The sequence below is a fragment of the Tachysurus fulvidraco genome, chromosome 2 (assembly GCF_022655615.1).
Source record: "Tachysurus fulvidraco isolate hzauxx_2018 chromosome 2, HZAU_PFXX_2.0, whole genome shotgun sequence".
Taxonomy (NCBI): Eukaryota; Metazoa; Chordata; class Actinopteri; order Siluriformes; family Bagridae; genus Tachysurus; species Tachysurus fulvidraco.
The window spans coordinates 1,110,575-1,182,663 of NC_062519.1; the positions used below are offsets into that span (position 1 = coordinate 1,110,575).

The 72,089-nt window shown below is 34.9% G+C and overlaps 6 protein-coding genes and 2 long non-coding RNA genes across 8 annotated transcripts in view; 6 read left to right on the forward strand and 2 right to left on the reverse strand.

Annotated features, from left to right (window-relative positions):
* Positions 1-2,243, forward strand: part of hoxc12b (homeobox C12b) — a 2,808-nt gene extending 565 nt beyond the window's left edge. The window contains exon 2 of the mRNA XM_027176555.2: positions 1,277-2,243. Within this exon, the coding sequence (XP_027032356.1) occupies positions 1,277-1,515 (239 nt within the window). The 3' untranslated portion in view covers positions 1,516-2,243. The remainder of the gene's footprint in view (positions 1-1,276) is intronic.
* Positions 2,244-11,269: 9,026 nt separating this feature from the next.
* Positions 11,270-16,041, forward strand: hoxc11b (homeobox C11b). The gene is made up of 2 exons (XM_027176554.2): positions 11,270-13,753; positions 15,049-16,041. Exons 1-2 carry the CDS (start codon positions 13,057-13,059, stop codon positions 15,279-15,281), a joined length of 930 nt encoding a protein of 309 aa, XP_027032355.1. The 5' UTR covers positions 11,270-13,056; the 3' UTR covers positions 15,282-16,041.
* Positions 16,042-25,240: 9,199 nt separating this feature from the next.
* On the forward strand, positions 25,241-48,512 carry LOC113661996. The gene is made up of 3 exons (XR_007139593.1): positions 25,241-25,625; positions 36,535-37,245; positions 48,375-48,512. It is a non-coding gene; the product is annotated as an uncharacterized LOC113661996 (long non-coding RNA).
* On the forward strand, positions 29,706-33,229 carry LOC113661993 (homeobox protein Hox-A9-like). Its single transcript, XM_027176570.2, has 2 exons — positions 29,706-30,216; positions 32,222-33,229. The coding sequence occupies exons 1-2, from the start codon at positions 29,784-29,786 to the stop codon at positions 32,464-32,466; spliced, it is 678 nt and encodes a 225-aa protein (XP_027032371.2). The 5' UTR covers positions 29,706-29,783; the 3' UTR covers positions 32,467-33,229.
* Positions 39,155-47,536, reverse strand: LOC125140297. Its single transcript, XR_007139595.1, has 2 exons — positions 47,226-47,536; positions 39,155-39,232 (listed from the first exon to the last, which is right to left on the reverse strand). It is a non-coding gene; the product is annotated as an uncharacterized LOC125140297 (long non-coding RNA).
* hoxc6b (homeobox C6b) lies at positions 42,642-44,817 on the forward strand. The gene is made up of 2 exons (XM_027176573.2): positions 42,642-43,474; positions 44,052-44,817. The coding sequence occupies exons 1-2, from the start codon at positions 43,087-43,089 to the stop codon at positions 44,327-44,329; spliced, it is 666 nt and encodes a 221-aa protein (XP_027032374.1). The 5' UTR covers positions 42,642-43,086; the 3' UTR covers positions 44,330-44,817.
* A 4,456-nt stretch (positions 48,513-52,968) lies between the features above and the next one.
* On the forward strand, positions 52,969-56,638 carry LOC113661994 (homeobox protein Hox-C4-like). Its single transcript, XM_027176572.2, has 2 exons — positions 52,969-54,080; positions 55,855-56,638. Exons 1-2 carry the CDS (start codon positions 53,738-53,740, stop codon positions 56,181-56,183), a joined length of 672 nt encoding a protein of 223 aa, XP_027032373.1. The 5' UTR covers positions 52,969-53,737; the 3' UTR covers positions 56,184-56,638.
* A 15,042-nt stretch (positions 56,639-71,680) lies between these two features.
* The window catches only part of smug1 (single-strand-selective monofunctional uracil-DNA glycosylase 1), a 4,652-nt gene continuing 4,243 nt past the window's right edge, over positions 71,681-72,089 (reverse strand). The window contains exon 3 of the mRNA XM_027176556.2: positions 71,681-72,089. This exon is cut by the window's right edge and continues 762 nt beyond it. The gene's annotated coding sequence lies outside the window, so the exon portion shown is untranslated.

Below are 72,089 nucleotides of genomic sequence, written 5' to 3' on the forward strand. Positions count from 1 at the left end.
TAGTTAATATTATTATAATTTGATAAAAGTATGCGTTTACGTATAGCTGATCTCATCATTACAAAGACAGATGAGCAGAACTCATGATATCCATGATGTTTAAACGTGTATTAATAGATACGTTTATCTTAATGAGAGACAGCAAAAATAACGTATCTGTTTCTCTGCACTGATGTTTCTGTATTAAATCTCCGTCAAGCTGGGGTGACATAAATGTGCTATGAAAAATGGGACGAAAACACAAAAACAATGGCACTGGGATAAACATCACTACCACTAGGGGAGGCATTAGAAAAACATTTCACCAGAACACAGCAATGCACAGCTTTTTATACAACCTCGAACGATTATTGGACAATAAAATGATACAAGATATAGTAACGTGAAAAATGGAGACAGGTAAACAACATAGCTTTATTCATAGAAATCATTTGCAATATTTTCTTTTTTCGCAGTGGTGCCAAGACTAAAAGTTTCAGAAAAGTTCTTGATTTCTCTCGTAAAGTTAGTAAATAATATTGGCAATGGCTATGTACATAGTAGAAGACATTTTTTCCCAGCTAAGTAAGTATCGAACACCCCGAACACCATCGTGTCAACACCCCCACCCCCGAACACACAAAAACATACACCAGAGCCATTGATAGACTTGGACACATAACTCTATTCTGATTCAAACTAACTAAGGGATTTCTAGGAAGATTTCTAAGAAGACTGTATGTCACACATACACACACACACACACACACACACACACACACACACACACACACACACACACACACACACACACACACACACACATATATATATATATATATATATATATATATAGAGGGAGAGAGAGAGAGAGAGAGAGAGAGAGAGATAGATAGATAGATAGATAGATAGATAGATAGATAGATAGATAGATAGATAGATAGATAGATAGATAGATAGATAGATAGATAGATAGATAACAGTATAACAGTATGATTACACTAAAGTATCATTTTGAAATGACAGTTAATATTCTAATAGTGTCAAACTTAAATTCAATAAATGTTTTATAGTTGTTCAAATACATAATGAATTTAGGAAATACAACAGTCTTTTGTAATGGAAGATTATTAAACCCAGAGGCGTGTTCAGGTTTTTATGAACTTACTTTATTCCCACATAATTAAACATCTGAATCCCACATAGGATCAACCTGAGTCTTACTAATTAAAACAAAGCTATTATTGAAACCGTAATTTGATTTCTCATTAATTTTGTTCCCCTTACCTGTGCTCAGGTGCTCCGTGGTACCCGGCTCACGCGCGGAACCGGAAAAAGCGCAAACCCTATTCCAAACTGCAGCTTGCCGAGCTTGAGAGCGAGTTCATGCTCAACGAATTCATCACGCGTCAGCGGAGGAAGGAGCTTTCGGACCGACTTAATTTATCCGACCAACAAGTGAAGATATGGTTTCAAAACCGACGCATGAAGAAGAAAAGACTTATGCTGAGAGAGCAGGCCCTGTCTTTCTTTTAGGGAAAGAATGACAGTGAATGATATAACAGCAAAAAAAAAAAAAAAAAAAAAACAAAAAAAAAAAAAAACAAAGAATTCAGCGTTTATATACATCTTACAGTGTAGAAGTGACATCAGTGGTGTTCATTTCTGCTCACATGGGTTTATAGAAACACTGTAGATGTCAATAAAGCACTGTGAAAAGTGTTAAGTAAGTAATATAGGTGTTATATAACACTATATAACTATTATAAATGTATACTTCAGGACGCGGATACGAAGCGAAATTTCGAGTGCTGAGTTAAAAACTGGTGCGCTCGCAACTCGCAAAGTCTTTCAATGTTGAATTAACTCTTTAACAATTTAAGAGTTAGCATCTAATTTATAACACCTAAAATCTTAGACTAAGAAGACTGAAATAGATATAGATTTAATCAACACGTACTAAACGCTTCACTCGAAATTAAATCTAAACCCCTCAAGGTGACTTTTTTCTGGAACCCCTACAGGTAGAACATTATAACTGAGCGTTTCGCTACCAGGTTCCTGATAGAACCATTTAAAGTTTTTTTTTTGGTGTATCAATTCAAGCCACCTAATACTTGCCATTAATAGGGTTCTTAGAGTTACCGTATTATTCATAACATACGATCATACAAGGTTTATTTCAAAATTTCTATTTGTTAAATTAATGAAAGTACACCGAAAAAATAATTTTAAAAACATTTTTTAATTTTTAAAAACATTTTAAAATAATTTAAATTGGGTAACAGATGTATATCATTTAATGCACGAACTGCATAATGTGTAGCGTGACTTTGCAAAGAATTCAACACTTTTGAGTGTTTTAACTCTTTTTTACTTCTTTTTTTCCAGCATTTTCATATTACCTCATCTCCTCAATGTATTGCTTTAACTCTGCAGGGTCACGGGCGAAATATGCGCATACTTTATTTTACCATACGAAACAATGACAACGATGACTTTTTTGACAACAAGCTTATTAGCACACTTGAAACTTGATTCTATGCCATTTAGTTTACAAGTAAATAGTATTTAGCATTTAGCATGTTCAAGGTAGAATACTGAACACCTTGTGGAATGTATAAGCGCAAAATATGTGCTATCTTTTGTTTAAAAAATAAAACAAAAAGTGCATTGCAGTCTATAGCATGACACAGCAAAAGACCCAATGCTAAAATCAATCTAAAATAATCCAATTAAATCTTATTAAATCTAGTTCGTCGGAGTTGCCCTACACGTCTAACAAATGAGTGCAAGGAGTCCCAAGTAATTTAAGAAAGCTTACCTATACAAACCTCTCTTAAGCTATTCATTAGGGTTTTGTGTATTCATCAATAATTAAAACCTTTATATATTTGAAACACTATATTTAAAGAATTTCCGCGTAAGTGTAGGGGAATCTCTATAATTGTCTTCAAAGTGTTTAATCAAGAACACCGTAAGGTATTTTGTGTTAATTTTCTATGCCATTCATCGAAAATGAAGGTATCGATATGATATAATATATATACAACAAACTCTAGACAATACATTTGTGAATTACTATCAAAATCTGGATTTTTTTTTGTATCAATAGCACACCTGAAATTAACATGGGTGTGGTGTGTTTATATTCGAAAATCCTAAAACTTACTGTTACCCAAAGTATAGATAAAGTATAATAAAATATACATTTTCATATTTATATTTTTTCCCCCTTTGCCATTTTTGTAAGAGGCGTTGGGAACCGAATCTGTGCTTAGTCATTATTCCTATTGCATTTCTTATTTCGTCTTCTTCTTCTTCTTCTTCTTCTTCTTCTTCTTCTTCTTCTTCTTCTTCTTCTTCTTCTTCTTCTTCTTCATTATTATTATTATTATTATTATTATTACATTAGCTTTTTATCAAATTATTGTTTTATTTGTATATTTATCAACTGGAATTGTTTACTACTATAATACACATTATTACACGGCATATATTATTCACACTAGTATTTAAACAAGACGTGTATCAGGCTATAGGCAACGATAAGAAAATTAATTAATATATGTTTCCTTGAGAAAACATTCCTTGCTGTGTTCATTTACAAAATGGCGCCTTTTATATTCCAGACAGAAAGTTATTAAACTTTATTTGGATTGTTTTTAAATCTATCATTTCTGCATTTATCAAATTCTACTCGGCGCAGTTAAATTATGAGCCACTGCAAATTATGAGTGAATGCAAAAGTCATAGCTGAGCAATAATGCACGCTCATGAATTTGTTAAATATTTCTATGCATTTGCAGTGAGTCGTTACTCATCATGGACAGACTGAAATCTGTGGTGTCTATGCATTTCATTGTTTATTTCCAACAAATCACGATCAGTAATTCGTATGAATTCAAGCCAGCTGAAAAAAATTCTGGCAAGGTAGGAAAGATAACACTGTTAGGGGAAAAAGTCAAATATAAAACTCTTCAAAGTTCTTGGGTTAACCATCGGGGGAAATTAGAGTTTCAAACAGGAGAACAGCCTTCCTACAGAATCCTTATCTAGTCAAAGAACCAACTGAAGAACTTTTTTCCTGAGAGAGTAATGTGTCTCTTCCAAATCTAGCTGGTTGGAATACCTATGAATGTGTCGTAGGATCGTGCTGTATATTTGATTTTAATATTAAAAGGTTCCACCTGTACAAATTAAATATTATAAATTACAGAATGTGAGCTTGTAATGCTAAATACACAGTATGGTGTAGAGGGAACGAGAAAAGATTGTACTATAGCGCAGTATTTGCATGCATTAGTAGCTTATTTAAATGGTTCTGCTGCTCTATGTCACTATTTTGTCCCAAAAAGTTTGTAAAGAAAACTGTGATGAAATATAATGTGTTTTCCTGTTGCTTAATGTGACGATCCTGCTGTTCGTATATTTGTTCAGCGACACCTTCTTTGTTAAAATAATATAAATGACCGCCTGTAAGTATAATCGTGCGCTTCCTGTCTATTAAAATATCTTTCCAGTATCTTTGTTGTCATTTCAGTTATTTCAGTTTTCTTGGATGACCTATAAAACTCCAACACTTTTTTTTTACTAACGTCACTGTTATTTTCCATTACCACTATAATCAAAACTTAACCACATGAAGGTTTAAATAAGAGGTGTTGTGTCATTTTCAAACAAATCGTTTTATGAGACACTTGCAGGAGGAAAAAAAAGATAAAAAGATAACATCAAGTCCTCTTATTGCTAATTTTATGTAAACTGGGCACAGTGCTCAGGTTTTACAAGACTGCAAAGAGGATGCAATAAAATAATATATGAGCACGGAAGATCTATAATAGCCTAAATAAGTATTTTTGAATTTGGAGATATTGTGCGAATATTTTTTAGAAATTAACAGTTAAGATAGCCCAAAAAGGGATTTTCGAAAAGCATCAATACATCAATCTTATTCTTCTTTTATAATAATAATAATAATAATAATAATAATAATAATAATAATAATAATAATAATAATAATAATAATAATAATAATAATAATAATAATAATAATAATAATAATAATAATAATAATAATAATAATAATAATAATTGTTATTATTGTTGTTGTTGTTGTTGTTGTTGTTGTTGATGATGATGATGATGATGATGATGATGATGTTGTTAAGTCACAATGGACGACAATGCAACACATGTAAGTCACAAGTGTGTGTGGATACAGTCGTGTGTGTGTTTGATATATATGTTCTGTGTATGATAAATTGTTTTAAACATTTTTATTATTTTAACATTATTATTCGTCTTTATATTTGTGTGAGATTAGATTATTTATCCGTTTGACATTTTGAAGAGTGTTTTGTAGTTTGTGATATAGCTTCAATAGGGCAACTTTTCTTTGGGTACCATAAAGTATTTTACATCATCCTTTATCTTAGTCTCTTTGGGACTAAAGAGCAAAAAACACAAGCCAATCGGCGTTGTGTCGGTGTGTCTTAATGTAAGTGTGTGTGTGTGTGTGTGTGTGTGTGTGTGTGTGTGTGTGTGTGTGTGTGTGTGTGTGTGTGTGTGTGTGTGTGTGTGTGTGTGTGTGTGTGTGTGTGTGAGAGAGAGAGAGAGAGAGAGAGAGAGAGAGAGAGAGAGAGAGAGAGAGAGAGAGAGAGAGAGAGAGAGAGAGAGAGAGAGAGAATTTCTAATCGGATCTTTACTAATCAATTAATACAGTGTGACGCGTTGGGAAAACTTTGAATTTGCTATTTCTTTAAATAGAGACTTAAAAATCGAACTGTACACTCACGTCACTGTTAAAAGTCTATTCATGTAACAAAGTAAAACCTAAAAACAAATGCGAATTACCATTAAAAGAACTAAAACAGTTTTTTTTTCAACCTCGCAGATAAATCTCATAGCCCTCATGCACTCTCATTACATTCACTGATTCTATTGTTCTATCTGTTCTATCACAGCAATTACAAAAGTAATTTCCTAGAAGGCCCTTGACTACATTGTGGTGAGGAGAGCATGAGAATATGAACAGTATTTTTCAAAAAATAAATAAATAATAATCTCTTTGTCTATCTATAGTGCTATGAACAAGTCTCCGAGTTTATTCGCCAATTTTTTTTCTACATTATATGAATCATATATATTATTATACTAACGAATGAATAACGTAATAATAGTCATGAATAAGAAATTTAACTATAATTTAAGCTTTTTTTGAAAAAAGAATTACACTGCAACTCTCAGAGATGAGCGATATTACACAGAAATATGCGTACTGACGAATTTGTTACACATTTCTATAAAAAGCGTTAATCAAAAAATTTGTTAGCTTGAGGTCTTTCTTTTTTTCAAGATACGTGTCTAAAAAGCTTCGAGTGTATAAGGGTAAAAATGAAGGCCATGCCGTTTGGCTTCTTGTCCTACTTGGCTTCATTCGCAGAAAGCGTAACTCCTTGACTCAAATTTGACTGGAATGCTGTTGGATTTCTTCTGAGAACACGTTGTTCCCGTGTGTAAGTTGAAAATTGTGTACGATAGTGCCGCATTCTCGTGCATTATTAGCTTTTCTCGGTTTTTTTGTGATATCGTTAAGTCCTCGGCAAGATTCTCATTTTCTACCTCCACCTCAGCATTCCTTATTTTGTTAATCTATGGCATTTTGGTCGTTTGGTGGTTTGCATGCATTTTAAGTATTTTATGGCTGCGGTTTTGACTTTGAGACGGACTTAGGCCACTTTATGGCGGTTTGTCTGTGGTCATTGATCTGTGCCTTTGACGAAGACCTTGAATGTGGAAATGGGAGGGAGGAGGGGTGAAAGAGGAGGAAGAAAAGGGAGAAAAGATAGAAAAGAGAAAACAAAGAGATTTCTTAGATAACTATTGCTTTTTAATCTTCTTAATATTCATGTTTTAGTTTTTCTCTATTTCACCAAATAGCTCAGCAATTCACGGTCATTGAGATAATAGTATGTGTTAGATCAGTGTGCTTGCAGAGATCATCGTGCTTCCGAATCTATCTTATCAACACTATAATTTTATATCCTTTACAAACATTATTTAACTAAAGACTTAATTAGAAAATCATTCATTAAAAACAAATTGGTGCATGCAAGTCTACGTGAGAGTGTTAGAAAGTGTTAGTGTAATGAAAGTGTAACAATCCGTCAGATAAACGCAGTTTACAAGGCCGCAATGCTTATATAAAGATTAGAACAACGTATTATAAGACCAATCGAACTTTAACGTAAATTAGCACATTTTCATGCGAGATTTTCTTTAACAGAACTCCCAAAAAGACGTAAACTGGACGTGAAGACGAAGAAGAGAAATAGCTAAAAGAATGCGTACACACGCACACAAAGCCATCATTTATCCATTTAACACAGAAAAACACATTTAACTTGTCAATAAATAATTACTGGATTATTTCTTAAACTACACAGATTCATAGTGTTTCTGTGATTTTATTATTTTTACTAAATTGTAGGAATTTAATCACTATCTTAATGACTATAAAATGTGAATTTGTAAATTATGCAAGAATAAAACGTGCACATATAGCGTTTTTCATAATACGTTTTTTTTCTTTTGATAGGACTATACATATGAGCAATGATATGTAAAGAGCCACACTGAGTGTTACATGAGGATAAAGTAAAGATAAAAGTACGAAATACAAAGTGTCAAAGTGTTCCTTGTTGGGTAACCGTTATGTGATCGTTAACAAATTAAATTGAAACTTAGGGACAAACAAATAAAGAAAATAAAGAAGAAGTTCATTATTTACAAAAAAATAAATAAAGAACTCTGTCATATGCTGTATGAAATGGTTGATATATACGCACAAACTCGAAAAAAAAGACAGGTAAAGAAAAGCTTTGCACTTATATCGCTTACCGACTTATATCACAATACAAATGTACTTTTCAAACATGTTGAATTTCTTTAAATAAAGTAAATTATTCCATACGTTTGCAGATTCAGTACAGTGTGTGTGTGTGTGTGTGTGTGTGTGTGTGTGTGTGTGTGTGTGTGTGTGTGTGTGTGTGTGTGTGTGTGTGTGTGTGTGTGTGTGTGTGTGTGTGTTAGATTGGTTGGTTGGATGTGTGTTTATGTTGTTTGAAATGGTAAATGTACACTACTGTCCAGAGTTTGAATAAACGTAAACAAAGCACAACAAAAACACTACACAAACAGTTTTCAGTTGCGATGGGATGTTAAGTTTAGCATGATTACCAATGTTTATTTACAAACTGAATAATAATTTAAAAATAAATAAATAAATAAATAAAAAAACAAATAATAATAATAATAATAATAATAATAATAAGCAATGTTTAAACAGATGAAAATAAAAATTAAACATATAAAGAAGATAGAGTTATGCATAATACCTATTATGATATTAGAATGCATTTGTATCCTTCGAAAACTCTGTTAGGTATTAAATTATACAGGTGTAGCAACACACAACATAAAACGATTTAAAATCTTAAAATCGTCATCAATTTAAGCTTTTGAGCTAAATTTCCTCCATAGCTGTGAGTTAAAATAATAATAATAATAATAATAATAATAATAATAATAATAATAATAATAATAATACTTTTTATTATTATTGTATTATTGTTGTTTTTGATGTTGCAAACCACATTTAAAGCAACAACATCCTTATTTTAGTTTTACATTTAAAGAGGTTCAAAGTTTCAATTTCAGTTTTTAAACTACATTCCACAGCGTTTAATAGTAAAATTATCTTATTTATTCAAACACAAATATTTTGCGTTCTCATTTCAAGCGTCCCGTTGCGCGCGACAATGGTCATAACCTTGCACTTGAATTCTTTGTGTCATTTGCCGTCAGGTAGAAAAATGTAAATAGGCTAAAAAAAAATTAAGTGTTATTATATATATTATATTATATAATACAGCGCTGATATATTTTGCGTAGGTAAATGTGGCGCTAGCATTTCGTAAGTTGAGAAATGTATGTTTCGTATGTGAAAATATATATGTATCTGTATATAATAGTACAATTTTAGTCACGTATATCACGTATAAGTAGTCATGTGCATAATCGACGTGTGCATTATTAAAAATATTTTATATCCATTATTAGACATTATTTAAACTATTAAATTAAATACATAAATATACATTATTATTTAAAACTAGTATAAATCGACTGCTTTATAATACCATAATTAATAAATGGTATTATAAAGCATTAATAAATGGTATGTGAAATGGCTTTTTATTATATTAAACAACCCACAAACGAAAAGCGTGTAATTTAAAACTCTATAATTATGATATATTTAATACAAAATATGATTACAGTGATTGCGTATTTTTTTCAGTCGATAGTTTAGAATTTTTCTCCTACTGTATATAGACAATTTTTACTGTTTACTGTTTTCTTGTTTAAATTCAAGTCAAGAAGCTATTTTTGTCATTGTGGTTTAGATAAATCACAAGATGATTGTTAGTAGAATTAGCATTCATATGTTACTAGATTAATATTTTTAGTTAATATTTTAGATAAACAAGCTAATGGTTGGCAATGACATGTTTTGTTCAGTACCCGGTGTTGTGGTCCAGCTCTGTGGGCGGGTACGTGTATAAATTGAAGGTCAAGTTAGTAAGACGCCATATATGGAATAATGGAGAAAAGCTTGTAGCCTAAAGAGTTCAAGCGCAACTTTTCCGATAAATCTATGTTCAGGTTTAAAGAAAGACTTACAGCACAGTTACAGGGCGAGAGACACTGCGGTTTTGCATTTCGGAAGGAAGAAATTGTTTTGCGATGAGAAATGAAGATGTGAATTTAAAGAGATTTAAAGTGATCGAGAAGAACAACTTCAAACGCAGAGATCTGAGAGAAACAGTAGCGCGGAGGAAATTAAACCCCATAAACAGAGGGACTCAATTAGGCCCTAATGCTGTAGGAACCAAAAAGCAAAACGGATATTCGGTAAGAAAATACAGATACTATTTCCTTTCTCGTAAATCTATTTTATATATCAGATACCACGAGGGAAAAACACGCGCGTGCTCATAAACACACATACTTTGCGGCCCTTAAATTTGTTACAGGTAACTTATAGCCTAGTCAGCGGCAAAGTTCATTTATGAGTCATAGAGATGGGAACCAAAGAAAGTTATTTTATATTCCTGTCATTATTATGAAAAATTAAATCTCTTTTGCATTTTAACATCTATAGATAACATTTCTCTCTAAATTTACTTTTAAAAAGCTATAGATACTCGTTATCTATATTATCATGACGAAATATATTACTATGCACAAATTAGGGTTTTCACTTTAGAATGTTTTAAATTTATATTATTAACCTACTTAATTAATAAAAAATGACAAGCAAGATGTAAGTAGAAAACGGATTTTAAACAAAATTGTAGTGATATTTCTGATCATGAACGTTTTTTTCACCGTCAAAAATAGCTTTACTTAAAGTATAGATTTTATTAAGTTTGTATTTCGAATATATTTATTAATGTAAAATAAAACACAGTTTGCTGTGATTTATTTTGGTAATACAATTTTGTAAGAAAGTCCATGAAGCGCATATTGAATATCGAGATTGGACGCGTGTCCAATTATTAAAGAAAACATATCTTATTTGGAGAATCTGATTATATTTAACACAACAGGGCAAGAGCGTATGTATGTGTGTGCGTATGTGTATCTTCATATTATATATATATATATATATATATATATATATATATATATATATATATATATATATATATAAATGTGTATGCAAACACATTAGCCGTGTCTAACACATTTGGTATGAAAAAATCCTTTCGGTAAGATCTGACTTTATTTTGCCTTCCAGTGTCTACATTTCTCCTTGTTATGTATTTTATATGCATTATTTCTTTGTAAGATTTGTCTATAAGACCCTCAATTGGCTGTTTTGTTGGTGTTTTAGCCTTTTCACAGCTCATACGAGCGGGTTTAATAGCTTGGCTTACATCCAATTAAAATGATCTGAGCCATGAGGGGACAATAACACTGCTTAACACGCTCGCCACGTTTAAGGCTTGTTTCAGAGCCGATTTATGTGCGAATGAGAATTTTAAGAATGAGAACAAACTATCTTCACCGCTCGACAGGTTTGATCTATTAACTTCGAATTTATTTATTTTTTTTAGTATTCTGAGAGACTTACAAATGTTTTGACAAAACATTAACTGCCAATTGCACAAATTTCTTAGAATGCATAAGCCGTAAAAAAATAATATTTCTGTAAAATTGAATGATTCGTTTAAGGAAACTTATTAGTCATTATGCATTTTGCACGTCTTTTTAGCGAGCAAATCGTATGCAAATCGTATGTATGTATATATGATTTCATTGAAAACGTTTGCAAGATTTCCATTTACAAACGCTTTGCATCCAGATCCTTATCTTAAACGCTTACTGAAAACTCACAGTGACAGTACATTTTCAAACTGTATTCAGACAAAGAAAAAGACGAACATGGCGCTTTTGTTTTCGTTAAGCTTGTTTATTCAGTGCCTCTACTGCATTAGCACACTATCGGTGCAGACATAAACTCAACTTGTAAAGCCATTTTACATACCAGCAGTCTGAAGCTGTTACTGTGTCTTTTCTTTCTAGCAAAATTCAAGCCAGTCTTAGTCGTTTAGCATAGTTAACACATAATAAAATAATAGTGTTTCAAATAAAGCTTTACTAATCTTTATCACAATTTTTACATTTAAATAGCAAGATAGTAAACGTTTAGATCTGATTGCACGTTTCTTCGCCATGCGAAGATACCTTTGCAACTATTTTGGCACTTTATGACAGTCTTGTCGCTCACTAGACTTCAGTGGTCAAATTCAAGTGCTGTCTGGACAGCTGTCTGCTTCCTTTGTACTTGATTGAAGACGCCTGAGCATTTATCCATAGAAAATCTCCATTTGTACAAACAGTTCTTCATGATATCCACTCCATTTTTATTGAATTATATTTAAAAAAGAAATTTCCGAAATGCAGCGAACCCACAACACGAATCCTAATGTCGACGTGAACATCGTGTATAAATAATTCTCCACAGATCTAAGATTCTAGGGAAAATAGCCCTTTGTTTTACTGAGGAGTAAGTTTTGTTTTTGCTTTACTCGCAACTCGCTCGGTTTGTCAATGGTCAGGTCAAATTGGATTTTGCAGTTTTCTCCTAATTAAGGCCTAGTAAGTACTAATTATTTATAATACCAAAACCAAAGTTGCACGATGTTCTGCTTCCAAAAATGATCGTTATGACAGAAAAATATGCTATGCATTTTCTAATTTAAGCCGCACACAGCATAGTTTTTATACTAGACTAAAGTAATTGTCATATAATTTTAATATGGTTGTTTGTATGTATGTACTTGTGTGTCTTTGTACGTGAAATAAATTAGCAACAATTCCGATAATACCAGATGAGAATGTTCTTTATGTTTAATATAGAAAAGTGTGTTGCAGTAAGCTTTAGACTCAATATACTAAATAAAACTGCATAATATGCATTCGACCATCAACAATTATTGTGATTACGTATAATTTAATAAACCTAAAATGTATATCGAATAGAATATGGTGTATTACACGTTTTTAAATCATAATCACAAATGCAACGTCTCTCTGTTACAAAGGATATGCAATTTGCATTCATTTGAGACCTATAATACTGCGCATGTGCGTAATATAGCATACACATTGCTATACGTTTATATGATAATCACTTCTAACGTCTCTGTGGTCTTCTGAAAGCCGACCGTGTGCAGCTCTACCACTATAACTTAAAGCGAACCACTCCTCCACACGTTAAGCTTTTCCAAATTGATATACGACAATATATCTACTTTCGATCACGTGTCTTTAGGAGCGACTTTAGACGGAAAGCAAGCGAGCGTCATCTCGCATTCCCAAATTTTTTTCCCCCCTTTCTCTCTTCTGCGGTTCGAGTTCCCCCCCACCCACCACCAACACCACCAACCCCCCCGCAAAAAAAAACATCCATCCGACTGTACTCCGAGTGCATGAGTCAGGACGATGTTTAACTCGGTCAATCTGGGCAACTTCTGCTCCCAGACGCGAAAAGACAGAGGTGCCGAATTTGGGGAACGGACGGGCTGCGGCTCGAGTCTCTACCTCCCCAACTGCGCCTACTACGTGCCCGAGTTTTCTACTTCCTCCTCTGCGGTGTCGTCGTTCCTGCCGCAGGCTTCCTCGCGTCAGATTGCTTACCCATACCCCACAAGCCTGTCTCACGTGCAGCCTGTTCGGGACGTGTCGTACGGACTGGATCCGTCAGCCAAGTGGCACCACAGAGGGAGCTACGCGCCGTGCTACGCGGCAGAGGAATGTCTTCCGCCATCGTCCTCTATGACGGAAATGCTGATGAAGAACGAGAGTGTCTATAACAACCATCACCACCACCATCATCATCCTCATCATCATCATCTTCATCAACAAGCCGGTACAAGCTTTTACCCCGCCACGGGAAAGAACAACAACGTCCTCCCCCAAGGTTTTGATCGTTTTTTCGAGGGTGCCTACGGAGGGTCCGTAGAGGACTGCGTGCAAAAAGAAGAGGACGTCAGCAAACCGGATCCGGTGGCGCGTACCGACCCAGAAAAAGACCACCAGCGGGAGGAGGACGACGAGGAGGATGAGCATGCCACCACGGCGTCTGGTGCCTCGTCCTCGGCGGCGAAAGACGACGGTGCCTGCAAAAACGAGCACTCCAGTAGGTATCAGGCAGCTGTAAAGGGAGAAAGGAGAGAGAAAATAAAAAGGGTGAAGGGCTCGAGCCCTGCGTTTCGCCGGCCAGATTTTACGTGCAGTTTTATAAGCATTCAAAGGATTTTATTATAACCTACAAAACCTATTTCTTGCAACAAGAAGAATTTTTACGACGGGAAAAGGGCTTTGAAAAGAAATAAACGATATGTTACACACAAGCGTAGCGCTATGTGAGTCTGTGAAATTTTAAGAGCGAGCTGTTGTGACAAATGTTAACTTTGATCATGAACTTGCGCGATAGACATTTAAAGGGGATTTTTAAAGGAGACATGGAGGGTAAAAGCAATTGGGCAGAACAGTGCTATTTAAACCTACACGCAGTATAAGCTTGGTAATTGTATTTAAGGCGTTGTAGGGGGTTTCGCATTGCATGTGTTGCTTCCACTTAGTAGTGTAGTGGGTTTAACACTCGCTTCCTCATTAACGTTAGCACGGAGTATTCCATATCAGTCTAATTCAGTGCTTTAAAATAATAAATAGGAATTGTAAACGTTTCCAGCAGAAGAACCTCATTTTTCATTAAGAACACAGTCATAAGTTTAAGTCTCCATTAAGAACAAATTATAACAAATTCATGCACCCTCGCTAAGCTCCCAAGTTTCGTTCAGTGTTGTGAATATATTTAGGTTGATAATACCCAATTATTCGAGAATGCACGTTTATCAGTCGATTTGTGATTCTTGAGGGGATCCAATTTCACTAAAATGTTAAATAATAAATAATGGCTGAAGTAGTTTTTAGATTTATAATCCTGCATTCACGGTTAACGTTAAATAGAATACATGTATATTTGTGCAAAATAATGTCGGTGGGTAAAGGTATTTCCTGAGAGAAAGGAAGGTATTTAAATCTCAAAGTCATCTCATAAACTCAATATATATATTTTTCATTCTAAACCCAAAATCAGTAATAAGCATATAACTACAGCTATACCTACGTTTGTAGCGTAAGCTTATTAATACACAGCCAATGAGTGCATCTACAAATCACGTTTATTGAACTTCCACAATCACTTTTTAGAAAACCAGAAAAATGCCAATATGTCGTCGGTTCTAATATTGCTGTTCCTGCTCATGGTAATTAGCAGGGTGAGAAAACATTGACCAAACCACAGTTTAGATTATTTGTTAATGGCATTTTTGGGCCGTTTTTTTTTTCATTATTTTGTTTGTTTTGTTATTTATTTTTTGTATTTAATATATTAGTAAAATATATGTTTCTTCTATCTTAAATTTAAAGGTGCAACTCGGACGCGGAAGAAGCGATGCCCTTACACTAAGTTTCAGATCCGGGAGCTCGAACGAGAGTTTTTCTTTAATGTTTACATCAACAAAGAGAAGAGGCTGCAGCTCTCGCGCATGCTGAACCTCACCGATCGACAGGTGAAAATCTGGTTCCAAAACCGACGAATGAAAGAGAAGAAATTAAGTCGAGATCGTCTGCAGTATTTTTCCGGTAACCCTCTTTTGTGAACTGTGTTGGGTTTTTTCTCATATACTGGATATTATAGTAATTCCCAAAAAATGCAATGCAAAGTTGAATCATAATGAAGACAGAGCTTGATTTTAATACTTGGTTGTTGATACGCAAAAGTTGGGACATTTATGGACACATGTTTTCGCCCAGCATATCTTGCTTTATAATGTCATCGATCTTAAGCATAAATGATTTTAAGAGAGTAATACATGAAGAAGGTCATTTCCATCATGTAAACACCTTATTCTAATAAAGAATTAGGTTTTAGTTGAGCTTCCCATCGACTATAACTATTTTACTCTGAGTTGACATATTGTAATGGACGTTTCGATGAAATTGTTGATTGTCTCTAAGATTATTATTATTATTATTATTATTATTATTATTATTATTATTATTATTATTATTCTTTAGAATCTTGTAGACTCTTTATTTACAGGAAAATTCCCACCTTTGAGACTATGCAATATGATTAATCACCATTGTCTATTATTACTCACTGTAAATATGTATTTTTTATTTCATTTTGAATTTCTTTTTCACTTGCATTATCCATTCTGGTGAACAGAAAACGTCTCAGTGAAGAGAAGGCTGCAGAGTTTTCTATTTCTATGCCATTGTAAGCTGTTGTTTATGCTAGCTGTTTACATGTTACGCAATGGAAGGGGAGAGGGGGAGGCGCTGAATATATGCATATGCAAATTTAAGAATGTACTTAAAAAAATAAAGGAAACTCATTTTCTTTATTTAATTCAACACATAGCTTTTCTGAAAGTTGGAATTTGGAACTTAATTTTGAACTGAAATTTAACGCCATAGAATATTTAACTCCATAGGGATAACGATCAAAACGTCTCATATAACTGAAACAAGGAGAAAGATATAATAAGTTTAAAATGTGAAAGAAAAAGGTGATTTTTAAAAAGAGTGACGTAATTGTGGAAATGAAATGTCAACAGCAATGTGTAGCAGCTCCTACGCAAACGAAAGGCCACATATTTAGAAAGATTTAATGTTAAACGTAAAGGAACATTAAAACCACTACAGCCTGTAATTGGGGAATCAGAGAACGTTTCCTTTCGCAAATCAGTGTGAGTTCGGAAAGTTTGCTTTTCGGCAAAATAAAACCAGCTACAGACAATTAAGGCTTGATTCCTAATTTGTCACTTTTGTGCAGTTAAGCGGTTCATCTTACTCATTTTTTTTACTTTGACGAAATGTCTGTAAAGTATTAAGTAGAGCGGATTTGATTGCAGTCCAGGTATGACCCTTACATAGCCAGAAGAAAACACGTGTGTGTGTGTGCGTGCGTGTGTGTGTGTGTGTGTGTGTGTGTGTGTGTGTGTGTGTGTGTGTGTGTGTGTGTGTGTGTGTGTGTGTGTGTGTGTGTGTGTAAAAGCCTAGAAGCAGCTAAGCTAAGGGTGGGCACTAAAAGAAATTTCCAGCGGTCATTTGAAAACACGTCCAGTCTAGACAACGTCGTAAATGCACCGACACTAAATTGTATTTTTTTCTCTTAATTGCACCTTCTGCTCGGAGGAGTGAGATTCCTTCCGCCGTAAAAAAAAAAAAAAAAAAAAAAAAAAAAAGGAGATACAAAGTACAAAGACTAAGAAACAACTAACATTTTCCCGCTTTAAATAATGTTAAATGGGCTTATTGAGATAAGAAAAAATTTTACTGTCATTTTAAACAGAAAGCTATTTAATGGTTTTGGCTTTAGGCAGGAAACCATGTGGTGGTGTTGTGTACAATTCACCACGTTCACCACTACCTGAAATATATTTAGTTGAAGCAGGTCCTCTTATTGTATCTTGTGTTTCAGTTTTATCTATTATGTGCTTTTGTTACGATTGCTTAGGTTTATCAGGAAATACGGAGTGTGGGGATGTTTTGCTCAAGGTCCACGCTATTTCAGCACAAATTGCCTTTGAACTTCCGTGAAGTCAAGGCCAACACCTTTAACCCTGCGCTATAAAGCGCCAGAAAAAAACAAACCTCTGTTGGTGCTGAATAAGCAAAACACCAACGAGACAAATGACCAAGACTAGGACTGAGAAAGAGATGAATTGCTAAAAAAAAGCGAAAACTGACCGCTGATGCCAGGTTAAACCAGGTTAATCGTGTACGTCTAATTTCAAAGCAACGAATTCCAATTCCAATATTGTATTGTAAAGTAAAATGCATAGTCCATTTTAATAGTGGTAACTCGTAACACCTATTGATGATCACAAACCTGTTAATTAGCTAGAAATTTAAATCTGCAGAACCCATTAGCAACACTTTATAACGGAACATTTGTGTTCCGTTATAAAGCAAAAAATAGCATAGCATGTATTTTTTATTTTTAAATATGCTTTATATATTATCAAAAAAAGCGTCATCAATCCTCTTGCAACAAAATCTTGTATCTGTCTTATAAATGTCAAGATCATCTTGTCTGGATTTTCACTGGTCAACAAACACTCATGACTCCGCTACAAACCCATGACAAAATAAAATAAAATAAAATAAAATAAAATGAAAAACATTTTAAAGGTGTGGAATATAATTTTAAATTAAATATGATAAGTACTTTGTCATGCCGGTTTTATATCTCCTTGCTACATATTACACATAAAGCCAAGAGAAACTTATTCTTGGATGGAAGCCTCTAGATCTATGCTGCAGTGTTGACATTTGAAGTCTGCCAGTGGTTAGACACAAAATAAGGGCACCACTACTAAAACAAAAGTTTTCCAAATCCAAGGGCCTCATGGACCAAATGGTAAGAGTCTGGATTCAAATTCCCACAGAGGCTGTGAAATAGCTCATTGCACATCTGGCTAACATTCATTTGAGGTAGGTGGATCATGTATCAGCTTTGAATAAAGCCATCACCATGGTACTAAAAGAAGAGGAAGCGTGGATTACAGCATGATTTTGTACATGTATCTATTATAATGTCAGCATTGCATTTCATTGTTTGTAATGACATAGTAGTGATGTTAGGATCACTCGGGTCATTTGAAGAAGTAGAAGGGAAACTAACACAATGTGATAATGCAAAGGGAATTGATAGGGGAAAGGCAGTGTATGAAAAATGTTTATGCATGTGTGTAAATGAGTGACTATGGGGGGTAGTGTATTTCAGACTCCTGTACTCACTTGGTCCCCCGCTGAGACACTTTAGCTCTTTCTGGACTGTATACTCTTTCTCCAGCATCAGGTTGCCAGAGCTGCTTTTTTTATTCCCACCTCCTACTTCATGCTTCTGCTTATAAAGCAGCCATGTCTGGATAGAGTTGCAGCAGCTGTTCTTAAGTTCTTAAGTTAAAACCTTAAATTTCACACTCAGTGCTTAGTAATGACTAGTTTGCTTGTTACTAACTGCCTACTAAATCTGTTTGTGCTGTACGTTCTTAACACAAGACTTATTTATTAAGGTAGAGAGACCTTTTTATGTGTGCAGTTTTGTTTAATTGTTGACTCAACAACAAAGACATATCCAGGTTTTTAGACTTGGGAAAGCCAATGGGAGCAAGAACATACTATGTTAAGCCACCATACATACACACAGAAATATTAGAAGCTTGACCGGTTCTTCAGTTGCTCCATAAGAAAGCTCTTAATCGTTCTGCGGAGGATCCTACAGTAAAGGGCTTCCTTGTCTTAAAGGGTCCCAAGTAAGACAGATTTTTATTTTTATATGCTAAGAACCCTTGAAGAACCATTTTTTATTCTATGTGTATTTAGGACAAAGTTAAACTTGCAGATTGTTGTATATATCTTGACTTGAGGTTAGAGATTTGGTAGCATTGATTTTAGATAATGTAGCGTGATACCTGTGCCTCTACATGACCGTGGCTTACCACAGTGCCTTTTAAACCTACAAACATGTAGCAATGTTGTTAATTTAGGAGTTATTTTGTGCACGTGACAACAGATGTCACAAGTGAAGTCTGATTCACAAGAGTAAGCCTTGGACATAAGCAGGAGTTACCTCTTTTCCTAAAACAACTAAAATGTTTCTCGGCACTCATCATGGAGTACACCTGTCAAGGTTATTTGTTCGTCCTGCCCCAGCATCCCAATACAACTGATCTTCTGAAGAAACAGTTCTCAAAAGAGTATGGGCGTCTTTAATAAACCGAAACACTAAAATTCAAAGAAAAGGTTTTAGGAATCTTTGTGCTAATGTACCCTAACTCAGAATTAATAAATTCGGTTAGTGTTATTGCCATGCAGCTGATTTTATAACTCATTAATCTTTAGATTACATTATTATTATTATTATTATTATTATTATTATTATTATTATTATTATTATTATTATTATTATTATATTTTTTTTAAAATTAGTCTGAATCAACTTTATTATGTATTATGTCAAGAACAAAATATATTAATAGCTTGGATATCGAAACAAAAATTCCTCGTGGATAACACTATTATTGTTAGGGACGAAGATGAGTACATGAATGAGTCAGTGACATTACATTTAATTTAAACTAACAATAGTTTATTTGGAGTAAATATCTGAGGCATTCCGGGCTTCTTTTTTCTTTCTGTGGCGGTTTCGTGGCACTAGAAAGAACTGACGTTCCGGAAAAGGAGGAGCCAGAACACAGAACACAGAACACAGAACAACTCGTTCCTGAGCCCTCCAAAAATACCAGGGTACTTTCACGATGCCTGATTTACGACATTTGTTGTGTTGCTGCAATGCTAAGGGAAATCTGTTGATATGGGGGGTGGCGACAACGCAAAGAGGACAACACCCAGGTTTAGTTATCGTCGAGACGTACGAACAAAATCGAGGAATATCGCCAGATACACCTATATATATTATTTGTTTTATTTTAGTTAGACCGTCTTTGTAAGTAAACCTAAAGATCTCTGAACACGCACGATTTAATCTAACTGTTTCGATGCAGAAATGTCAGCGAAATTATTTAATAGGAATTCAAGCTTTCCGACTTGTGGATGTTTAATCATTTTATTCTCGCTATCAGAATTAAACAGCTTAACTGAATGCAGTCTGTCTGTCGTCATTTGAGTCCACAATAGTTTGACAAACAATTTGGTATGAAGCGCGAGGGAAAATCCACCACGGCGTTAATTTGACCTAAAATGGCGGGTGTTGTGGCAGTAATATTTCTTAGTGCTGCTTACTTTTTAGTATTTTTTTTTAGTATTTTCAGTGTAACTGCGTTTAATATTTGATGAAATTTTTTATTCGTTATTAAAAATTACACTTAAATTAAACTGGGAATTGAACATGGACGACCTTATATTAATATGTAATATTTCTTTATTCAAATGACAATTTTGATTTTATAATAAATTTCACTGTTCGTAGCATGTGATGAAAAGAGTGAAATAGCTTTATTCATTCATTGTTTATTTTATTTCTTATGGATTCTTTGTCCATAAACCCATAATGTAGTATTCCCGAAACTGAAATGTTGTGGCTCATAGAATAGGTGCATGCATTTGGAGTTTTGGTATTTGGCGCAAATAATATTGGCTGTAAGACCTGTAATAACCTAGATATTCAGAGCATTAGTACTGCTTAAACACGATGTTAAAACGAGTGTCCAAGACTCAGATGTAATTTCACCTCCTCGGTAAAATTTGCTGGGTGTGAAGAGAGAGAGCTATTTTAACTACATGTTCGAATTTAGATTAAACAGCATGAACAGAACGACCTTCTGTGCTAAGTGTGGAGGAAGGGAAAACAAGGCCATCAAACCATGAAGCTGGAATGAAAACAAGGGTCCGTGTTTGTGACCTTCACTGAAAACTCAGTACTGACACACACAGTGCTCATATTATATACTTATACACAGTTTACATGTTCAATTTAATATTAAGAAAAAAGTACACTATGTTTAAGTCAGTAAATAAGCACTTATCACATATAACACAGTAAACCTGAGCTTTTTTTGTTAAAGATAATTACAGCTTGTGGGTGACAACAACATGCTTTAATTCATTTTGGTAATTTAAACGTATAACTTTACGGTTTGGAAGAGTAAGTTCAACTCTCCTATTACCTAAATACATATGGGTCATTAAATATGAGTAATTACAAAAATAGATATATTCCATAGTCACTGTAACAAGCAAAGACTTTGTATAATGTATGAAACATGTTAATTAATAATAATGTTTAATATGGTTTCTGAAATTTAAATCAAAACAAAAAAATATCTCATCAATTCTATTTCCAGATCATGACGTGTGTTTATGAATTGTAATTACAACTCACAGCCACCACGATGGCGCTCTTACTCCGCACAGAAAGCAGAAAAATCACAACCGTTACTCACAAAAGAAGTGGTGGACCAATGAGGACACTATAGTCAGTGATAGTGTGTAGGTCCTGATCTACAATCCAGGAGGGAGCAGTGCTGAGCGGTGGATGAGCTGGATAGTCTGATATTTATAGAGGCCTGTACAGCATTTTGGATTAATATTGACTTTCTCTAAGCTGGTAGAGAATTAGGTGATCAGATAGAATAGTTCAAAAGAATGTTTAAATAAACACGGTTAAAAGAGTGTTCTTCTCTCTACTTGAGAAGCTCACTTAGTTGGTGCTATATTGCAAGGATATTACTTGGCAGCTACGACATGGTTCTTGATCTGGCCACTTCAGACACTTCATACATAATTGCTTCTTCAGACACTTTAGACTCCTTGTTCCAAAACAGTAAATAACTAAATCAAACATTATTAGCAAATATGAAATTACGAAAGTAAACAGCAACAAAATTACTAGCACACACTCATTTCTGACTATTCTTACTATTCAAACTTACATGTTGTCAACATCAACATTGTATTTAAATCTGCACCTGTGATCCATTACTTAATTTATATCATGGCTATTTTATTCTGTATACATTCTAAATACTTTTTTTTTTTCAATTTTATTTATTTGTTTTGATTAGCTTTTTATTTTTATTACAGTGCGATTTGGAAAGGAACAATAATGACACTTGGAAGTGTAAGTTTGGTTACATAATATAGTTATATATATATATATATATATATGTAAAATTATACATATATATGTAAAATTACGTGCGGTCTTTTTGTTTTCTTTTATCCATCTCTAAAATACTACAGCATGTTACCAGGGAAACGGATCATTCCACTATTAAAATAGGGGTGGCTTGTACTGTACTTATAGTGTCTTACAAAATAATCGAAACTGGGAATTTGGTGTCGGGGAAAATTCTCCATAACTTTATCTCGCTTCGCGTTACTACAAAATAGTACTAGATATACTGAAGGTAAGTGTTTGTAAAAGTTTTGTTGGGGGAACGCCTAACAACCACGACGTGTATCTTTTTCTAATGCGATTCCGTTCCTGTATACTGCTGAAATGTCTTCAAGTTGAGTCTTGGGTTAGGGTTAACCAGGCCTATATCTTAGTCTAAATCTGACAGTCACATACGAGGTCAGCTAAATTTGTTACAAATAAATAAGTGGATCAAAGGTCATATATTGAGATGTTGAACGATAAAACAACAGCGAACCTAACAACAGTTTTTTATAGACAGCATTTAATGAGTTAGAGAGGGAATAGGTTGCACATATAAGCCTATAAGCGTCGATAATTAGAGTGTATAGTAACCATACTGTCGTTCAGAGTTTAGGTAATGTGTGCATTGTGCATTTGGACGAGTTACACATATCAACGAAGCTTCTTTTACTACGACAAAGAATTAATTCATGTTTAAAGAACCTGATATTAACTTTGATATCCAGTATCTGTTGCTCACTATAACATAATGAAATTTGTTCATATTAGCATTACTCGATTTGATTTTATTATTTTCTAAAATACACAACGACTGGATCTTTTAGTTTATTAGCACCAATAATATAACTATGTTAAATAAATTCATTCTACTTCCGGGAAGCTAAAAAGCAAAATAGCATTGCTGTGCCAACATTTTGAGCTGAACTAAAATTCTAGGAAACGGGAGCGCTACAGATTTTAATACTGATTGCCGTTTCTATTCTTTTTGGGTTTACTTTAATAAAGTCTGCATGATTCAAAATTATTATAATTATTATTCTCGTTGAAAAAGATCAGTACGTCCGTCATCTTTGGGTTACACTCTGAGTGTTGGCCTTCAACCCGCGCATAATGGGCTTAACACTGATCCCATTCTTGCATCGTACAGCCGGCTCTGTTCTCTAGTAAAGAAAAATATATGCCCCGAATGGTTCTTTTTTAATATTCTTTATCCGATATATAATGGAGTACAAAGATCTGAGAACACAATTGAAAACATTTCTGCTTTGCATTCGTTATTTTTACAGTAATTGTGTGTTTACCATTACAGGCGCGAATTTTAGAATTTCTTAGTATTTGGTTCCTTCCCCATATGATTTAATGACAGTACACTCGAGCTGTCTGGAGTCCACAAGTTTGTATAAGAAAAAAACTGACATTATCAAATCCATAGGAGTGTCCTCTGAATGCTTTAGAAGAAGAGGAGCATCTGACGTTACCTACAAAGAAGGTTAACAGTGAATATCAAGATTTGCTGTCGTTTAAATAGTGACCTAGTGAAGAACTGTGAATATTAAATGCTTAAGTTATTCCGGTTTTTTGTTGATTTATTTGTAAATGTTTACAGTTATTTCCTGTTATAAACGTAAAGAAAAATCCCAGGTTTTCATTGCATTCACAGTATGTTAGTCACCGATGTATTACCTCGATATTCATTGTCTAAAATAAACACAGAAAATATTCGTTTCTGGTTGTCTGGGAGGTGTGTTTGATTGTGTGTATCTGTGCAAATGTGTGTATTAATTCAATTAAATAAAGGTGTTCATCAATTCCTAACACATCTAAAGAGGTTTCTGTCAGAAAGTAAATAAGAAAGATCTATCTCAGTCTTCCTCAAGAGGTGCTAATAAATATCTTGGAAAGTAAACCTGACAGCTAGAGTAAACCTGCTGTTTCTTCTCAACTACGGTATTTAGGGCATAAATTGATCAAACAAACTAGCTCATTTTGTTACTGTGCTGTAATATAACGACATACTATTACAATTGGGCTCCATAATGTAATTATCATGCTATACATGTTATGTGTACGTTAGGCTTAACTACCACATGGCTAAAAGCTTCTGAACTGACACACATCTTAGTTCATGTCTTCTCTTAAGATGGTTGTATTTAAAGATCGATTAGATAGATATCTAAAGGCGAATGTATTCTCCCGTGCATTGTCTACCAAAATGTAACATACTTTGATTCACATCTAGAACTACAAACACTTACTGGAAAACCAAATGCGTTAGTTGTGGGTTAACATTAAATTGTTTAGTTCTGCTAAAGTAATCGTACAAACGTCATTTAAGCATTTAAAATACAACACATTTAGATTACTTAATAACGCAACATATTTACGGAATAAAGTTCATGACGTGAGTGTGCTTTTTGTTATAAGATGTGATCCATATATCCAGCAGTATTTGCATATTTGGAGAGCGAGTTTGGCTTCAATGAGAGAAGAGCACCGCCATGGGGTCAAAAGTAGTATCGCACTTTAGGTATTATGATCAGTCTTGACACGTGAAGCTGTAAGAAATTGCTGCAGACTACCAGAGCTCAGAGCTATAGTCTACAGGTTTCTCATCTAAACATATCCCTCGTAATATAATATCTTAATAATAATTAAATGCATTAAGAGAACAAAGTTTTAAATGATTCGTCGTTTATTTCAAACACACATTTTTTTTTTTAGCAAAAAATAAATATTTTTATCAGTGCACAATGTCTTCATTAAAATCCAGCTGTAATGGCACACCTCATCTAGTACCTGTTGTTATTTAAATAATAAAAGACCTTCTCTGGGGACTGTGCTGTAATGCACCTTTTTATGCTCTTATCTTTTAAGTCCCAGAAAACGCCCAAAACATAAAGCACAATTGAGAGTGAGAGAGAAAGAGATGTGGAATGCTAGCAATGAAAGTGAAGCCATAACGCTGATTTAAATATCAGCCAGGTGACAATAATAAGTCAGACTCATAAAATATCAGTGTCACTGTATTAGATCCGGATTGCCCGAGCTGGCTTTTATGATCTGCAAATTACAGTGTGCTGCTGCCGCAGTAAAAAGTGTTTTTAACGTTGAAGAGGAGGATGGGCTTGCTGTGCTCGGCTACAGAGAGGAGCTTCTCCTTTTCATATGCTTTAGAACGAGTCAGGATCTTACTTTGTGATGGTTGGATTTAAAAAAAATAACTCTGCCAGGCGACGGATGAAGAAAGCCACGCGGTGTATTGGGACGAGGGAAGTCGTATAAAAAGAACGCCTGGACGCGGTGAAAGGTAAGATCTTGGGCAAAGACTTGGGCATTTTTCTTTGCTTTTGCTGACACATTGGACTTCATGGTCGTTCATCACTGATAAGCAGTTAGTATTGATTATATCGTCTCATTGCTACGGTCTATCGATGATTTTGATGTCTCCAGTGGCGGGAAAATGAAAGCACTTGCTATTTTATTTGTTCTGTCAAGGTGCACTGGATTTTTATTTTTGCTGCAGCAAATGAATATAATATTGTTTAATAGCAGGCGGTGTTGCTCACGGATTGTACAATGAAAATGTTTGCTGTTTTGTTTTGGCACGTGACAGTGATGGGTTTTATGTGATAATGATATGCTTCTTTTAAAAGGCATGATGTTCTATTTTATTACTACATAATACATAACTATAGTTATGACAACAGCCAGATGCCTGTGTATTCATTTATTTTTTACAGAATCTGCATACACGCAACTCAGTGACGGCATTTGAATGTTTGTTTCTTTTACGTTTCAAGCAGATACACTAGATGTGTTTTATTTTGGCAAGTCTGTGCTAGCTCTATGCAAGTACGTGGTGCTGTATTTCTATAAAAATATAAATATGAAAATCATATAAAAAATCCGAGCATTTATTTTTTTATTTAGGCCTTGGTATTGTTTAATGGCATGCACGGAGTTTTCCCAGCTGTACAATTGTTATTTTTTGGGCGGGATTGGGGGTGGATTGTCATTGTCTGAAAGTCGTTGACTGGGGAGCCCGTCCCTTCCAGCTGATGCGTGGTTTAGGTAGTTTCATGTTGTTGGGATTCTACTTCCTGCCTCGGCAACAAGAAACTGCCTTGATTACGTCAGTTTGCCTTCATCAAGGGCGTCCACTTACTACAAATTTCCCTTCTGTCTGTCTGTCTGTCTGTCTGTCTGTCTGTCTCTCTCTCTCTCTCTCTCTCTCTCTCTCTCTCTCTCTCTCTCTCTCTCTCTCTTGCCTTCTTTTTGTTCCGGAAACGGTATTTTGGCATTTGAAATGAACCGCAGTCTCGCCTATGTTATCTACAGAAAACCCCTGCCTGTTCTCTTTGGTTTTATGTGTCAATAAAAGTCTTCAGTGAGTTAAATTGCGGCTGTAAAAAGAAAAAAGGGCGACCACGATGCCTCAAGGCATACATACCTCGTTAGAGGAATTGATAGGACTTTTTTATTTTTTCAGTTATTTTTATTTCTGTGGAATTTGTAAGATTTCAAACATTATGCGCAAAGTTATGCATGAAACCTGAAATCATGTTTTAAATCTTAAGTATTTTTCATTTTAAAAGGCAAATCGGCAAACCTCGGGCATTTCTTATGTCAAAACATGGCTTTTGTGGCACGATGAGTTTAAAAAAAAGTTTATGCAACACATATTTCAAAACGTGTGTATTATGGATTTAACGGCAGATTGGTGTGCAAAAGAGCGGCCTTAATAGGTCTAACATTGATACACAAAAAACACAACCACACCTTAATTAATATCAAAATGATGTCAGCTTACTTAGGGCAATTGGAAGACCAGTATCTTCCTTTCTGTTACAAGCCCATTTTAAAAAGGAGTAAACTAATCAGTGTTTGTCTATACGTATTATTTTCATACGGCAATCACTATGTTCACATTTAACCTGTTCTTTGGTTTTAGCAGCATGATGGGTTCTCAAAGGTTTCTTTTATTTTATCAGATCTTAGGTTTAGTTCTCACCATTGTCACTGATCTGTCGCGACTGGCAACAAGCAACTCCTGAGTCAAAGTTAGGAATGGTTAAGGTTAGGGTGAAAGGCGGGGTTAGCGGTCGAAGCTCAAGCTTCAATTTGTAGAAGCCGGCATTCCAAACGATTGTCTTGTTAAATCTTGCCTGCTTTTAATATAATTTTGTGTACAAAATACTACATATGCAATTTATAAGGGTGTTATTTCTCTAACCGAACTCAGTTAACTCAACTAATAAATAGCTGGCGAGCGTTACCAGTTCTACAATCTTATAGCTAATATAGCATTAAATGCTAAAAAAAAATATACATGGCAAAAAACACACGATTTTTAATGTGTGTAAATTAAAATAACACAACAGGATATGTGTGGAATAACCCCGGATTGTTTTGCGTTTAAAACAGCCAAGTTCATTTTCTTTGCAGTTATGCAGCGCTTCATGCAAGGCCCAAAATAGGAGATTTTATTACAAAAAGAATACATACTCAACACCAAGAGGGACTTTACGCCTACACTATCATACAATCCATCATGCTGCTTGTACAGCTGTTTCCTGTAAGAGTGAATGTAAACAGTGGACGTGATAAGTAAAATAAATTAAATATATTTAGATTTCTTGGAAAGCTAAAGCTATGACAGATAGAAGATAGTTTTAGTAACTTGAGGATTGATAAAAATTCTAACTGTATATTGTCTTTATTTAATGAGTCAAGTTTTTTTTTAGATGCAGTTAAATGTAATAGTTCACGTCAGCAAAGACATAAAACTCTTCTTTGAGATTTTAATCTGTTTTAATAGTCTAATACATAAATAAATGTAGAGGTAATAAAGTTGCATGATAAGCACACATATTAGTCAAATTTTCAGCTTGAGCTTTAACGTAAAAAAATGAACAGCTTAAATTATTTTAGTGTTTTTTAAACTAAAGATAAAGCTAGACCGTATTAGCTAAAATTAGGCTAGCTATAGCTGAGGTAGTTAAGTATCTTGATATTTTCATTACTTCATTAGATCATTTAGACAAAAAGTTAAAAGATCAGTGTAGCTTTAACATTTTTACTGAAGTACAGCTAGAGATTTCAGCATGCAGTCCATTTTGCAGTGTGGAGCATTATTGCAAACACCAATTACAGTACAAATAACCTAAACCTTAAACTATTTTATTAATACGACTAGAAAGACATACGAATATTAACTGAAAGGTTTAGTTTGAAACTTATAATCGTTGTTCTGCTATTTTTTTTTTGCTATACACATTGATGTAAATCTAACATACAACAAGTTATACACGGAGTTGTTTTTAAAAGATTGCTGAACCGTGTGCTTGAACGCAGAATGTTATGGCCTCTTTGTTAAGTTGGAAGCTTTAACACATACCGTTAAATTGTTCCCGTCTATAAAATGTTTGTAGTGTTCAAGCAGTCAGTCAAGTTTTATTATATGGATCTCATGTGAAATGTCTGAGCAAAACTATAACTAATATTTACAATATCTGATTTTTGACGCACAGGTAAATTAAATATCATTTTATTTACGAATTGAGGTATGTGCCATGCCTCCGTGAATTTCATACAAGATTAATTGTATTAATTAATGGAAAGCTAAAATAATATCATGATCTCCAAACATATTGAAATGTATAAATAAAAGACATAAAATCCTAGATGTCTTTTTTTAATGTTGCAGTTTTGGAGATGCCAGACAAAACAAGGAAGTGAAATATAAGGCTTTTAAATAGGTTTAAAGTAAAGGTATTTTTAAAAGATTTGGAGCACGAATTCTCTGATTCCGGAATGAACTCCGTTAGTTAAAATTAATTTAGCAGTTTGCTGTCTCATGGAATTGTTGCTTCAGCCGTAAGTTGTTTCAAGTTCATATTGCGCATTTTATTTGTGCCGAGTTTTATTACGTGTCTACTAAATTTTACTCGCGTTAGGATTTGATTAGTCAAAGTCTCAGACGACAGATAGAGTTGAGTTTTGTTAGGTAATACTTTGGTAAACATTTTTCTTCAATAATGACCCTTGTTACGAGAATTACAAAAAAATAAAATGCCAGAGACGACAGAAATATAGTGGCTGAGTTTATCGGCGACGCCCCAGTGCTATAATCCTTGAGAATGGGTGGGGGTTGGGGGTGTAGGTGTGAAGTTTGTTATCATCAATATATTTTTATTATTTTTAAATAAATCCAGTTTTAAAAAAATGTATGATTAATGTAGCTAAAGCAAAAGTCCATAGCGCATATTAAAGGTAGAACCAAAAGGCCTACTGTCCAAATATTTCGACAGTGTGGATTTCCCCCCTCACGTGTTCAATGTCAACCAATGGCTAAGAAGAATACGCGAGAGAAATAATTACCTGTCTGGACCGTATCACTAAACACAAACAGACATTACACCCCATATTAAACTGAATGCGCGTTTAGGAGACTGGGGACGTCGTCATGTCCGCGAACTATTTTGTGGATTCACTGATAAATAATGAACCTCAAGAGGTTTTCAAGGCCAGCGGACATTTCACAGACATGTGTTCATCGCCATTTTTATCCGCAGACTGTTCACACCTTTCTTCGTGCAGTTTTGCATCTAAAAACGCTCTCTTTACTTCGGCGTGGGATCCAATATATTCACAAAAATCCGTCTTTTATGTCAAACATCCGGCTATTGGCGCAGACTCGAGATTTTTACAGACATGGATTGAACCTGCAGTGAGCAGTAGAAATTACGACCTGACGTGTGAGGACTTATCAGATATGAGACAGAAAGAAAATTCTTGTTATGTATATGATCCATCGACGCCTACAAAGTTTCAGCAGCTCAACTCTACTCCACTCAACTCCGGAAAGACCAAAGAAGACAAACCCGGGTTAGATCCCAGTAAGTCACACGCTTTACATGTATTACCATGACGACAACTGAAGATTATGCAAAGTGGATTTATTTACCGCAAAATACAAACAACGCACGTTTACATTTTAATTATGTCTATAGCCCATGCACACTTTGGAATGGAAGATACGTATTTAAAACGTGTAGTCCGTTTAGAGGAAATAGCATTAGTAGATTAGATAAGACGATAAAATAGCTGTTTCCACTGTTTCCATTTTAAATGACTAATTTGATCTATTTTGCTGTATACTGGGTAATAGCAAACGGTTAACATACTCTTGTTTACATTGTAGCTTATAATCAGTTTTGTTGGCTGATGAAAAGAAGAAAAGCAGTAACACGGTCATTTAAAGCAACATTGACTATTTACTGTAAACTATAAAAAATTTGAATAGGATTTTAATGTCTACACGATGGCACAAAATGTCATCTCCGGATTTTATTTTTTTTTTACAAAGAATTAACTGGAGAAATTTAAACCGTTTTCACCTAATCATTTTGTTCTAAGCGATTAAAATTGAGGCTGCATTCAATCCAATTCATAAGATGTTGATACGACTCATTTGTAGTGAAATTAATAGTCTACTGTAATGTGTTATTCGTGAGAAGATATATTAAATTGTTTAGGGAAAGGGTCATAAACAACAAAAAATCTGAATTATTCTTTGGTACCGTGACGTTGTCCTGTGTTAAACAGGATGTAGATTATAATTTGGAGTCACTGAATAACACTTTGCAGTATTTCTTTTACTACATAGTGTAAACATGACACATTTAAAATGGATTACCTCCAGAAGGTTTGGAAAGTCACCCAGAGTTGTATTCAATATGATAGATAGATAGATAGATAGATAGATAGATAGATAGATAGATAGATAGATAGATAGATAGATAGATAGATAGATAGATAGATAGATAGATAGATAGATAGATAGATGATGTATAGAACTCAACCTTGTTATGGGAGAAGTTGCTCAGACACATTCAAAGGTAATAAATCAAGATGAGGAGCTTCCAGCTATGTCTTAGTTATATTTATTTATTAAGGTGTTTACATTATCAGTCTAATTATAGATAAAACTCTGCACAAAGTTTAAGGTTATAAACAGACATGGGTCATACAGAGGCTATTAAATCCAGCCTCGTGAAAATTAGAAAATACTATCAGACACTTTCATCAAAATTCTTTATTTGTTGAAAGATTCCTCTGAATTTCTGTTAAAATACACTGAGAAACACACTCATACACACACACACACACACACACACACACACACACACACACACACACACACACACACACACACACACACACACACACACACACTCTCACTCTCTCTCTCTCTCTCTCTCTCTCTCTCTCTCTCTCTCTCACACACACACACACACACACACACACACACACACACACACACACACACACACACACACACAGACAGACAAACACACACACACACACACACACACACACACACACACACACACACACACACACACACACACGCCCACACGCCCACACAAACACACACACACTTTATAGTGTCAGCATGTAAAATGTTTGCAACTAGACCTCAAGATAATATTATTGTAAGATAGTTTTTTCTTTCGGGGTTTTAATGTTTAAACATTAAAACATTTAAAACATGTAAAATCTTACAAATACAACAAAAACATAGTAATTGAAGCTACACGAGGGCTTTAAAAAGTATTTTATGAGGCAATAAAGCCATGGCATGTCCTTGCACTTTTATTTTGAAGTCTCTTTTACCTCAATAACAGCTATAGCTTTGAAATGCGGACAGATATGACAGATATTTGAGAGAATTATTTTTTTAAACATAATTAGCCTTCTTTTAATTTGGTGTAAATGATTCATATACATGAGACAAAAGCAGAACGATATCGTATATACAAACAGCCATATAGAACAAATAATTCTTAGTTTGGTTATTTGTTTGTTGATTTATTATTTGATCTATGATCTATTTTCCAGATAATCCTGCGGTCAGTTGGATAAGTGCAAAGTCGACCAGAAAGAAACGCTGTCCTTACACGAAATATCAAATTTTAGAGTTGGAAAAGGAATTTTTGTTCAACATGTACCTCACCCGGGACCGTCGGTATGAAGTAGCACGAGACCTCAAACTCACGGAGCGCCAGGTCAAAATCTGGTTTCAAAATCGACGCATGAAAATGAAGAAAATGAGCACGGATATAACTCATGACAGAAAGTCATGAAAAATTTGCTAACATTTCTGGACAAACCAAAATGGATTGTAGTTTTCCAGGGAAAACCATTAATTGTTATAAATGTTATGTTACCTAAAATAATAAATGTAACATAACATTAGGTTTAAAAGTGAAAACATTTAACGTCGTGTCAACTGAAACATGCATTAGTTTCTACATTTAAACGATTGTTTATGTTAGCAGAATTTTCTTAGCAGTATTTTTTTTTTTACTTAATTTTGTCTTTTTAGTGTACTGTTACACTATGTTACTGAAGGAGTATCCGTGATAGCTTGGAACATTAAGTATTTCGTATAACTTTAACAATTTTGTACAAAAAATACCATTCTTCTGATGACAAACGGAAAAGGAGGAAAAGTGTTGGACACACTAAGCCCCTGCAGCCTTTTTATTAAACACAGCTGGGATTTTGATTTAAATCTTTTCTTCTTCCTTTTCTTTTAAGTCTTCCTTATTATACATTTTCCAGAATTACAAAATGTAAAGGGAGGTTCATATAACACTGCCTCATTATTGTGTACAAAAATAATGTTTGTTTCAGAGTTTGAGAAATTTGAGCCGTTTAATGTGCCATGCTCAAAGGAGTTTCATAATTGTATTTCATGCTTACTGATATTCCAACAAGAGGTTATAAAGGGATTGTTTTCTGTCTGCGAAATATAAAACCTTGATTTTGATTTATAAGGTTTAGATTTAGGATTGGATTTTCTAGGTTTAGGGTCAATATATATAAACATCTTTCTGCGCATTACTTGCTGTTGTTTATCTCATTTGTTCACCTTTATTATATAGAGGCTTTCTATACAAAAAAACATCCAGGAGAAATTTCTTTATTTTTTAAACTGCACCACAAACAGTAATGACAGGATGTGAAGAGATTTTAAGGCTCTATCTTGCAAGAGTCTTCCGTTCGCAGCAATGCAGCTTTACGACACTGATTCGGAAGCGCTGTTTGTCTCGGGGGTCAAACTAAACAAAACCTAACAGGCTAGACGTCTAGCCTAAATTACTTTATTGTTTTTATTGGAGGCGACGCTGAGGCTTGTTACAAAGGGGTTATTACACTTGTTTTTGGTCCGCGACAAACGCGTCCACCCTGTTGTCCCTTATCACATTCCCCAGTCACTGAGAAAGGGGGTTTTCGTCAAAAGCGAATTTCAGTTTTCGTCAAGGGTGAGTGCTGTTTTAGAACATACAGATTATACAACCTATTTCTTTATTTCTATATGTCTTGTATATTTGAACACGATCAAATTATAATAAATTCAAACGCACAAAGTGCAGTTAAATATCATTTTTTCAAAACAATTAAATGAGCCAGATCTATTACAGAACAATTTTGTAGGTTATTAACGAAAATGGTTTTGAAAGATGTTTAAAGGATATTCAGTGTTTGGAAGCAGAAGAATTTTTTTTATGGATTTGTTGTTTTAAAACGCAAGATTTGTTCAAGCACAAAATAAACCTTAAAATACTAGTTTTCCAGACAAGTAGCAAATCAGCTCATTCAAAATAATGAGTTGAAGCAAACCACATTAGAAATAATTTAAGAAAAAGTTTTGGAAGTCATTACGGAATACATTGACATTAAAATTAACTAAGATAATTTTAAAAGTACGGATTAAGGAATATTAACTCTAATCAAAAATATACAAACCAATATATTTATGCATTCGTACATTTATTTAAAAAATGAAGTATTGTTTATGTAAGTATATAGAGTAGATAGAGGTGATACAGGCAAACAAATGATTCTTAATTTCTGTCCTATGGATCTAACATGGATATTATTATGAACCAAACAAATCCAAAATGATCTTTCTATCAAGATAAATAAAGTGTTAAATACAGCGTATATGGACAGTAACTAAAATGACCACTAGATGTCGCTGATCATCCACCGTCAGATAATTCGTGCCTAACAAAATGGAGACGAAATGTTTTGATGGAGCCGTGGTGTGGTGCAAGAAAGAAATATGCCAGTCGATATTGAAACGTCCTGTTTGAAACCTTTAGAGTCATTGGTTTCATTAACACTTAAGCTATCATCTACCTAGAATAATACGCTATGTATATATACATACATTATATAAATTATAAGTTATATATCTACCATAACAAGTTATATAAGTACGAGAGAGATTGTATCTATTTCATTTAGACTCAATTTAAAGCAGTCTACTCTTAATGTAGAGAGCAGTCTACATTAAGGATTTTATAAACATATTTTTAAATTATGGCAGATATTAAGAGAGAGACTCCGTCCAGGGTGTATCATGCCTTGATGCCCGATGACGCCTGAGATAGGCACCGGCTCCCCGTGACCCGAGGTAGTTCGGATAAGCGGTAGAAAATGAGTGAGAGTGTGAGAGATTAAGAGAGAGAGAGAGAGAGAGAGAGAGAGAGAGAGAGAGAGAGAGAGAGAGAGAGAGAGAGAGAGAGAGAGAGAGAGAGATCAGATAGTGTGTCAGAACAACGCAAAGAGGGATTTACCACAAATTTACGGTTTTAATAATTTTTTGTGGGGAAAACGTATTTTTTCAACAAATGAGAAGTCATGTGAGAATGTGCACCTGAGGCTTGTTATGCTCCCTACGGCTTTGCGTTTGATGCAAGTTGGAAATTGGTCTTTAAAAAAGAGCAAAGGGACAAACCACACAAAAACGCCAAATATAAGAAGATATATTCAACCTCACTGTTACTACAAGAATTAAATTTAATCATTGACCAGTTTTTGCTGTTTTACAGCAATTTCAGATATTAAGTATTAAATATAAAATAACTACCGATTGCACTGTTTTATTACAAAATAACTAAATAGATTGAATATATTTTAACCCATTTAATATAACTGCTATAAATACTTTGGATAAACGTCCAAGGATCCAATGCAATGATCCACAGCAATGCCTCATCTCAATTAGAGTAATATCCTCATGTAGCTGGTTTCATTTTGATTTCCATCAGCAGCATATTTATAAAAATCAAATGTATTATATTTTGGTGTATATATAATATATTTGGAAATATATAAACCGCATTTAAAATAGACAGATGAAAAGTTTAAAGGAATACAGTTATTTAAAAGTATGTACATGCATGAAGAAAAAATACCCTTTCTCCTTCTAGCACTTTTTTTTATCTCACTAGTGAACTTCAGAAAGTGTTTTTTTCCACACGGAAGTGAATTTTGTCTAAGAGGTTTGTCTATTCTTAAGATCTTTGAACTTTTTTGATGTCCTAAAAGGCTGTAAAAGCCTGTAAACTTTATTGGCGGACCATAAACTAATTAAAGTTTAAAAAAGAAAAAGAAAAAGACAAAAAGGGGGCACCCCTGATATATTTGCAGCTCCAACATGAGTTCTTACATTTAAAAGCGTTGAGATTATCAACCAAATTTAATTACAACGAACCTGCACAGGATGTGCAAAATATAATAATTACATTACACAGTATAATGAGAGACTAAAGATTTAACCATTTTCACAGAAGACTCTGGTTATACATTGACTTGGTGACTGGTCATCTTATTACTACTAGCTCTTCTGTTTACTTTGTTTTCCTTTTTTATAATATGTAACCCAACCCTTTAATATTATTTGTAGTGGTACTAAAACACTAAGCTGAACTGAGAGGATGAGTGTATTGCGTATTAAACGAATATTGAATAGTTTAGTGTGGGGCAAAATGGCAATAACACAGATTGGCTAGTTTATATTTTTGTGGATAAAAGATAAAACGTAAATCGTTTTTAAGCGTTTAAAATAAAATAACAGGACTGAAAGACAGACGAATTAAGAAGGGGAAATAAAACTAAAAAAAACCCTAGACGATTGAGAAACGAAATAGCTTCCTAGTGATTTAATAATAAGATAAACAAATTAAAATATAGACTATGGAGCTTTATTACAATTTTAGTGGTATAGGCCTAGGAACTACCCGTGTTTTGCAAGGCAAAATTACAGAAAATAACAGTAAACCAATTTGGACTATTAAAAACTAAAATATGATTTCGGATGTCTGTTTTGCAGAATCTTTTTTTTTCTTGGTTTACAGGAAACGGATCATTCAATCATTTCCACTGTGTTTTGGCTTATTTTTAAGCAATGAGGTGAGTATACAGTGTATACAGAGGTGAGTATGTCGAGAGCTGAGTGTGTAGATAACAATGTATAAAGAGAGCCGGGTATGTGTGGAGCTGTTTTTATAAAGAACTGAGTATGTATGGAGCCGACTAATTAGAGAACCAGAGTTAATATGGCACTTATTATATAGACATCCCTGCATGTAGAGAGCCGAGTATATAGAGCTCCATGAACAGCTAACGCTTGAAAGGGGGAGAAACACATTCCTGGATGTTTGGTGGTAAATTTACAGCTAAAGTAATAAAAACTTTACGACTGAATCGAGACGGGGATTGGGTAGGGTTTGCCACGTGACCTGCTCTCCGTGAACATGAACTTTATGCTTTTGGCGTTTGGTTTGGTGACTCAGATTCACTCTCAATCTCTAAAAGAGTAGCATGCAGTTCTTACTGAAGCTTGATATAAAATAATAAAAGAAAAGAAGAGAGTGTTCGGTTTTTAATTTTTCCAGTCTTCTTTATCAGCTTCCTCGCATCTTTAACCAGAACAGCTACAATCGTTTATTGATCATAGGCTATATAGTGTAAAATATTTCCAGCACTGACACTTATAGAAACAGATCTTACCAAATACGGAATATTTGAATGAAATGAATGGTGCCATGATGAAGTCCCGAGTGTTGGTAAGTCGGCATTCTGTTTTGTTCCTGGTGTACTGCATGCAACACTTTACGCCACAGACTCATACAAGATGTTGTTTCAATTTGTTTATGGTCATCTATATATATATATTTTGTTTTTTTGTATGTTATTCTAAATTAACAACTGAAAATATAAAATGTTTAATGAAGATCAAGATTTACTTTGTTTAAGCATTTTCGTTATTAACTATCAAACATTAACGTATCCAAATGGTGCGCCATATTTGTTGATTTAGGGATGCAGATTTGCATTTAATAATAAGATACATGAAATGTAAGCACGTACTACTGTAGAGTAAAGCATGACCAAGATCTGAATTATTTGAAGTGCAAGTATAAAAGATAGAATATTAGTGTTTTTATTTATCGTTTTAGTGTTTCACCATTTTATTGTTTACGCAGACTATCACTTTTTAATATAAACCAAAAAAATTAGCTTGTATGACATTCTTGTTGTATTTCCTCCCAATAGTGTTTTAGACTGATGATAGTTTAGTCCTAGTGAGTGAAGATGTTTTATTGGGACTTCAAGGCACTTCTGTATGTCGCTCTGGATAATGACGTCTGACAAATGCTATGAATGGAAATATGAATGTTTATTAATTGCTCCACATTGATAACGTTTTGCTTTACCTTCTGGAAGTGTTTATGCTAGCAATAATGAGCAATGTTACTGAACAAATATTATATACTGACCATATCTTCTATATTTAGAACTATAATAATACAGAACACATTTAATACTGAACAAATATTGTATATGAACCATATCCTTGTTTATAAAGATCTCTATAAAAATCTATATTTAGAAAGATAAATGACTTTTCTTTTATCCTTGGAATAAATCCAGGTTTTTATATATAATAGAAATCAGCTCTCCAACAGTGACAGGGAATATTTTACATTTAATGAAATGATGACTCTAACAATTTAAATATAAAAACAATTTTAGTTACTAACACTTTACAAATAAAACAAATTTAATGGTCATCGGTTATTAGTGTGTTTTATCTACAGAAACAGTGAGATTGAATGAATCCGCCCATATTTAGAAGAATAGTTGATGCTGCCATCTAGTGTTCAGAAGTATATCGGTTTTTTTTAAACAGCACATCTCAATACACAGTTCATTTTCATTTTTAATCGGTTATAGCAGGCATACGATATATCATGTTACAGACAAATTAACTCACAACAAGTTAAATCACAACAGCTACCACCTTAATCTGTCTGGCCAATATTTCATTTATAATAATAATAATAATAATAATAATAATAATAATAATAATAATAATAATAATAATAATAATAATAATAATAATAATAATGATGATGATGATAATGATAATAATAATAATATACAAATATATCAAACTATACATTAAAATCTAAGTCAAAGCCTTACATTAAACGTTACAATAAACATACATGTAAATATGAACACAATATTACTACAAAGTTAAATACACAAATATCGTATACATTATACAAATATAGTTGTAAATGAATTCAATAAATTAGTAAAAACAAAAAAGCAAAGAAGGTCAATATTTAAGAATAAATGGTTAAAATATGTGACAGTGTTCATTTATGTAAGAAGGAAAGAACGCTGAAGTAAAATAGTGTTTGAAATTCATAATAAAAAAGCTGTTAAACATAAGCAAAAAAATTGTTTAATTAGTATGATTTTTTTATTTAAAAAACAGACGGCCAGTTTTTTGTCACTGGATCTTTATTAGTAAGTAAACACTTTATTTTAAAACTTTCAGTTATTCTAAGGCTTTTGTTCTTTAACAAAGATTAAGCAGTAAAAAAAAAAAAGTTAACCGTCCGGACGGATGTGTGGCCAGCAGTGTGTTTTCTCTGTGACAGACTGTGTGCAGACATTTCAGTTTACGGCCCCAAAAGGTCGGAAGTCTCCTTCTGTTGTTCTTTCCAACATCAGCGACACTTCTTAATGGCGTTCAGGCTAAATGTGAAGCAGACACACACACACACGCACACACACACACACACACACACACACACACACACACACACACACACACGCACACACACACACACACACACACACACACACACACACACACACACACACACACACACACACACACACACACACACACACACACACGCACACGCACAAGTGTTTTCTTCTGGCTATGTATTATTACGGCTAGGTTAGTTAGAAAGGTTTTAGAGGCTTTAGTGCCATAGCAATAAATAAAAATATTTCTTATGTTTTGTGTCTCATATTAAAATCTATCTTGCTGTATAATTATATTATTGATCTATTTAAGTGACCTAGTGATTATATCATGCATTCAGTTTTAGATATATTTTATTATATTGCGTTGCTGTCTTGTCTGTTGTGTCACCGTTTTATGTCATTTGAAAAAAGCTAGCATATTTCCGGAGCCATGTTGTTATTTGTATTATTTCCTTAGTCCTGTGTTGTAATCCATATTTATGACTTAATTTGCCAAAAAAATCTAAACACAGACACAGTTGGTCCTACTGCACGATGTCCTAAAACACTTTAGCCACCGCTGAAAACTGAGCATCAGTCCGATTTCTATTTTGTATTCACATTAATCCCTCGGTATCCATGTGTGCACGCTAGCGAGGCTCTGCAGTTATATTTATTAACGTTTATCCTTATATATTCTTTTATATTAATAAATGCAAATAGCAAGGACATCTTTGTAATTCAGAAATAACAACATCAACAACAACAACATCATCAACAACAACAACAACAACAACAACAACAACAATAATAATAATAATAATAATAATAATAATAATAATAATAATAATAATAATAATAATAATAATAATGTTATGTATTCGTAAAGTTACATTCCGAATTATGTTTATGTCCTACACGAGCTTTGATAGGGTCAGAAAAAAAATCATTTGTCCCGTACATTCCGAGTCTGAACAAAAGGTGACACCGTAAAACACTCTACTGAGCAGTTGTAGTGCAGAAGCAATCCTCTCCCTCGGTCATTTATAAATACACCGTGATCATAGTGCATTTTTTGTTTAATTAATCTCAATGTTATAATTCATACTTTAAATAAACAGTTAATACATAAACAGCTTATCACGTGGCTTACTGTTTAATAATCCGTCAGCACATTAAATTTGTAAGAAAGAATTCGCATTTATTCTTTTTGGTGATTCTTTAAGGCATCGTTTTCGTTAATGATAAATGATAAAAGTGGTAAACAGCGTGCTTTCTGTCTTTCTCCTTTTTTTTTATCTTTGTCGTGTGAATAGAATGTTACTGTAAATTATATTTCTCTGACGAGTTCAGTTTCAAATCAACCAGGTTCTCTACCTTTATTTACATCAAAATTCTTATACAACACATTCAATAACACAGGCAATTTGTTTTTGTCGTAAACTACGATAAGTACTATTTAACTTTTTTTTTTTTTAAATCTGATCTCTTATAGATATATGGACTAAGTGGTAAGTAAGTTAAAAAAAAGTAATTTATTTATGTTTTTAGACTTGCCTTTAGATTTGCTCTCTGTGACTCATATGGCTTCAATTATAGAACGGACCTCTAAAAGTGTCCAAAGTTACAGATCAGAGAGATGTTTCACTTTTGTAGATGACAGAGTTGAGTGTTTGTTACTTAACATAAATACTGCATCTGCAGCTTACAATATGGAACAGATATGGAATCAAACATTTCCTTGCAGAATAAAAAAACAGATACATTTTGCATTGTATTCGGCAGGCTAGGTTAGCTGGTTAGTGCTGGTCTGATGGAGGTTTAGCATGACCATGTTGATTGGCAAACAACACTTTGCTGGTTAAACTCTTTTATTGCTGGTTATTTTGCAGTCTTGTTGTTGACCAAATGTGCTAGTCTAAGCTAGCCTTTTTTCTCAGCGAGGATATCTGACGTTCCTTTTCTGTCTTTTTTAATGTCGTTTTGACTTTGAAGTGAAAATCCTTCAAGACTACATTAAGAAGATAAATGTATTGATTTCTCACGTCAGTGTAGTTTAATTCACTAATTTGTGGCATTCGACGTTCAAAATAAATCAATTTCTGCTAGGCTCATTGACCGCAGTACATGAAAGGGATTTATTAAAATGTCTGTGGGCAAACTTTGCTGAATTAGGATCATTTTTCACTCCTGAAAATTAACTACAAACGAATCGCATTGGCGTCCGGCATTGTCTTTAGCAACGTATTCATATACAAACACGAAAATTGCACAAAATAAAATTAAAAAAACAACGAAGTGAATTTAATTATTATCATTTTATATGAACACAGCCGGGTCTTTGCGCTACTTGTAAAGACGCTTTTGTTGGAAGTTGACATTTGTCTGGTTTTATGACTTTCAGCTCAGGCGTTAAGCAGTAAAACTGCCATAAACCTCCTCCTGTCTCCCTATAAATTTCCCTTTTGCACAAAAGGAGTCAACACACACTAAAGTATGCACACAACATGCCCAAGAATGCTTGGTACAATTATACAGTAAAATAAATGTATCTTTCTAAAATATTTTAGACGAGATTGACGTTCGGATTTGTCCACGATGATTTCAACCTCAATTTATTTTGTTTAGCAGCATAAGTTAATTAAATAGCACTATAGACAGCGGCACGGAATCAATAATACTTAAACACATAATAGATAGATAGATAGATAGATAGATAGATAGATAGATAGATAGATAGATAGATAGATAGATAGATAGATAGATAGATAGATAGATAGATAGATAGAGAATATTCAACAGCAATAAAAAAATAATCTGTCTGTATTTTCATATAAACCACCTTAAAATATTACTATACTAGAATAACAATTCATACATTCATTTAAAATATATATCAAATATTTCATTTACACCTAATTTTATCTTATATTTGACTAAGACAATTATTCAGAAATGTAATAATTATTCAGTATTTATTCGTTTCATGATTTATTACTATATTAAATATTGCCCGCCTTTTTCTCTCTAAAAGATCAGACAACAGTTGTGTACATTAATATTGCTGTACATTATTACATGATGTTATCAGAGTGATAAATTAAAAATTAACATGAAAGTTAGACAAAATGATAACACTACATTAAAGAAAATCGGCATTTTATTAAGAATTGAAAAAGTTTGGTGTCATTTTTATTAACGGAGGTGGAAATGAAGTAATATTGTGGAAACGTGTAGGATCAGACCAAGGGAGAAAGGGGCTCTGTAAGATGCTGTGTGTGTGTGTGTGTGTGTGTGTGTGTGTGTGTGTGTGTGTGTGTGTGTGTGTGTGTGTGTGTGTGTGTGTGTGTGTGTGTGTGTGTGTGTGTGTGTGAGAAAGAGAGAGAGAGAGAGAGAGAGAGTATGTCGCACTCCAAAAACTGTATAATCTGATTTTATGGGAGTGAAGGTCGAAATTTCGACTTCATTTCTCTTTTCCCCCTCTCTCTCACTCTCTTTCCATAATCAAGTCTTTCATTGGTTGAAGTGTGGTCAGCTGACCCAGTCATCTCTGTCCATCTTAGTAAGGATGCTTTGAAAACACGTTGAGCTGCGCGCGTGCAGTCTTTCATTGGTGTCCCGAAATAAATTAGACGTCATACAGCAGTGGCATTAGAGAGAAAAAAATCTGAAACAAATAAAGACTGCGAAAAAGAAGAAAAGAAAGAAAAAGCGTGAAAGAGGAGGAAAAGAAGTAGGGAGGGAGTAAAATAGAGAAAGAGAGATCAGAGAAAGTAGGAGAGGGAGGGAAAGAGAAGAAGAGAGGTTTGGAGTGTGAGAGAGAGAGAGTGGGTGAGTGAGTGAGAGTGGACGGTATGAATTCCTATTTCACCAACTCGTCCCTCTCGTGCCACTTAACCGGAGCTCACGAGGTTTTGCCCAACGTGGCCCTGTCCAACTCGAGCACCTACGACCCTGTGGTCCGCCATTTCCCGTCGTCCTATGGCGCCGCTAACCGGATGTACCGCGCGCCCTTCTACCCGCCGCAGGAAGACGTGATGTTCGGCGCAAGCCGCGCACCGTACGACTACGGATCTAATGCGTTTTACTCGGACAAAGACGCGATTTCCGGTTGCAGACAAAGCTTCGGGCAGGACTTCACAACTTCACCGTCTTTAGAGCAATGCAGAAGCGCGTGCCAGGAGCCAAAAAGCAGCAGTATACAGATTTATCCCTGGATGCAAAGGATGAACTCGCACAGTGGTGAGTTTACAAGATTTGTTTATTGTTGGTATTGTTTATTGTTTATTAAATACTTAAAGTGACACAACGCTGCATGGGCTTTAAACACGTGCTTTTTTTCGTGCTGTCCTGCCAGAGAAAAAAAACTTTTTATTGTTTTATTACCCCATAAAGCATTGGACGGAGCTCCTTTGTCGCTCAGGCAGTAAATGTCTAATCACTCAGGGAAATAAATCCCGTTTGGTCAAAAAATAACCAAAAACATTTTCAAAACAAAACCCTAAAATAGGGAGTTTGATGCCACTGTTTGTAGACAAGCGTCAACAGGGAACTTTTTATTGTTTATTATTCTCAAAATAAACAGTGAAATGCATGTTTGCTTGCATAGGAAACTAAAGTTCAGCATTGCTACATGCTCAATCACAAATTGAATATATTTTATTTAATCACAAACGTGTTTTGAGTGAACAAGTTGTTAGTGATGAATGAACTGGTGTGCGAGTTTATAATAAAACCATAGTATTTAACAAACAAACAGGACAGACATGTCCACAATCCTAAGCGTTACTTTAATCAATTGATCTTTTCTTTTCCTCAGGTGTTGGTTATGGGACTGACAGGCGCAGAGGTCGTCAGATTTATTCTCGATACCAAACACTGGAGCTGGAGAAAGAGTTTCACTACAACCGATATTTAACACGGAGAAGAAGAATCGAGATTGCCAACACGCTGTGTCTAACAGAGCGACAAATTAAAATCTGGTTTCAGAACCGCAGGATGAAATGGAAAAAAGAGAACAATCTGACCTCCACTCTAAACGAACAGGAAACACGGAAAGAGGTTACAGAAGAATCCACTAATGACACTAAGGAGTAGAGTTTTTTTTTTTTTTTTGCATCAGGCACGTTGTATGTACATGAAACTACCTAAAAACCCATGTGCCATAATTATGTGTGATATTTCATACATATATGTATATTGAACAATATGGTTAGAAAACTACCTATCAATCAAACTACCTGTTGAATTTTGCTTCACAAACTGTTATGCGTATATATATACTTCACGTATTCGTCATATAGGAAAGTACGGCTATATAAAACTAGCAGTTAAGATTACCGAACGAAATTTGTTACGGATTGAAATCAGAAGGAAACCTGAATAATTGTTTGGATTTATAATTATGTATACATTTGCATATAGGGAAATTATGTTTATATGAAATTACCTTGCCTTAGTTATTAAATTCTATTAGATAAAAAATAATGGACTGTAATTATGTGCCTCTTACATGAATACAAGGAAATTTTTGGTTATACGGAACTGGTATAATTTTTAAATAAACATCAACATGTATCCACAAACACGAGTCCAAATTGTGTCACTTATGTGTTATTTTAAATTGCACCAGCATTAGCGATATTCTCTATAGATTAAGATTCGGGAATAAACTTTACACTAAACAGTTCCTAAAATAATTATCAAAACGTTGAACATTATATTCCTTATAATTATTGACACTGTACTATGTTTTATTTGTAAGTATTGAACTCCACATCATTTCTAAAAGTGATCCGAATTCTGTTTGCATGAAATCATGGCAAACAAAAGGTCTACAGATAAGTTGAAAATACAAAATTAAAAATACATAAGCTAAAAAAAACCTAAATACTTTAGATAAATTACACCCAGCTCGAACATGTTTTTATCAAATGTTTGGGTATAAGCATGCTAGGGGTTTAAATTGTAACAGAAGAAGTTAAATATGACTCCATTATAGATTACAAGATTGTAGATCAAAAAAGAAGTTTGAAAAAATTTAGAACTATTGCAGTGTAGCTTTTAGACTGTAATGGTGTGGGGAATCAAAGCAAACGCATATTTGGTAATATATATGTACATACAAATTCCTTTTCCTTTCCAGTGTATTCATTGAAATAATGAGTGTAGTAATAGTACTTAAATCTTGAACTGAGTCTAAAGATTAAACCCCGCTACATTAAATGTTCAGTATACAAACAAATATCAAGGTCACTCCAAGAACCACCAAATCGGACAAATGTACATCTTTAATAGCATTGCAGTTCTGCTAGGCTTTGCTTTATTTATGGGAGTGAACTTCGAAATTTGGGTCATCAGCGAGACTTTCAAAGTGCAAAGCGTACTAATCAAGTAAGATTGTAACTCTTGGTGCCATTTATTAGTAGCACAAAAAATAATTCCGTATACAAAATATAAACTAGTGTTTTACTAAAACTATGTTAAACTTTACCCCTTAAACCCATCACGAAGGAGAGCTCATCAAAACGTATGAGATAAAAATGAAATGATTCCACCCTGCAAATAGATTCAGGTTCACAGATACACAATTGAGCATTACTTTAACGCATAAACGAAAAAAAAATCTGTGTAATGTCTTGGAAGAAGTCAACTAAAACGAATCAATATATATTTCTATAAATTTATAATTCCTAACAATTTCACTTGATCAGCAAAAAAATGACCAAATGACGTAGGAAACAAAAGTATGCGACAGATCTGACGGTTAATAATATAATTATTCCATCAGAAGATCTTGTCTGTCACACTCCCTCTATTTTATTTGAATTTGGTAAAACTTGTTTAGAAAACTTGTAGCGGAAAATTACTGAAATATAAAAGTAACTGGTAACTATACGATTTAAACGGATAAGGTTAAGCTCTCAATCGGTTGAGATACTAAAATGTGACGCTCGCGCTACTGTTTAAATATATATTGCTTTTCGGAAAACTCAACTTAGTGTCGTATTTTACAATAATATTTTAAGAAACTTTAGAATAGTAAGTTTAAAAATGACGTCTATCACAATAATCACACGTTAGATTGGTTGTGAACAGTGTGTGTAAGTCTGAAATATCAGAAAAGCTATTAATAAGCATTGTTTCTGTGGTGAATGTGCACGCAAAAACGAGTGTTCATGGTAAAAAGCACACTTTACACCAGTGGTATGGCGAACATGTGTGGCGATTTAATACGTTAACAAAGTAAATCTTGACATTTACACCCTGCTTAACAATATCCATAATAATAATAATAATAATAATAATAATAATAATAATAATAATAATAATAATAATAATAATAATAATAATAATAACAACAACAACAATAATAATAACCATTATTGTTGTTATTATTATTATTATTGTTGTTGTTGTTGTTGCTATAATTGAGGAATGTAAATGTTTTAAGTGAAACCTTTTAAAGCATCCGATTATCATACACACAGTCACTTGTACTTGAAAAGAGCAAACTGCATAGGTAACTGTCGGTTTAAAAAGTCATTATTACGTCTGCCTGACTTCTCTGTTTTTCTGCTTTTGGAGTGAAATGAATAAAAGTTTGTTCGTTATAAAAAAAAGAAAGTGAATTTGAAATAAATTCACTGTCCTGTACATTCTTTATCAGCAGGTGACGCTATTGGTCCTTCTTTCGAGTGTCACTGTGGCGCAACTTATCATGTTTTCACATCTCCATTAATAAAAGCCCTGACACGATCTAACCAAATATATGACTGGAGGAAACAAGCACGTGATCCACTTGAAACGATCTATATTTGGCCAATAGCAAATGAAGAAGGAAAAAACTTTCACATATAAACTCTGGATTAATCATATACAGTTCAAGCAAGACACAAATCATACGCATTTACAGCAAGAAATGTAACAAATAAATAAATAAATAAAAATAAACTCCCAAAAATTTTTAACGCTTTGCGAGATGACATCTTACGTTTCCGTCTGAAGAAATCGAGTCACGAAGCGTCCGCCCTCGAAAAAACCAAACAACCGCGCCCACGAAGTCCACGCCAACGCACGCGCCCTGCCCACGTTACTGCCACCGCCGCCGTCGCCGCGTGCGGGAGATGAACTCCGGTCCAAATGCTGACCAACATCACCACCACCACCACGACTATGACTGCACCTCGAAACCGTGTTACGATGCACGAAGCGGAGACACGGACGACGGGAGACACGACGGTGCGTTCGAGGTCGAAAAGAAAGCAAAGAACGGCGCGGAAAAGAAAGTGAAAGCTGCGCAGCTCGCACACACTCGACCGCAAATCTACCCGTGGATGACTAAACTGCACGTGAGCCACGGTAAAAAGTTTTCTCCTGTCCTCACTTTCGCTCCTTCGTGTGTTTTCCTCGCAGTTTCCTCCCCCTCGTTCTTTCATTGTTATTTTTTTCCCCGAGTTTTATAGACCTCATTCGGAAATAATAAAACCGACGGTCGTAAATTTTTATGACAAAAGGCTTCAATTGCTCGTAAAGCTGTCTGCTCGCAACCAAGAGACCATCCGCGATTAAATTTATGGTGGCCTAATTGGATAAGGGAAACAACAAACCACCAAACCGAGCTAAAACTCTGAATCACTTAAATAAATAGGAGAAATAAATAAATAAATAAGAGACTCCAAATGTCCTATAAACTGCTATAAATAGAAATGTTACGTTATGCCAGAAATGTCTGAAAGAGTGTTTGCACTCTGTGAGAGGAATAAACGTTAAATACCTCATGGTGTTATTAAACTATGGTGTTATTACATTTTTATTTACTGATATTGATAATATATTTTTTTCCATGGTTATTTTTCCTTCTACCCCTGAGTCACCAGAGCTGTACCGTGTTAAACTGATTAAGGTGTTAATAGCGTTAATACGGCGTCGTGTGAAGAAATTTAATAGCCCTTGAACTCAACAATTAAGGTTTATCTGTGAATTCAATTAACTGTTACGTTTAGTAAAGCAGTACCAAGGCAGGAGTGCACTAATGCATGTGGCCCATTTTCTATACCCGAGTTTTACGAGTAGACTTTTGTATGTTTATTCTTTCTCTCCCTCTTTTTTTTTTTTTTTTTTTTTTTTTGTGAAACTTCAGAATCAGATGGGAAAAGACAGAGGACGAGTTACACCCGGTACCAAACATTGGAGCTGGAGAAAGAGTTCCACTACAACCGATATTTATCCAGACGAAGAAGACTCGAGATCGCGAACACGCTGTGTCTGAATGAGAGGCAGATCAAAATCTGGTTTCAGAACCGCAGAATGAAATGGAAGAAAGACACAAAGTCACAAAATTAAAAAGTAAAATTAAATCAAAACTAAACTTAAGTCTTAAAAAAGTCTTAGATCTTATCGTCTTATTATTATTATGTTTGATCCGATTTTACATTTTCTGATCTTGTTAATCACCTGGCATTTCATTTACTCATGAAATTTTACACTCAATAAAACATTCTTGTTGCTAGGGTGCCAGCCTCAATGGCACAGATGCTGTACCTTCATAAGCCTATATATTTAATGTACTATGAATGTAATGTGCACTTTACAGCCCACGTGTGGAGCTTATTTTTGAACGAACGCTATCTACATTTGGGGGGGGGGATTACAAACAAGTAAAAAAGATAAAATATACCATTTCAGAAACAAGGTAAGGTACCTATTAGTACTCATTTTCTGAGTGTGTGGGTATTTTTAAAAATTCTGTTGACTCATTAAGATGCAATGTTTCCATATTTTACTTTTATTGAAATTTGTAAATGTACATCACGAAGTGCACTTGCACTTCTCCTTCATTTCATAATCTCGAGACTTTACATACCAGGCCTTATGGCAGTGTAGACAGGGGAGACTGGTTTTTGGGACGCTGCACAAAATGGCCACCTATTGAGGAATCCTTCTCCAAAATAATAAATAAAGCTCAAGAGGGTCTTGAGTGCCCGATGATGTCTTCACTAAATATCATAACAAATGATCGGCACAAGCCTACTACTGATATTAAATTATGAATGTCCTTTTTACAGTTTAACTAATTTGAATGTATTAATTTGTAGTTATTGTAGTAATTTTGGAGTTAGCACACTTAGATATAGGCCTAATACTGAGATGGAATAATATAACTGCTCAAAGATTTATTTTTGTCTAATTTATGAGACCATAAGAACTACTATGAGACATGATGTCTACGAGTTCATTGTACGTCACAATTGTACTTTTTGCTTATTCCTTTCTCTTTCTTTGCTGAAGTTCTTTAATTCACTCTCAACGTCTTTAAGAGAACTTTTCTCTTTTTATTTTTTTCCCTTTTCAAAATTGAGTATTTATTTTAAGACACTAACAAATCAGATGCACACAGGCCACATAGATGTGGAAATGATGGATTCAGTGCAATCCTGTATTGAATAAAATATCTTTAATTGCCACTTGTGCGAGTCGGTGTGTGTGAGTTGTGTGTTAATTCGATGATCAGCTGCTAAAGAGACACTGAGTAATTTCCGCTCATGTCACTTGTCCAAACAGCAACATCCGCAAAGTGTCAGGTTTATTTCCAGTATGTCAGCCGAAGGAATTTCAACTATGTGCTCCATTAGTGATCACAAACAAGTAAATAAAACATTTTTTTTTAAAGTTTAAAGAATACAAGAATTGTTAGCTTATTGGGAGAAATTATATTGGAATATTTATCAAAAAAAAGCTCAAAACCATTGGAGAGGTTTAAAAGACTAACCTTAGTCTTTTTTTCTCTAGGTTCTTTCCTCCTGTCCTTCAGTTCCTCTGTAATTATTTACAGTACAGACAGATGCCTGTAAAACGTTTTATGGCCCTGACACCTAATAAAACTTTATGGCTCTAAAACGACGACAGTTGTATCCTGTCTATTGAAACAGATGGGAAATGAGAACAGGTTAAATTCTGACTGTTTGCTGTTCTGACTTTGATATCCATTCCAGAGTTGTGTAACGTTTAGTTCTTTATTAATAAGTATACAAAATAATAAATGTTAAATGTTTAATGAATTAATAATACATTATCCTTAAATACTAGCGACAGAATTGTTCATCACGTTCCTCACATTTGTGGAGATAATGCAGTGGTTTAAAAAATCAGAGGATGTTGCAAATAAATATCTAAATTAATAAATAAAGACATAAACAAACAAGATTTATACTACAGATATATGTAAACTGTATTTCAACACATCTATGTTAAGTGATGTCCTATAAATTAAGCAGGTTACTCACCACTGCAGCGTTGCTTAAAGGCCACAATGACAAAACACAAACAAACTAATAACTAATAAAAAAAAATACATTTTTAGCATTGACCACAGCTAGAATCCGTGCCGATGCGTGTTTTTATCCACTTTTTTAACTTTTGCAACCTGAAGGAGGCCTATAGGGAGTGTGTGTGAGTGGCCCGCGTGCAGCACGTGACGCCATTAGAATAAGTTTTATGGTTTATAGGCAGAAGTGACAAAAAAGGCCATGCGAGTGGACTGAAGACCACAGAGGGTCCCCTGGATGATTTTTTGACTCGAAAATCGTTCTGTAAGTTAATAACCTAAATCGTAATGAAATAGTCACGTGCCCTTCAACCACCCTGGGGGGTTAATTAATACTTTAATTCAATGTTTTCTTCAGAAAATGTTCATTTAATGTTTCTAGAGCAAATGCTTGTGGTGTTCCCCGAGCTAATGTGTTTCAATTAGGCTTTTTAAATGCTGTGGGCAATCTTATTAAGGTTGGAGTTTCTTTGTTTTTGTTTTTCTGATGTTATTTTACAGCGTCAGGAGATTCAAATCCACTTTGTAGACCATGGATTCAGTGCAAATGGACAAGACGTTTAACTTTTGGTTAATTTATGTTCATTAAAAAAGAGATTATATTCGCTGTCTTATTAGCTTTAGCTAACAAGTCTCTCTCTCTCTCTCTCTCTCTCTCTCTCTCTCTCTCTCTCTCTCTCTCTCTCTCTCTCTCTCTCTCTCACCGTGAATTTTTCACATACTATCTAAAGTGGATTCTGCATTTGGCAAGTGTTTTGTTTGAAAAGTTATGATCTATATTAGCAGAAAACTTGAGACAATGAATGCTTAAAACTGGTGAATAAAACTATTTTACGTTGAAAAAAATACTGTGATCCGAGAATTTGTTAATTTATTTGGAATTGAAATCCATTTGTGATTTATGTCCATATATTTTCAGAACGTCATGAATTTTTACTCGCAGGTCATGTACTGTGTGTTAATATGGTTATATGCTAGAAAAATGTGAAACGTGACTACGAGTTACTGAGGTGCGTTAATTTCCAAAAGGTAATTATCAAATTAGTAAAGCTGCCCCACAGGCACGAGGCCTTAATGCTAAAAACTCTCTCTCTCTCTCTCTCTCTCTCTCTCTCTCTCTCTCTCTCTCTCTCTCTCTCTCTCTCTCACACACACACACACACACACACACACACACACACACACACACACACACACACACACACACACATGTAATAATGAGACTACTACTAATTAATAACGAAATAATAATACTAATAATAGTTATTAATTTATTTATTAGTGTGTTTGTTTATTTATTTATTTATTTATTACTCAGCAGCTAGTCACAGGTATCAGTTATCGTAAAACGATCCACAGCAGTAAGATGACGTTTTTATAAATTATAATTTATTATACTTTAACGAACACTACATCTATTATATGTCATTTAGTTAAACTCCCAAATCTAAGTGTTCCTTGCGAGTTATTACTGACAGAAAAATCGCATTAAAAGGTACTTTAAAACAAAACCCAGACAAGCATCTTTCAGAAAGCATCAGGAACATGACGCATATTAAGTCTACATTCAGGCGTGTGGATGAAGGGAGGACAAATGGCGTTTTGTATCGGGACAAATTTCATTGACGGTGTCTCATCAATAACTCCTTGGCAGTGAACTATTGAAAGAGATCTTATGGCGGGGTGAAACGTCGGTCACCCTGTCTAATATTAAAATATGTCCTCAGCAAGAGAGGGGGGGGGGTGTAAAATGGGGGTTGGGTTGGCATTGAAGGTTTCTGGAAACATAGTATGAAAGCAGCTGGATTTGATCTGCGATTTTTCGCCACAACGACGAATTTACTTGCTTTTGTGAATTACGTTTTGGTATATTATTAAGATTAAGCTGATTGTACAGATAAAATACTTTCTTTACTTTTTTGGTTACTGAGGTCAGAGTTAATGAAGTGTTCCGGTTAATGTAGCATAGCATTAAATAGCTACAGTAATAATTATGTCAGTGCGAGGTCTTCACAAAAAATAGTAATACTGTGTGTGTGTGTGTGTGTGTGTGTGTGTGTGTGTGTGTGTGTGTGTGTGTGTGTGTGTGTGTGTGTGTGTGTGTCGTGACATGCCACTAAATTCTTTGCGCTGTCATTTGGTGCTATTTGTTTTTAAGTCGTCTATATGCACCCTGTAGAACCGAATTTGTGTGACATTCGGGCAATCGCAAATTCGCATCTACGGGACTACATGGGCGATTTCTAACCTCTGAGTCCGTATAGTACACTGTGTTTCTATTTAAACCAGATTGGATCATACTGATTGTATGTGTGTTTGTGTGTGTTTAAACAGAGACGTGAGACTAGATGACTACGTTTATAAAGGTGTGTAAATTATATTTATCCCATTTTGGATATGATTACAGAACCAAGAGAGGGGGTTTTGTGGGGGTCTACAGTACTTACAGATCGGGGTTTACAGTTTCAGTAACTTTTCTGACTGCTGTAAAAAGTAAACACTTGTAATTATTATTATTATTATTATTATTATTATTATTATTATTATTATTATTATTATTATTATTATTATTAATTGTTTACTTTTAAACTTAATATCCAGAACCCCAACCTTTCCCTTTGATAACAACTAGGATATTTATCCGAGGAATATTTTTCGGTTTTTATAACAACAACAACAACAACAACAACAACAACAACAACAACAATTTAACAGGCAACGATAGAAACTGATAATTAATTTATTTAGGATTTAGCAGGTTTAAATACAACAAAATCATTCGCATATGTGCTTTTAACCATACATAAATTGACACAAATATTTTCTCGGTTTAAATTCTTGCACAACAGATCTGAGAACCTCCTTTTAGATTTCAAATAATCCTTATAAAAATATCCAAATCATATCACAGAATCTCTTACATAAATAAACCAGTACGGTGATGGTTTATATATTTATTTATTATTTGCATAATACTTGAGGGGTTTTGGATGTTGCCAAGAAAATCTTGGCTTCCTTATCCGGGTATTTTGACCCCAGTAGCTGCTATTGGCCTGAGCTGAGTCTCGTGATCAAAGAAACTTTGCAGGCTCCGCTTCAGTGCTGGGAGGGGTGGGCTTTTATAGAGCAGTAAAACGACACAAAGAAGGAAAATTTATTTCTTCCCCCTCCCTAAATTAATGATCATGAGCTCGTATTTGATGAACTCGAACTACATCGATCCTAAATTTCCTCCGTGCGAAGAATATTCGCAAAATGACTACATCAGTGCTGAATGTTACAGACGCGCCCGGGACGCCGACTACCACCAGCAGGAGTTGTTATATCCTCAAAGTGTCACCTACCAAGAGGGCAAATATGAGTGTGAAAGCATTCCCGAGCACGGGGGGCATTTACATGGGGCAAAAGCATACACACCTCCGACTGCTGCCCCTGCCACCCCGACAACTGCCCCTGAACTGCCCTCCGACAGCAAAGAGCCTGTGGTGTATCCCTGGATGAGGAAAATCCACTCCAGCGCAGGTAGGCAAACGCATAAAGCCAGGACCACCTATAGCTGATTTTTGTTTAAGTCATTTAATTATTTGCACTGTTTAAATTGGTCATTGTTTCCTAGTGCATTGTTTCCTAGTCCATTCCTAGCACATATTAGTGTTTTCCTGACTGAACACATGGATTTTATCTTCAAGTTGTAAATTATCTGATCAGCTGAAATCAGACCAGGAAAACGCTAAAATGTTCACTACAGGAGAGGAAATAAAGGAGCACGTATAAGCAACAGCTCTCATTCTTCTCGTTCTTCCATCTCCTTCTCTATGTTTATGTTCCCTTCCCTGTTTTACTTTCCCTTTATGTTTGCCATTAAAGCCCACCAGTCACTCCGGCTATGTGATGTTTGACGGCATTAAGAGAGAAATCCTTTGAAGCGACACACACACCAGGCGGATTTACTACCGAGCGTCGGCTATTACACCCGCCATAAATTTTACAGCAGGGCCAATAGACCGGACAGCTTTTTTCAGTTATATGTGTGTGTGTGTGTGTGTGTGTGTGTGTGTGTGTGTGTGTGTGTGTGTGTGTGTGTGTGTGTGTGTGTGTGTGTGTGTGTGTGTCGGAGGAGGGAAAATATTTGAAGAGATCCTCAAAAAATTCCCAGTGATTAATAATTCAGATTATTCATTATTTGTATAGCTTAAATAGACAAAGACCAGAGTTCATCTTATGCTAATGCAAATTAGCATGAACAGATATATGAATGTGGAGGTTATAAAAATTCTGTTGTAAAACATGAGGTTTCTGCTTTACAGGATTAATCATTAGATCGCTATTCAGTGCACTGGAGTGAATTTTACTCAAATGGAATGAAAATCTATCTTGCTAAAAGGAAAAAAAAGTAAATCGTCGTTTAAATTAAATTAGCCCTTTTTCGTGTCACGTCTGTAGTGTGCATTACACTGTAGGTCCTAACTTGTAGAAAATGTCACTTTTAGTGTCCTTTTGTTGTAAGAGACTGGTCAATGAAGCGGGCTCAGTGTGAATTGAGGTCGCAGGCGCATCCAAGGCGAATGAAGGGCACTTTATTTGTAGAACATTGCACTTACTTCTTGCATTCTTTTAGGGTATCCAAAACCTTCCAGGTTTAAGTTTATTCATGTAAGTCCAGTTGGAAATTAGTGTAATTCAATAATTCAATTCAAGCATAAACTAATTCAATAGGCTCAATACGTTCATTCTTGGGTTCTGTTTGCTTCAAAAAGTCCCGTTTTACATTTTTTTACCCATGATAATTTTTCTTTGGTACAATTTAAGGCCTGTGTGCGGCTCATGTTCTGCACTAAACATAAAAAAAACAAATATACTTCTCTGCTGAAGTTCTGTGGTTATTTGTTCTGGTTGACCGAAGATAATGCAAATAACGGATTTTTTTGTTTGTTGGTTGGTTGGTTTGTTTGTTTACAAAAATAAAACAAAGGAATTTACTTTGAGCCATATCACCTCCCTGTCTTCTTGCATTCACACCTGCTGGTAGGTGGATCTCCATGTACAGTATAAGAAGTGTTTTGTGTCTCTACTATTCGGTCTCTCAAAACCCTGGATGTGCATTCGTTTCAAATATGGTCTGTCACAGCTGTCCAAAGTCAATCTGCCCCGTGAGCATGCAGTATCCATTACAAACATTACACAAGGATTAAAGATAAGCATCACTGACACTATTTAGGTTATAAATACACATCTCTTAGGGTGAGTTGTTATTGTTAACAAGTATTTATAACCATTTTTTCTTGTTTTCTTTCAGCGAACTCGTATGGTTCAGAGACCAAGCGTTCCCGCACCGCTTACACCCGCCAGCAGATCCTGGAGCTGGAGAAGGAGTTTCACTACAGCAGATATTTAACCAGGAGGAGAAGAATCGAGATCGCCAACACGCTGTGCCTGAATGAGAGGCAGATCAAAATCTGGTTTCAGAACCGTAGGATGAAATGGAAGAAAGATCACAGGTTACCCAACACCAAAGTCCGACCTTCATCCTCCTCCTCCTCCTCCTCTTCTTCTTCTTCTTCTTCTTCTTCTTCGTCCTCAAACAGTGCAGCGCAAGACCAGGACATCAAAAAAAACTTAGACTAAAAGAGAGATTTCATGGACACCAGTACGCTATACAACATTTTATCGCCTTATTTTGAACAGAATTAGATTTTTATTTATTTAATACTTGTGTTTACAATTAAAATCCATTCAATCTAGCCAAATCGTAAGTATTTATTTTGTATTTTTTAATATGTTAATATTTGAACAGCACATAGTCTGTCGCCGTCCATTTGCCATCTTGCACATTTTTATTTATTTATACAATGAATTTATCTGATATTTATTAATTATTATTAATGTAACACGTCTAAAGGTTTTAGCTTGCTATAATATACTGCACTTCCAGGAGAATAACAAAATAAATTACATTATTTTTTTCGTGTTTGTGATGCCCGCTGAATATTAGAATGTGATTTTTAACTTAATGTAAAGTGGACATTGTGTTAATTTGTGCTGTAAGTGACTGTGGTCAATAAAAGTATTAATGCATTAAATGTGACCGAAATGCATTTTACAATTGTGTCTTCACAGATATAGTTTCACGACACATAAATGAAACACGTCAAAGCAAACGCAATGATCATGAAATTGTAGCGGTATTAGTGCAGTGTGTGTTTATATCTGCTGAAGGATTCCTGATTAAACTTGTTTAACGAACTGTATTGCAGTTGAGCTTAAAAGAAAATGAGCAGCTGTTTTTGGTCGCTCATGTTCGCTTCATGTAAACTCACACACAGAATTCTTCAGGCAGATGATGAGCAGCTCGTGGGTTCAGCTGGAGGCCAAGTGTCTTCAGCTAATGGGTGATGACCTTTTCATAGGCTTTCCCCACCACACAGGCTTGTATGTGTGGGTGCGTGCATGTGCGTGCATGTGTGTGTGTGTGTGTGTGTGTGTGTGTGTGTGTGTGTGTGTGTGTGTGTGTGTGTGTGTGCGTGCGCTTGTGTGCGTGTGTGTGTTTGTGTGTGTGTGTGTCTGTGTGTGTCTGTGTGTGTGCGCGCGTGTCACAGACGTAAACTTATGAATTTATTACTTCACAGAGACCAAACAAACAAACAACCAGTATCCGTTTGGGTCACATCATATTTTAACCTACGGACCAAATTTCAATCTATTCCCACATTTATGAACAACCTCAAAATACTGAGAAATACAGGCACTAAGGTATTTTTATTTGCCAATGTTGTACCTTTAGTACGTATATAGGGAACACGCACGTGGTCATATTAAACTACTGTTCAATGATTACGTGTCATGTAAAATATTCATATTAAAACATGTTACATTACTTGTACTTCCATCTGATGCCTTATGTCTTTAAGTGAAGATATTAAAGAAAGATAGAGTGAAATTCTAATTCATAAACAGGTGGCGTGATTTTGTTATACTAGGAAATATATATATATAATATTTCCATATTGCCATTAAAATTATATTCCAAATTTAGAGTTTTGGCAAAATAGACGTTAGACATATTAACTAAGGACCAGACATGAAGGCATTAAAGAGGAATTAAAAAAACTAAACACTTATATTTGGGCGTCAGGCAGTTACTTGGGTATGTGCATAAGCATAGCCTACTGAGAGAGAGGGGGGGGGGGGGGCTCGTTTTCGTTTTTCTAAAACGCTCTTAACTGCAGTCCCAAGGTGAACCAGAGGTCATCTTCTTAATCTGCTGAAGAAGAAAAGAAAGGAAGCTCTGGGCTGCTGTTCTCTATATCCCCGATTTGCGCAGGCGCAGATGATCATTCGTGATGTATCGGAAAAGTAAAATTGTTTGGTAAGAAAACATTTTCATGTCGTGCCAGTTAAATTTCTAAAATAACATGAGGGAATTTAAGTTAAAAAAAAATCGGCAGCGTTGGATGGTGCCATTGATAAAATAAAAAATAAAAACAAACAAACTTCAAACTAATAATCGTGATAATCGTTTTATTGATTGCGGCATTTTATAGACTACACGTTACATCGGAATAAAATTCACACGAGCTCGTGTGGTTTTGTGTAATGTGTGTCAAATACACAAATAACAGACGACTAGGTATAAAAAAAATAAATAGAAATTAATCTACGTCAAGTTTCACTTTTGCAAAATCATCTTAATGGTTATTTCCAAGTTAAATATAATAACAAAAAAGTTCAGTCACCGTTATTTCTATTTATATTGTTTATGACGACATAATTGCGGAAATTAACGCAGTTATCAATCAAAAGTGAGGCGTTTTATTTTCTGACAGGATGCAGCTTCAGGCCACTCCATGCTGCAGTCAAGATATTTAGTGCGACGTTGAATACATTTCTAATGAATAAACATTAAGGTGTAATGTCAGTGCATTTTAAACGTGTGTCTGTGTTTTCGATCTCTGACGCCTCAAGCTGTCCCTGATGGTAATGACTTAAAGAAGCAAAGAAGAGAGCACACACATTCTACTCTAAAACACGAGACATCTAAACGTCTGTTGAGTCCATTCAGAAATTAAGTCGGGAAGTAAGGAGTTTTTGTTATTAGAAAAAGTGTAATTATCTATTCATTTCTAGTGACGGATCATCAGGAGTTCATTCACAGTTCACTCCAGTCCAGAGCACCGAGAGATCATCCTCTAAATCATCTCTAGCCTCCAATTTCTCAAGAAAATATTGTGTGTGTGTGTGTGGGGGGGGGGGGGGGTGTGTGCATGAACATGATCATATCAGATCAAGTTTAAAAAAGAAGCAATGTTTATAAATCTGTTCAAAACATCTTCACGTATGAGTTTTAGATAAAAACAACTCGCTATATTTAAAAATCACGTGACAGAAAACGACGATGCAATAAATATAATTTCAAATTAAAACTGCTTGTATGAATAGAGAAATTCACTTTATTTCATATCAAAAGCTTGTTTCCAAAAACATCTCACACAAACTTTTCTGCCTTATGGTTCATGTGAGAATAGAAAGCGAATTTAACATCAGGGGATGTATTTAAAGGTCTTCTTTTGTTTATTCATTAAAAAATCCAGAGCTGTTACATACAGTGTACACAAGCTTTCATGTACACTGGAATTTTTACAAATGTAAATGCTCTCAGGAATTCTGCACTTATTTAAGCTAAATAATAAAGAAAATGATAAAATGATAAATGTTAAAAATCATTAAAAAGTTGTCATGGTCATATTTACTGTAATACAATGATTATTATGAAGGATGCTTGAATGAGATGCAGGATTATTTGTACTGGACTGCAAAAAGCTCCTTAATTCAGCATTTCACAGATTACACAGCTCCTAAAACATCATAAACAAACCCAAGGTCTTAAATAAACCATTAATAGAAATTGTGAATCAAGTCTGAGAGCTATAAAGCTGATAATAAATGAACCGGGGGAAAATATTGGAGACAGGTTAAAAGTTCGAGTGGATCAAGTGGCTTTATAAGTGAGGAAAAACAGTCTATAAAATAACTTGATTTGAAAGATGTGGCAGATGTTAAATAGAGAAATATCAGGAGAGACAAGGTTCCCAGTTTCAAATTGTAGATAGTCAGGATTTTACAAAATGAATTCTTTAATGTTTAAACACATTCCTACATTTGTACACCAACTAGGAGAACATCTTATTTTGGACCTATTTGTTGCTGCAGCCTAACCATCTGAAACCTGTACAATATGTTTAGTGAACCTGTTGACAGAATGTTATCTGTGATGGTCTAATTGCTATAATAATAGGTTCTTACACTTATTTTTTACTTCTTTTTGTTTAGATCTAATCAGCTGTTTGAAGAGTGCAGATGTAATGAGTATCCAGGAGCTGGGACACTTCACTCTAGCAAGACATCAGTTATTAATGTAAAAATATCCCCAGCCTCTGATCAGAAAAGAGAAAACAAGCCACAGCAGTTATCCATGTTACACAGACTAACATGAGCAAATCTAAAATGATGTTATAAAGTCACACAAGCGGATGAGAAGTTCACGCTATCTTTGGGGAGATTCATAATACTGTAATAATTGTAATACAACCGTACCTTTAAATTAAACTGATTCAAATTATCCGTGTTGTTCCATTGTTGCCATCGTTTAGGAGACTTTACAGGACATTTACACACTTGACCTTGACGTAGCATCCTGAACAGTGCAGATTTGCACAAATTCTCCGTCCTGCACGAGTACAAACGAACAGAAATCAGACAGTAATTACAGTAAATGTGCTTCCTATACATCAAGGTTGTATTAACTAGAACTGCACTACCTCTGCTTCACACGGTGTCAGTCCCAAGGCTGTATTCACACACTTCTTTATATATTTACTTCTACTTGGAGTCGAGTAGCAAAAAAGTGTTGCCTGGAAACCAAACAAAAGAACCTTCCCATCACTAAAGATAATCCAATGTGTGGTTGCATTTACAATATCAGAGGGAAAATAAAACATCTGCAAACCTACACCTTGCAAATGAATTATAAATTCAATTCAAAATGTTTTATAAAGAATACGTTTTGTCTAAGTTAGCTAATCAACATTACCTAGGCTAGCTACCTAGCTAGGCTAACATTACCTAGGCTAGCTACCTAGCTATGCTAACATTACCTAGGCTAGATACCTAGCTATGCTAACATGATCTAGCACTGCCTAGCTGTACTTCAGATTAAACTTGATGCACTGACAATATTCTTTAATCATTAAAAAGTACATTTTGTCCAAATTTTTGACTACATAAGAAGACACTAATTAAATTAGTAAAAAGAAAAAGAATTATAATTATTATCATTAAAATTATCCATACCAGTCTGCCTACATCGGGTAAATATTTTAGCATCGTATTGTAAAGTTAACGATGGTGTATGTTTTTTGTTTTATTTCCAAAGTCCAGAATTCACCAAAAGCAACAGTATTGACCTGTAATACAAAGGATTTTACTAGATTATTTAACTTATTATATTTCTGTAGAGAGATTTATTAGCTTTGTTTATATTACTTTACAGTGTGTAGTGAATGTACAGTGCATATTGTGCAGTTTGAGACACAGCCCTCGCTGACTGATTGAGAACCGATTTCTCTTAGTAGATGCTACATTTACTGAATCCTCATAGGAAGAAAGTGAAGGATCCGGTGAAGTTAAAACATTCATTTTAGCTGCTGCATTTATAACAATAAAACCATCACATCCCCATGAAGCTGTTTCAACGATTCACTTTTAGATATTATGCATTATTGCTATGGCAGCTTTACATTTCTCCTGGTTAAACCTCAGAAAAGATGATCAGATGTTCTTCTGTTCTTTATGTAATCACATCAGATTTTCAGATCAGCAGGACCAAAACACATCTGATCAGATATTTTCCTCCTCTCTGTTTCTCTCTGTGACGGCTGGGTTTCATCACCGCTGAGCTAGACGTCGCAGCAGCATCACGCTGAGAAATGAGAGTACGATGATGCGTGTTCAGGTCAAAGGTCAGACTTTTATAGTATCAGGTCAACTGATCAGAGCTTGTAATCTCACCCAGTATTGTCACGAAGGTGTGAACTTAACGTGACCGCCTAACACGCTGCTTTATGAGACCTTATATAACGATCTTTATGAGACCTTATATAACGATCCTGACTAATTATGGAATTGAAATTAAATTGAAATTGAAAGAAATTAATTAAAATGTATAAATTTGGGACTGCAGAAAGGAAAGGTTTCTGCAATTTTTATAACACAGAAAAAAAGGAAAAACATGAGAAAAACAAAAGGTTATTGGAAGGAAACCAAGAAGAGATAATAAATAAACAGGATTAAAATTAATTTACTTAGGAGTGCAAGTGCAGGAGAGAAACAGAATGAGCCACATCCATGAAAACACAGGGAACTGAAATAAAATGCTTTTCTTTGTACACTGTGTGTTAATATAAATTCATTTCGAAATTCAAGTGGTTTTATTCGATTCATTATTATTCAAATGTATGCTGTAGAATTTCCATGTTCATGTTTATAAATGTGTAAAATATCTTACGCCCAAAGCCACACAAAACGTATGGTACTAGTCTCGGAATTTCTGTTCAAGTGAATATAGACATATAGAACTATCTCACTGTTAAACGTGTGTATATTATTGTATACCTTTTTATACACGTGTGTTTGCATGCATGTCAAATGAATCTAAATTATCGCCCTGTTCTTTGCAATAAAGCCACTTTGAGCTAAACTGAATGAAAAGAGAGAGCGAGAGCGAAGAGAGACGGCGAGCAAATTGATATTCTGAGCATAAACAGAGGAGCTGCCGTGAGACATTCATCATGTGGAGTGCGTGTAGGGGAGACGCAGTGAGACGCGTGTCCCCTGGACGACCCCGGGAATCTGTCACACGCAGAAATATACGCTTATTATGCAAATGTATAATGTGGTGCTATTGATTGCAGCCTGTAGCAGGCCATTACCACTCCCAGCTGGGACTGTGTGTGTGTGTGTGTGTGTGTGTGTGTGTGTGTGTGTGTGTGTGTGTGTGTGTGTGTGTGTGTGTGTGTGTGTGTGTGTGTGTGTGTGTGTGTGTGTGTGTCTACCGTCACCCATGATGATTTTGTCTGCTTTTTGGTTGCAGATCTGATCATACATCACAGACGAGCAGGACAAATGACAGTAGTTAGAAAGCTCTGAAGACCTGGAGAACACCTGCTCTGCACATTTAACAGTTTTTTGTTTCAACAAAGTAAAATCATCTCATCACTTCACACACCTTCAGGAGGACAAATACGACCCTTTTTATTTTCTGCCTCCTCTTATATAGAACATAGGACACGGTGAAGACAGTAAACCTTCTTCTGAACACAGTTCATACTGCATCTACTTTTTGTTATTTTTATATTTAAAATAACTGAGGGGGGCATGGTGGCTTAGCGGTTAGCAGGTTTGCCTCACACCTCCAGTGTTGGGGGTTCGATTCCCACCTCCACCTTGTGTGTGTGGAGTTTGCATGTTCTCCCCGTGCCTCTGGGGTTTCCTCCGGGTACTCCGGTTTCCCCCCCCCGGTCCAAAGACATGCATGGTAGGTTGATTGGCATCTCTGGAAAATTGTCCGTAGTGTGTGAGTGAATGAGAGTGTGTGTGTGTGTGTGTTTGTGCCCTGCGATGGGTTGGCACTCCGTCCAGGGTGTATCCTGCCTCGATGCCCGATGACGCCTGAGATAGGCACAGGCTCCCCGTGACCCGAGAAGTTCGGATAAGAGAATGAATGAATGAATGAATAAATGAATGAATGAATGTGCAGCACTGCAGGATATCACACTTCAGCAGGCATCACAATCATGTTCAGGCATCACAAGATTTTAGTGCACTGCTCATGTGACAATGTATTTTTAATTTACAGGTTCTTCACTTTTCTATTTGGATATAAATAAGGAGGCTGTAGATATAACCTTAGAGGATCAAGCCAAAAAAATAATTCAGATTGTAAGAGAAAACATGAACCCAGCTATTTTCCTAGATTAACACAGACATGTAATCTGTGAGATTGTGTAACATTATTCAGTCAATGTAATCATGGAAGGACTTCCAGTGGGAGCAGTAACAAGGAGAGAAGAAAGAAAAACAGGAGGATGTTGCTGTAGCTGAAGGAGGTTTATTTTCTAACCTTGTCTTGACATCTGGCTGTGGAAAGATATCCAAAAAGTACATCTAAATTTCACCATGCGTAGGTTTTTGTGGACGAGAAGAAAATAAAATCAAACGACTCGCTCAGGTGTTAGCGACAGTTACACCATGTTTATGGAGGTCATAACTAAAGATACAATTCTTATTCCCAACACTAAGCCTTCTTATGATTTCATAAAACATTAGTTTTTTACACAATGCAAAATATTTTAAATATACTAGGTACATTAACAGTTAACACGTTCGCCTCACACCTCCAGGGTTGTGCGTTCGATTCCCACCTCCGCCTTGTGTGTGTGGAGTTTGCATGTTCTCTCCGTGCCTCGGGGGTTTCCTCCGGGTACTCCGGTTTCCCCCCCGGTCCAAAGACATGCATGGTAGGTTGATTGGCATCTCTGGAAAATTGTCCGTAGTGTGTGAGTGTGTGTGTGAATGAGAGTGTGTGTGTGCCCTGTGATGGGTTGGCACTCCGTCCAGGGTGTATCCTGCCTCGATGCCCAATGACGCCCGAGATAGGCACAGGCTCCCCATGACCCGAGAAGTTCGGATAAGCGGTAGGGAATGAACGAATGAATGATTGAATGAATGAAGGTACATTAACGTGTGAATTTCCTTTATGAGACTCAAATTACCAACATTTTAGCAAGAGAACTGATTGCATCACTGCTTATCATGTCAGAAAACCAGCCTTTGATGTGAATTGGGGTTTTTTTATGACACTTACATTAGTTCTGGATATCCACAGGGATCCAAGTCAAGTGTGCCAATGTTCTGGTTCCTTTTGCCAGTTTCAGATTTATTTTGCTGCCAAACACCAAATAAACACCTTTAGGTCTGGTGAAGAAATGCTAAATTGACAGAGAACAGATCTCATGTTATATCTGAACTCAGAGCAGATTTATTTAAAAATATCGCGATATTTTCCACAGAAAATAATACATTAGGGATGAAGGTTGAATGTAATCAGCTTCCTATATTTTGCAAGATCACAGATAAATCTGCCTTCATCTTGTATTCATGTAAAGATTTATAAACAAAATAAACCATATAATTGAGTTCATTCCACGATTCTGTGCAAACATCAGGATGGTTGGGGAGTGTTCACTAAACCACAATGCTAACATCATTGGATATAAATCAGTGTACATTTGGAGGCATTTTGCTGATCCCTCCTTCCTACTGATATTGTTTAATGTGGAGTTTTGCCCTGATTTAATGTGGAAGATCACACCAGAGACACACAGTGCTCATTACTGACGTTAATGAACACTTTGAAGCTATAAACCGACTTAACAGGTTTTTTTCTATATGATGATAATGGCTCAGAAAAGATCTGAAAATAAACCAAACATGTTTACATATTCTTATGAGTGTAAAAAAATCTCCTTCTCTCTTAATCAGAGTCAGTAAAGTACAAAGGTAAAAGCTGTTCAGGAGAGGGTGGGCGTGGCCGGACCTGTTGTTTATGATTGGATATGAGCGGTGATTGGCTGAGGAGGTTAATTAATGAAATAATAAATTAAATCTCATTTAACAAACTTACAGTACAAATGTTGTGTCCATATTGTGTGTGTGTGTGTGGGGGGGGGGGGGCTCAAAATCTCACATAAACAGCGAGCGGGTTTTACATTATTTACTAATGAGGGCATTTAAAGTTTCATTCCCAGTCAACTGGACTGGTGCAGCATGACCTCTGTATCAGTCTAAACCAGAGAGAGAAGCTTGTCACTCAGTAACACTGCCACAATCGGGGCATTAAAAAGCCCCACTGGAATTAAACACTTATTTTATAAACTAAAACTCTACAGTGTCATTAAATTCTGACCTTTTTCCTACATCAGGATTATTTCAGATCTCAGTAACATTGAAGTATTTTGGAAAAAAAATATCAGTTTATAGTCTTTTAGATGAGAAAACCTTGGCAGAGGAAAGAAAGGAAGGAAGAGAATGAATGAAACATATATATTCTTAAAAATGGGTTTTGACAAGCTCATCTCTACCAGAAACGTTATCACGAGGGTGGCACCTGTTCCTGTATCGCTTTGGCCACGCCCCTAATCATCAATCTCACCTGCGGTTAGTCTCAGGTGTCTCGTTCTGCTAAAAAACATACACCATCAAGCCCAGTGTCGAAAACGCTCTAAAGAGAAAAAAGAAAGAAAAAATCTTCAACAGAATTTACATAAAAATAATAAAAACTGTTGATAATTAATGTATATATATATATATAAATATTAGGGTTAGGGTTGGTAAAAAATATATTCCACATTTTTAAAAGTTAGCACTGTTTTATATTTTCGTTTTTTTTTCTTTCTTTTTATCTAACCGAGAGCAAGTAATACTTACAAGGGAGTTAAATAAAGATATTTACAATATTATTTGTTAGGCTAATACGTTTAACATACAGTAGGTGAAAACATGGGGTCCATCATCATCATCATCATCATCATCATCATCATCATCATCAGACCAAGTTTCTGTAAGATGTAAATTTAATACTATAACCTGGTGTTTAAGCAGTTTTTTTATCTGATGCTAATAACCACGTTCTCAAAAGCTGCTGTTAGAGTCACGTCTACTGCAAACAGGAGCTTAGCTAAATGTTAGCATGCAAAGTTTTAAATACTGTAAACATCTTTATCTAAAACATCAATATAAATAAGAATTAAAATGGGGATCAGACATATTCTCAATCTTTAGCATCACATGCTCCTGACAGTCAGGCAGTATTTCAGCACATATTTGTAAATCTTTCTAATTTTCCTTTTAGTTGACAAGCTGAACATGAGCTAATATTATGAATGAATTCTGATTATGATTATTAGATTATAAACATTTATAAATATAACCAGAGAATTATCTCTGCATCACGCTAGCAACCACTATTAGCCAGCTGGTTAGTTAAGTGAGGATTTACACACATCACTTTCCTGTCGGTTTAGCTCATATTTAGCTTAGCTGGCTAGCATGATGACAAACATTCCCCGACGTCTAGCACAGAGAGGACTGTGTGAATGAATGAAATGTTCTGTCATCTTGTTATCTTCATTGTTAACTTTAATCAACGTCCTAAACGATAAAGTTTTAAAACATATTTAAAATCATTGTCTAATGCTAGTCAGCTAGCTACAATTTACATTTACACTCTATCATGTTAAAAGCTAACTTTAGCCTATACTTTTGTATAAAATGGAATAATTGCTAATAAAAACTGAAGAAAAGTTTTATTTTAGGAAAATTAAAGAGCCAAAGGTCACTTTAAGAAAGACAAATTACACATTCGGTGGCTATTTAGAACATTTCTGTCCACACACATCTCTAATTACACACTCGCTGAATAAAACATCGTTTAGATCGTTTTAATCGTTTGTGATAAGCGAACTGGCATGGCTGTGTGATTTATCATTTTTACAAAATCCAGTAAGGGGGCACGGTGGCTTAGTGGTTATCAAGTTCGCCTCACACCTCCAGAGTCGGGGGTTCGATTCCCGCCTCCGCCTTGTGTGTGTGGAGTTTGCATGTTCTCCCCGTGCCTCTGGGGTTTCCTCCGGGTACTCCGGTTTCCTCCCCTGGTCCAAAGACATGGTAGGTTGGCATTCTGTCCAGGGTGTATCCTGTCTCAATGCCCGATGACGCCTGAGATAGGCACAGGCTCCCCGAGACCCGAGAAGTTCGGATAAGCAGTAGAAAATGAATGAATGACAAAATCCAGTGTGATTTAAGAAACTGAATGTCCTTGATCTAAGTTACACTTATTCGGCCAATTGCCAGCTTGATCGTATGATTCGTCACAGCTAGCACTTCTTTTGGCTTCATTTGCTGTATATAGATTACATTTGGGCTAAAATACTGCTAATAATCTGCTAGCCAGTTACAGGGCTACTAGCTATATGATTAGCTTAGCCAACATCATGTTCTAGCCAAGTTTGATATCACACTAGCTAACATTAGCTCAACTATTGGTTGTGAATATTCATGATATTTAAAACAAAAGATCTTTACTTTAGTCATTGTTTCACTTCTAGTCAGCAAGAGAGAATAAAAAGTCTATTTAAGATATTTTTGTCTGTAACATCGCTATCACACTAGTTAACATTAGGTCATTATACTGTAGTGATCGTATGTCATCAAATAAATATACACAAGAAAAAAGTCTGATTTCAAACAACCCTACAGGATGGAGAAATTTTGTGATTGCAGAAATGAAGGCAAAATCATGCAAACTCAAATTTGGGCCCTGATGCGTCATTCATTCATTCATTCATTCATTCATCTTCTACCGCTTATCCGAACTTCTCGGGTCATGGGGAGCCTGTGCCTATCTCCGGCGTCATCGGGCATCGAGGCAGGATACACCCTGGACGGAGTGCCAACCCATCACATCACATCACAACCCTCTCATTCACTCACACACTACGGACAATTTTCCAGAGATGCCGATCAACCTACCATGCATGTCTTTGGACCAGGGGAGGAAACCGGAGTACCCGGAGGAAACCCCCGAGGCACGGGGAGAACATGCAAACTCCACACACACAAGGCGGAGGTGGGAATCGAACCCCCCGACCCTGGAGGTGTGAGGTGAACGTGCTCTGATGCGTCATGTGATGACATAAAAATGTGCACTTCAGTGAAATTCATCATCAATTCATGTGTGAGAGACATGAGTATCATCTCTCTAGCTCTCAGTCTTGACTGATGGGATTTTAAAAGAACATTCCTCACAAAACCATCACAAAAAAACTGAAATCCTGGAGGGACTTAAAACACACTGATTACATTAGTGAAAGACAACACGATCGTGTCATATAGTCATTTAATTTGATATAATCGTTGTATTAGCTGAAATGAACACATGAAGCCTTTGACCTTATGGTAATTAGCATGGAGTAATCAAGGATCTGGCGTTTCTGTGCTGCTAATCGTGTCACACGTTGTAGTGTAATGAAGACAGAGCTGACCGTGATTAACACTGAGCAAATAAATAAAGCACTAATACAAACAGAAAGGGACACGAAGGGAGGAAGAGGTTCTGCACCATCCCTGCATCTCGGAGTAACAAGGATCAATGGAATGAGCTCTAATAAAATGTTCAATTTAAAAATAAAAATCAGTTAGTTTGTTTATTATTATTATTATTATTATTATTATTATTATTATTATTATTATTATTATTATTATTCCCCTGTGTGTTTACTGTCTGTACGTTTTATCTGCTATTTTGTGTGACCAGCCATTAAGTGATGAATGACATCTTTTCTGTTAAAAAATAAATAATTTAAATAAATAAATGTACATCGGAGTAAAATTTATCGAACATGCAGCACTTTTGATAAGAAAACACTTAAGGAAATTACACACACATCCTCCAGCTAATACATCTTCTATCTAACAAGGCAGGAACATTTATTATGTTTAAAGCACGAAGCAATCCATTATCCATCTCGGCTACTCACATGATTTATTTTTGTTCTTGTCTCCTGGTTTTAAAACAATATTTTAAAAAAATCAGAGTTTTTACAGGATCGCTAAAGAATTCTACATTATTTCTGACCAATAAAATAGACATTGTAAATTCTATGAAAAAAGTAAATTATAGCGATGTAGCAGAGTCGTTAATACTGTATGTATAAACCTGAGCTACAGTCAGATCTGCTGTTAGAGAGATTAACCTCCTGAGACACGTATGCTACTGTCGTGTACATTACAATTTCTACCCACTGTTTCTCTTAATTCATGGCTGATAACTATAAATTTAATCAGTGTTTTCAAGGAAGCAGTTTCGCAAAAGAATTATATACCTAACATTATACTCATATAAGGTTGGTACAATATATAGACAATGAAGTTGTGAGAAAATGTTATGTCCTCATATGAGCACATTCGGGTCTCAAGAGGTTAATCATCACCTGATGACCAATCGGAGTCCAGAACTGAGAAGCGCTGTGATAGTCAGTGATAATAAATAATGTAATAAAATAAAAATAAAAAAGAAAGAATTGCAGTATAACAATGTGACACATTCATTATTCAGTCATTTACATTAGTAATTCGAGTCACTTTTTTCCTTTATTATAATACATTCTCTTTTTTATGTGTGGACTTGAATTTTGTTTCTGTATGAAATTTTCACTTAAATAAGAATCATAATTCTTCATCCCTCTCTCCTTCTTTCTCATGCTCTCTACACCACTCTTAACTTTCATTCTTTCTTTCTATCTTTCTTTCTTTTCTTTTCTTTTTTTTACTTGTGTCTTTTTTTTTGCAATTTATTACTTTAATTCTTTCTGGAACTACTTTTATTCTACTACATCCTTCCCTTTTCTTATTCTATTTTTTTTGTCATTAATTCTCATAATTTTTTATTTACAATCTCACAATTTTCTTTCTTTCGAATTTTTTTCATGTCTTCCTTTCATCTCAGTTTTTTCTTCTCTCCATTTCATTCTCATCCATTTTCTAATCCTCTCCTGATCGTCTCAGTCTCTCTCCCTCTTTTCTACCATTTGTTCCATTAGTTCACATTACATCTTTTTTCTTCTTTCTATTTCTCTCAATCTGTTTTCCTCTCGCTTCCAGTCGCTTGTTATCAGTTTCTATTTAGTCTCAGCCATTTCTCCATCATTCCCCTGTGCTTTTTTTTATTTCCTCTCACTCTTCTCACTCTTGCTGTCTTTTTTCTGTGTGTGTGTGTGTGTGTGTGTGTGTGTGTGTGTGTGTGTGTGTGTGTGTGTGTGTGTGTGTGTGTGTGTGTGTGTGTGTGAGCCACATTTCTCTCATCCTCTTTCATTCTGTTTTCTCTTTTCATAATCTCATCCTTTTCTATCCATCTCTATCCTTCTCCCTGTTCCCTCTCTCCCTCTCTCTCCCTCTCTCTAATTTTTTTCCATCTCTACCCGGCTCCATTCATCACGCTTTTCTCTCTAATTCTGCTTTAATAACCCAGAGCCTTCATTTATCACAGTATTGAAGAGCGTTGGGTCATTCGGAGGTCACCGTCTCACACACACACACACTCACACAGACAAACACACACACACACACACACACACACACACACACACACACACACACACACACACACACACACACACACAAAGAAAGAAAGAAAGAAAGAGAGAAGAATGCAGAAGAAATTTATTTAGAAACATTTCAGAAAATAAAACTTTAATGATGATTATTTTAAGGCAGATTCACATCAAACAGATTTGCACACACACACGCACACACACACACACACACACACACACACACACACACACACACACACACACACACACACACACACACGAGACGCACAGAAAGACACAGGAGGCTGAAAGACAGACGAAGTATGTGTGTGTCCACAGCAGACGGCGGCTCCCACTGGCAGCTAGCGAGGTTCATCAGGTTAATTGTCGCTCCTGTGGTGTTCAGCGCTGTGTTCAGTCTCATCTACACTCTTTATATTCAAACCAAATCAAATATCTATTAAAATCATTTAACGTCAGAATCTCACAATGACCTCAGCATCAGTTCTGAAACAGCTCTAGAAATGATATAGAAATAATAATTGTAAATATTTACAGATTTATTGTAATTGTAATCAATCAGAACGACTGACTGCTGTAAGTTACTCAGTTCATAGTTTCACTTACTTTATGATTTAAATAATAAAAAGAACATTATAACAAATCATATAAATAAATAATAAAAAATCAGAAAATAGGAGAAAAGACAATTACTAAAGAATTTATTTTTTATTATTTATATTTTTAAAATTCCCACAAATATTTCTTCTTCAAATATTATTTATATTTTACTGAAATTATTATTATTATTATTATTTTAATTTTAAACGTGCTTTTTGAAACATAAAAATCATCCTTATTTACAGTAAATATTTATAGATTGTCACTTCTTAAATAATGAAAATAAAAATATAAAACTGGAGAGAAAAGAACTCATTTTTAATGTAGTCACATGTTCTAAGACAAATAAGATTTTTACAGAACATTACAGCGTCTGATGATCCGTTTAAATGACAGAAAAATGTTCATCTAATCATAACGTAATTAGCCGATCTGCTCGGACTGGATTTTAATAAAACGTCTTTTAATGGACCAGATTTAATAAAACAAGTATAAAAGCCTGTGACACATGAAAATACAATACAGAAAAGACTCCGCCCACTTTCTCTATATAAAATTTACAGATTCATTCAGCACAGAAAAGATGTGTTTCTCGTTCTTTCTTTCGTTTTTTCTTTTCTTTACAACGTTCTGTTGTCATTTTTATTTCGTCTGTCTTTCTATTGCACATGATTCCATTTGAGTTCATGTTTGTATTTTCTTCCTT

Coding starts and splice junctions, on each gene's coding strand:
- hoxc11b (XM_027176554.2), top strand. CDS start 13,057: ATGTTTAACTCGGTCAATCTGGGCAACTTCTGCTCCCAGACGCGAAAA. Junction 13,754..15,048: donor CTGCAAAAACGAGCACTCCA/GTAGGTATCAGG, acceptor TTAAATTTAAAG/GTGCAACTCGGACGCGGAAG.
- LOC113661993 (XM_027176570.2), top strand. CDS start 29,784: ATGTCCGCGAACTATTTTGTGGATTCACTGATAAATAATGAACCTCAA. Junction 30,217..32,221: donor CAAACCCGGGTTAGATCCCA/GTAAGTCACACG, acceptor TCTATTTTCCAG/ATAATCCTGCGGTCAGTTGG.
- hoxc6b (XM_027176573.2), top strand. CDS start 43,087: ATGAATTCCTATTTCACCAACTCGTCCCTCTCGTGCCACTTAACCGGA. Junction 43,475..44,051: donor AAGGATGAACTCGCACAGTG/GTGAGTTTACAA, acceptor TCTTTTCCTCAG/GTGTTGGTTATGGGACTGAC.
- LOC113661994 (XM_027176572.2), top strand. CDS start 53,738: ATGATCATGAGCTCGTATTTGATGAACTCGAACTACATCGATCCTAAA. Junction 54,081..55,854: donor GAAAATCCACTCCAGCGCAG/GTAGGCAAACGC, acceptor GTTTTCTTTCAG/CGAACTCGTATGGTTCAGAG.